A 72,089-nucleotide genomic window follows, 5' to 3' on the forward strand; every position below is an offset into this window, starting at 1 on the left:
TATTTTTATCAATTTCTCTATTTATTTCTAATAATAATTAAAATGCTAACTATTCTAATATATATTCACATAATTAAACAAATAACCTTATTATTTAATCACTAAAAGAACTCTAAATAATTTCACTAGTTTATACACCACTTAACTATTTTAATTGACCCAAACCATCAATACATCAAAATACACCTTACACACATAATTCATAAATAATTCAATAAAAATGAATAATTGAAAAATGGGGTGTTACATGTTTCTCCCCTCCAACATATGGTTTTAACCTTTTGTAATTCATTGTAAATGTATGGGGGTCTACCGGATCTTATATCTCTATAATACCACTAGCAAATACTTTAGTAATAATAAACGTACCATACCACTAGCAAATACTATAGAGTAAAAAAAATCTCTTGGTTGAGAGTTTTGTTTCACAAAGTTTTTATCTTGATACATATTAGTTATCTCTTTGTAAATCACAACATTTTCATAGGCTCAAAGTCTCATCTCTTCTAACTCGACCAATTTCAACAACCTTTTCCTTCCAGCTGGTTATTCATTAGAGTTCGAGAATTTTATTGCCCAATAAACTTTATGTTCCAGATCGACCAGTAAGTGACAAGGTTTCCTATAGACCATTTGATGTGGAGATAGTATTAAATGTGTATTAAAGGTAATCCTATACACCCATAGAGCATCATCTATATTTTTAGACCAATCCCTTCTCAAAGTAGCAACTGTTTTTTTCCAAAATTTATTTTAACTACCTGTTGGATACTTCTACTTGTCCAAAAGTTTGAGGATGTTAAGGTATGGATAATTTGTGTTTTACTTCATATTTTGCAAGTAAACCTTCTAAATACTTGTTGAATAAGCCCCCCCCCCATCACTGTTCAAGACTTTAGGGACTCAGAATCTAGCAAAAACACTCTTTTTCAAGAAGTTAGAAACAATGCGGGCATCATTAGAGGTACACGCAATCCATTCAACTCATTTGGTGACATAATCCACACATACAAGAATGTAAAGATGAGAGTTAGATGGTGGAAAATCACTTATGAAGTTAATTCCCTAACAATCAAAAGGTTATATCTCTAAATACTGTTTAGGGGCATTTCGTCCCTTTTTGAAATGTTACCTATTTTTTAACATTCAGGACATTCTTAGATATAAAACATACAATATTTAAATAAAGTTAGCGACCAAAATCCACTTTGAAGTACTTTGGATACGGTTCTTTCCCCGTTATGGTGGCATCCATAGACTGCAGTATGACAATACCACATAATGCTTCTTACCTCTTCACCTGCGAAACACCCGGGAATCAAACCATCATCACTAATTTTAAACACATATGGATCATCCCATAAATAGTGATTAGCCTCTTTAAAAAAGTGTTTCTTTTATTACTAGATGTAGTCTTCAAGAATGTTTTTCATAGCTTGTAGTTAGAAATATCAATAAAACAATGTCGTGTGCTGATTGCAATCAAGTGCTCATCCGAAAATTCTCCAGTAATGTTCTTTTACTTCTTAGTCACTTCAATATTTTCCAACCTGGATAGACAATCAACTTCTACATTTTCTACACCCTTATGGTGTTTTATTTCTAAGTCAAACTCTTGTAACAACAGTATCCATCGGGTTAATCTCGACTTAGAATCTCCTTTGTTGAAGAGATACTTCAATGTTGCATGATTTGTAAAAATAACAACTTTTGAACCAATTAGCTATGCCCATAATTTTTCCAATGTGAATACTACAACAAGTAACTATTTTTCGGTGGTGGTGTATTCACCTAATTTTCATTTAAAACCTTACTAGTGTATTAAATTGCATGGAAATATTTCTCATGGAGTTGACTAAGAACTGCTTTGATTGCGTAATCACTCGCATTACACATTAGTTCAAAGGGAAGTTCTCAATTTGGAGTGACGATTACGGGTGCATTTACTAACTTGTCTTTAATAGTAGAAAATATTTCAAATAGTCAGCACCAAAATCAAAATCATTTTTTTTCACTATGAGGTTGCAAAGAGGTTTTGCAATCTTTGATAAGTTGCTTATAAACCGTCGGTAGAAACCGACATGTCCTAGAAAAGTTCTCACTCCTTTTACATTAATGGGAGGGGTAATTTTTCAATGACCTCTATCTCTGCTTGATCTACTTCAATACCTTTTGATGAGATTATGTGTCCTAACACGATACATTCTGTTACCATAAAATGGATTTTCCCCAATTTAAAACAAGGTTCATTTCAACACATCTCTTCAATTTTTTTAAGGTGATCAAGACATTAATCAAAATCGCTACCAAATACAGAAAATACATCCATAAATACCTAGATAAATTTTTTAATCATATGAGAAAAGATGGAAAATATGCACCTTTAAAATGTTGTTGGAGCATTGCATAATTTGAATGGCATCTTGCGATAGGAAAACACTCCAAAAGGGAATGTAAAATCGGTCTTCTATTGATCGATAGGAACTACAACAATTTTATTATATCTCTAATAGCCATCTAAGAAGAAATAATAAGCTTGACATATTAGAATATCCAACATTTGATCCATGAAAGGTAACGAAAAATGATATTTATGAGTAGCATGATTTAACCTATGATAATCAATAATCAATACACATACGCCAACCAATAATTGTTCAAGTTGGAATCAACTTGTTCTTTTAATTTTGAATGACGGTCATACCTCCCTTCTTCAGAACTACATGCATTGGACTCGCCTAAGAACTATAAAAAATAATATAGATCATACCTGCTTCAAATAGCTTCAAAACCTATTTTCTCACCACTTATTTCATGGTAGGATTTTGTATTCTTTGAGGTTAAACTACCAACTTGAATGATTTCTCTAGTTTTATCCTGTGCATGCAATAAGTTGGACTTATGCTTTTCAAGTTAGTAACACTCTAACCAAGTGTTTTCTTGTTCCCTCGTAAGACTCGCACAAGCTTTTCTTCTTACATAACAAATAAGGAACTAGTAATGATGGCGGGTTACAGTAGTCGTTCACCCAAAAATACATATTTCAAGTGTTTCAGAAGCTCTTTCAATTCAGGATCATTCGAGACTTTTTCTCAACCTATGTAGCTTGTAACTAAAGTAAACATTATGCTACCTCTAAATCAGATTCATCTCCTACTAATTCAACGAAATTTATAATGACTCAATCCATTGGTGGTGATGGGGTTTCTTTTGTAGCTACCTCTCTAAACATCTCCTCCATTATATCAATTATATAGCATTGAGGATTCTCTTTTTGAAGTTTCATTGCTCTGAACACGTTAAATACAACATTTTCTTTGTTGAGCCTAAAAATCAATTCTCCTAATCCCACATCAATCAAAGCTTTAGTTGTTTCTAAGAACATTATTCCTAAGAGTAGTGGTGTTTTAGAGTCATCTAACATATTAAGAATCACAAAATATGTTGGGAACAACAAACCATCCACTCTCACAAGTAAATCTTCTAGGACTCCTTACGGGTTAGTGAAAGATTGATCATCTAATGTGAGAGTCATCTGAATTGGCTTAGGTTCCCTATAATTCAACTTTCTCATCCTAGACATCGACATCAGATTGATGCTTTCTCCTAAATCACATAATACATGACCAATTGTTAGTGAACCAATAAAACATCGAATATTAAATCTACCTATATGAATTAGTTTAGGTGGAAGTTTGTGTTGGATGATAGCACTACATTCTTTCACCAAAGAAATATTCTCATCATACTTCATTTTACGCTTTCCAAATAAGAACCCGTTCACGAATTATGCATAAATTGGAATTTGTTCGAGAGCTTCGCATAATGGAATGTTAACCTATGTTTTTGTCAGTTTCTCCATAAACTTCTTGAATTGTCCCACTCTTATTTCCTTCTTTGGTGCCTTTTTCAATATTGGGTAAGGTGGTTTGACATAGTAAGATAATTCTAGGTTAGGCTCATTTAGGGTTTGTTACTTGGTTCTTCTCAAAGGTGAGTTTCTATCTATGAGTTTTTCAAGGGTATACCCATTAACTAAGTCTTCACTTTTTTCTCCCTCTAAATTTTCTCAACTTCTACCTCCTCTTTGATCTTTTTCTCACCATCAGTTGCTTCTTTTTTCTAACCAATATTATTAGGATTTGAAGGTACCACTCTATTTCTCAACTCAATGACTTTGCAAGTCTCATTTGTCGGTTTGTCTAGTGTATTCCCAACGAATCCCCTACTTGAGCTAGATTGCACTGCTATTTGTCAAGATAGTTGGCCAATTTTCATTTCTAAATTTGGTATGGAAACTTCGTTGTTCTAACTCATGGTTTCTTGATTAATTTTTAAATGTACAAAACTTGCTTTAGTGGATTTCATAAAATTAGTCAAGTCTTCTTCAAGTGGTGATCGTTTCCTTTGTGGTGCTTAAGGAACCCGTGGAACTCACTGATTTGCATTCAAAGTCTAATCATTGCTCCACTTAAAATTTGGTGATCACCCAAACCAGGATTGTAGGTGTTGGAATAAGGATTATTCTTTTGAAAGTTTGTATACTAAGCTTTAGCATTAGCCCCGTCTGGTACGCAATTTCCATTTAAAGGTCTGTCTCCAAAGAAATCACACTGTAATGCCTAAACCTAACTCACATTTGTAGGAACAAAAGTGGTTACAGCTAACTGTTTCAAAATAACTTCAAGTTGCACTAACTCTGTTGTATTCGAATATAATTCAAGAACACCATTTGGTTTGATTGTTTGGTCACTTGTTTAGAAATATTAATTACAACACATTCTTTCGATAAACTCTTTTACCTCGTCTTCATTCTTAGTCTTTATGGTACCTCCAAATGAGGCATCCAAAAGAATTATCGCTAGGGCTTTGAGACCTCTGGTAAAATGCGCCATCTTCTCCATAGTAATCATATTGTGATTCAGACATCATTGGAGTAACAACTTGAATCTCTTGCATGCATCAGACAATAACTCAGAATCACCTTGGTCAAAATTTGATATTTATGCTTTTCTCTCTATAAACTAAGCATTCATGAAAAAACTCTCCAGAAACTTGTCCTCCAATTCCTTCCATGTATGAACAATATTGTTTGGTATACGTTGCAACTAGTCATTTGCTTGGCCTATTAGAGAGAAACCAAATAACAATAGTTTTACCTTATCTTCAATTAGATCATTTAGCTTGAACATCAAACTAGTCTCATAAAATATAACCAGGTGCTCCCAAGGACCTCTGATAGCTTGCCCATGTAACGAGTTGTGTCTTAAACCTAGAAGCACGCGGTTTTTGTTATCAAAAGTCACAGGGTTAGTAGGTTGAAAACCTAAGGAAATCTGTCCAGAGTCAGTTCTCCTGAAATAATCCTCCATCATTTGTCTCAGTCGATTAGTCATATCTTATATTTCATCTTCCCGTTTGTATTTAGCTTGTTGTGCTTCTCTTCTCGCTTTCTGGATTGCTCATATGAATCATTCAATCATTGAATCTTATACTATCAGTTTGAACTCAAACCTCGCATAAATAAATAAATAATAGTACCATTCCCTAATAGCACTACACCAACAAAACTAAACTAGAGTAGAAAAATAAAATGACAAAAACTGAAAAAATAAAAATGAAGTTAACTAAAGAAAATAAATTTAAGTTGCAACAAAATTTAAACAACATAGCATAAAAATTTTCTTGTTGAAATTATCAACAATCCCTAACAACGACGCCAAAAACTTGATGAAAAATTAGCAAGTCTACTAATTATGTTGAAGCAATAAAAATATACGATCATCTCCAAGCGAGGGGTTTTAAATTGTTTTGCAAAAGTAATTTGCAAGAATATAAATGATAAAAGATGCGAGAATTATAAAGCGACCAGGTTTCATTTCGAGACCACTAATTATAACTATTAGTAACTGCGTCTATTTTCTCGAAGTAATTTTCTAGAATTATGATAAATTAACACGACCGTTATACCTGATTCCTTGGTGAATAACTTAATCTTCTTAACAAAAACTCTCTAATTTCTTAGGCATATTCAAAGTAAAACATGCATAAATTTTTGTTAATTTCTCAATCATAAACTTATAGTTACGCATTCCTGAATCAAATACTAAGTTTAAACAGTTATCCTATTCCCAAATCACAGTGTTAAGGTTAGTAATCGTTATGAACCTAATTTCAATTTATATACCCGCCAATACAAAAATAGCATTTAGATAAAAGATAATTGAATAAAAACTAGAATATCTAATCAATAAAATAGTACAAAGTCAACTACATACTTCAACACATCAAATTAGCTTCTTCCAACAAAACCTAATCAAGAGTAAATCAGTTACTCATTATTATGCAAGTGATTAATATAAGTTTATATGAACAATACATGATAATCAATGAAAAATGAGGCATTCAATGGATGAAAACTCCATTTTGCAAGCTCTAGAATTGCCTTTCTGTCAATATTCCTCTCAGAAATTTGTAACCCTTATAAAATACCCTTTGTTTTTCTTTTAAACAAGTTAAAAACGTGTCAAATTGGCAGTTCATCGTGATAAAGATGAAAAGAATCAAGACCACGATGGGTCATCATCGCGTCCACGATGGTGCTATGATGATTCTTGCGGAAAATGCTTGATTTCTTCTTCTTTTTATTTTAAGTCCCAATTTTCTTCTTTTTGTTTCTCTTTTTATATTCTTCTCATTTCTTCTTCACTTTAACCCATATTTTGCTTGAAAATAATTCGATTACAACGAAAATTCTCATAAAAATTATGCAATGATAGAGTGTCATCTGTGCACTATGCTAAGAATCCATTCTCATCATGCATAACACAAGTCATATTCTATATTCATTCACTCGCAAAGCCCAATCTTCATTGGAACCCAAAGTCAAATTTCGATTGGCACCTAAAGCATAATCTTCATAGGATTAAAAGCTTGTAAGGAATGAAAACTTGATCGTTTTGAGTCTATTACTTTATCAGATTAAAATAACTAATTGGATGTACATCCCTTTTATCCCCAATTATTTAGACACAAGTCGTACAACTTGTTTGTTCTAATAGTTGTCTTCCTTTAAGAGATTACAACTCGATTCATATAAATATTTTATAGATAAAATTAGATTAAAAAGGGATTAATTGGATATACATCCCTTTTACCCTCGAGTGTTTGGACACAAGTCGTACCACTTGCTTGTTCTAACGCTTGTCTTCCTCCTAAAAATAATCACAGTCAACAAACAAACAATGTTTTATCCACTTTAACACAATCAACAAACAACATTTTTATCCGCATTAACATGACCAAAAAATAATGTTTTCCGCTCTAACACGACCAGAACATTTTTATTTAAAATTAACCAACAAATAATATTGTTTTTCCAAAAATAACGTAGCTTTGAATTCTCCATCGCACTGGGAGATACACAAGAGTAAGAATCCAATCTTGTCAAGAACAATAATAATAATAATAAAACCTTTTCTACTTTGTTTACATGTTATACTTATTATTTTATGATTAGGAGAAAATCAATATATTTAGGTTAAAAATATATTTTGCAAAACTAATTAGAGGTAATCGTTTTCTTAAACAGTTGTCATAGGGTGCTAATATCTTCCCTACATAAAATCGACTCCCGAATCCAAATTTAGTTTCAAAGACCTTTTTTCTTGTTTTAAAAGGGTTTTATCAATGTTTCCCTAATTTAAATAAATTGTGATGGTGATTTATTGATTTCGAGCATGTCTCAAATATATTTTTTACATCGTGATACAGTCGTAGACACGTCAATTTGTTTAATCCTATCTTAAACCGTTGGTCACTTAATATGCTTAAAATACATATATCATATGGATTAAAACAAATTGAAACACTTAATTGCAATATTATATTTCAAATTCCTTGGAGTATATTTTAGTCTATTCGATAAAGCATAAACTCAAAAAATATAAAATCACTCTTCTCCATTGTAATTCTAACTAAATAATTTTCACAAAGTCTTAGAGTCTATTACAACCACTGTTGTAGACTATTTTTGATCATATTCAACAAACAAGTGGTGTCAAGAGTTTTGTCTTTTGATCAAGGTCTTGCAACCTCAAAAGTTGAGTATGGCCAAAAATGATCATTAAGATGCTTATAATAGAGCCCCCATTTTCAGGGGAGAAAACAATGTTTATTAATAAGGTTGTTTAAGCGTACACATAATGTCTATTGACATGAAAATTTGACTCCTTCAAAATGGTCTTTTTATTCCAAAACTTATTGTTGGTAACATCGAGACAAATAAACTTTTTAAGGATTGGAATGATGAAGAAATCAAGAAGGTTTTTAATGATTTGAAAGCAAGAAATATACTCATATCCTCCTTGAGCATTGATTAGTATATCTTAATTTCTCATTTTAAGACCTCTAAAGCAATGTGGGGTGCATTTGAAGTTCTTCGTGATGGAACGAAAGATGTAAAATAATCTAGGATTCATACATTAACGAAAGAGTATGAGTTATTTCGTATGGAGCAAGGGTAAATCGTTGCCTCAATACAAATAAGGTTCACTCATATTTTTAACAAATTAGAGTGTTTCGTAAGACTATATTTAAAAAATATTATTCTAAAAAAAGTCACAAAGTGACAATCATTAAAGAATAACAAAACAAAAAATAAAAAATTTGATATCATAACACTTTATGATAGTTCGTCACACTATGTTTTTAGTATTCAATTTTTTTATTTTAAATTATTTTTACTTAAAATGCATTTCTGTTTTGAAGATTTTTAATATATATTCTACAAATTGGATAAGCAAAACCAATTCAAAATCATCCTACCGAAAAAATTTCATAGTACATTATTGTGGAATTTACGATGATGAAGCAAGGAGAGGACTTGCACATAAAGAACGCAAGAAAAGCAAAGAAAGTTTTAAGAACTATATCATAGTGTTGCTATCCACACATAAAAAATACAAAAGTGGCACTCTCCCGACACCATCTGTGTGATCTTAACTTTCTGCCATAATTTGGAATCAATTAAAATGTCTAACATCGATTGTAGGATGGACAAGATTCTGCAATACCAAAATTTAATTTAAAAATAAAAAACGTGTTTAGTCATTAGTGTTATGATTTTTAGAGATTCTGAGGCATATTTTTGTATAAGAGAGAGGGGAGAACAATGTATAAAATATGTCATTGGGGATCATTCTTAATTGTTTTAACTCTCTACTTTTGCTTTTTTATTGTTAAAGTCATGAATCCCTTAAGAATGAGTGACTAGTTCTCTTAGATTAGGTCTTAGATTAGGTTTCCTCTAGATGATTATACCATAAACATGTGATTTATGTAAATTCTATGATTATCTTTATAATAATTTATGTTTTATAATTATATAGTTTTACTTGATTTTAGTGTTATGATTTTTAGAGATTCTGAGGCATATTTTTGTATAAGAGAGAGGGGAGAAAAATGTATAAAATATATCATTGGGGATCATTCTTAATTGTTTTAACTCTCTACTTTTGCTTTTTTATTGTTAAAGTCATGAATCCCTTAAGAATGAGTGACTAGTTCTCTTAGATTAGGTTTCCTCTAGATGATTATACCATAAACATGTGATTTATGTAAATTCTATGATTATCTTTATAATAATTTATGTTTTATAATTATATAATTTTACTTGAGTTTAATTCTTTCTATCATCTACAGAATAAGGAGAATTTATTTAGATGGAAACTAAGAGTTAGCGGTGAATTATTCATATGATTGATAAATTTATGAGAACGTAATGATATTTCATGTTGTGACAGGAATAATATTAGCTATTAGTGTAATTTTACGCGCTATAAAACCTTCTTCGATTATAACTGAAGACTCCTAAAGGTTGGGAGTGTTCGAGGTTCTAAATTCGTGTTTTGTAAAACATGCTTCTTATTTATGTGCCATAAAACATTATCTAGTTGTGATTGAAGACTCTTAGATACTGGGAGGTTGCTTTTAGCGAAGTGGGTATCCTTAGGATTGAAGATTCCCAAATAATAGAAGGTTGTTAGGTTGTAAATTCATTTTATTTTTGTAAAAAGGTCATAATTAAAACACGATCATTATATGTTCAATAATGGGATTTGTTACATCTAGGGGTAGATGATTCGAAAGGGGAGCTAAATCATGCTTTACGCACTCCAAATTTCCATTACGAACTCACTGCTCTTTATTCACAAGTACAATTAATTTGTCCTAATACAAAGTTAACACAAAATTTATGGATACGATAATTTTACATGCCACGTTGTGGATTTTGTTAGCGTAAATATTGTGACTGCTTTTTAACATCCAACAACATTATTCAGGAAATTAAACGAACATGAACATGTGTTGAAGCGTCTCGATTCTTGTGAAGATAATGCTAAGAGTAAATACAAAAGCAAATAATAAAAGGAAGAATATATCCTTTAAATCCTCTACTTATAAAACATCAATAAAGGATGATAACAAAGACACAAAAGAGATGAGAATGTTTGTTAGACGTTATAATCATTATACAAGGAAAATGCATTCAAGCATTATGATAAAAAACCTTTTCAACTTTAGAAAGTACAAATTCTCAATAAAAGGGGATTATAAGAAGAAGTAAGAAAAGTCAATCACATGTTATGTTATGGATGTGGCAAGTCAGGTCACATTAAGATTGAACGTTAAAGCTTAGAGAAGCCCAATACTAAACAACAGTTCTACATGACAAAGGGAAAAGATGCCAAAGATTATAGTGCGTATATTGCATGTTAAGATCATGAAGACTCATCATACTCAAATAACAACTTTGACAAGGATAAAATTGCTCATCTGTTTTTTATGGCATGACACAAAGACAAATATATGGAAGTAAGTGACTATGAATCCTACATTATACCTTCTTACGATGATTTGTATGATGCATTTAAAGAAATGCATGAACATTCCTTAAAAGCCTTTTAATAAAATAACTCTCCAAAATAAAATCATTTTAAAACTAGAGGGCAAAATTTCATAGCTTAAGGGAGTTTTAGAATCCATTAAAGAGGATCAATCATTACTTGTAAGTACTTATTTAGTCCTCCCCTAATAATACAGGAAAATTGAAACCTATGGAGTGTGAAATTTGTCCCACTGAAAACTAAAATTAAAAATTTAATGAGACAATCAACATAATAACCTAAACCTTCAATTACTTTTATATGAACCCTAGTGATAAAATAAAAAAATTTAAAAGACTGTATAATAAATATGCATGGGTCAATAGGAGTAATAACAAATAATACTCTTCTAAAGTTAATTGTTATTATTGTAATATGGTAGGACAAATATGACCTTATTTCAAATTAGGAATGTCAAAGTTCTTCATTGACTTATACAGGGTTCTAAATGGTCTAAAAAATAACCCCTTAGGACCTAAATCATGTGGGGTACCTAAATAGCCTCTTTAATCTTTGATGTTGGAGTGTCTTAAAACCACACAATATATTTGGTTCCTATACATTGGCTGCTCAAGAAAAGTGACTGGAGATGTGTCCATTCTCATTAATTTCACAGAGAAAGAGTGAGACTATATTTTATATAGACAACAATTGAGATAAAATTTAAAGATAAGGTGTTATGGTAAATCTTTCCATGACAACCATTGATGGTGTATTACTTGTTAAAAGGCTTAAACATTATCTTTTAAGCATAAGTCAATTATGTAGCAAAGAGCACATGATCACTTTCGATATACTTGTAGAGAATTAGGAGGATAATGATGGAATATTTAAGGGTTGTAGAGTTGAAAATGTCTACACACTTGATCTGGATGATGTATCAAAAAGTGAAACAAAATTCTTAGTCACCTAAAGTGAAGACCCTGACATTGCCGTTTGGGCTATATTCATTTTGATCTTCTTAATAAGATAGTATCCAAGAACCTAGTTATTGATTTAACCAAACTAATTATTTTTAATGAGAAACTATGTGATGCATATCAAATAGGAAAATTAACAATAGTATAATTTAATCGAGAAACATTGTTTCAACTACCAAACCTCTTAAACTTTTCCATCTATACTTGTTTGGTCCCTTAAGGACTAAATATTTTGGAGGCAACTTCTATGATTTTGTCATTGTTGGCAACTTTCATAGGTATACTTGGATATTATTCTTAGAACATAAGGAATACATTTTTTAAGGCTTTTGTTAGATTTACCAAACTTGTCACAAACCATTAGGTTTGAAAATGAGAACATTAAGAAGCGATCATAATGGTGAACTTGTAAATTACTGCTTTGAAATATTTTGCGATGAAAATAACATAACCTACAACTTTTCATGTTCACGCACTCCACAACATAATGGTGTTTTAGAGCGTAAAAAACATTTTTTAAAAGAAATATCACTGACTATGATAATGGATATGGGACTACCCAAGTACTTTTGGGGGATGAGGTTAACATCGCATGTCATATCTTAAATAGGATTATCATTATATTTATCTTAGAGAAGACGCGATATCAGTTACTTAAGGGTAGAAACCAAAATCTTTCATATTTACGTGTTTTTAGATGAAAATGGATCATCTTAAATAACAACATGAACAAGATAGGTAAGTTTGATGTTAAAGTTGATGAAGGTATTTTTCTTCGATATTTCTCATGCAGTAAAGTGTAAAGGGTTTTAAATAATATAACCTAAATTGTAGAAGAATATGTACATGTAGATTTTGATGAATCTAAACCCTAAAATACTGGGAAAGGTATTTTTTTCTGTTTATGACGTTTCATATATTGTCACAAAAGATTTACTCAAGGATGACATTCCAGAAGAAGATCCTCCGAAGAGTGAGGAAAATATAAAAGATAAGAGGAAAGTGAGCAAGAGCACGTAAAACAAGAAACCTCGCCTCAATACCTCAAGATTGGATTGCACAAAGGACCATATGTTGGACAACATTCTTTGAGACATCAAAAAAAGAGTAAGCACATATTTCATGTGAATAATTTCGAAAATTATTCTGGTTTCACCTCTCAAGTCAAACCAAAATCTACCATTAATGCTCTGATTAATAAATTTTGGCTTCTTATTATGCAACAAGAGCTCAATCAATTTAAAAGTAATGTCATTTGGGATTTAGTTTCACGTTCTAAAAATAAAATACTCATATAAATTAGATGAGTTTTTTTGAAACAAACTCAATAAAAATGGATTAATATCAAGAAATAAAGCATGGCTTATGGCAAAATGATACAATCAAGAAATCATGCATGACTATGAGAAAAAGTATCCTCATTTAGCTCGGCTCGAGGTGATTAGACTTCTTTTTGCATTTTGCATTTGCCTTGATTTCAAGTTATATGAAATGGACGTCAAGTCCAGGTTTTTTAATGTCTATATAAATGAAGAGTTGTGTGTATCTCAATCTCCAGGATTTTAGGATCACAAAAATCTTGATTTTATTTTTAAACTTAAAAGGACTCTCTATGGTCTCAAACAAGCCCCTAGATCTTGGTACGAGCGCATTAGTGGCATTTTAATGAAAAAGTGATTTACTCGTGGAACTGTTGACACCACCTTGTCTACAAAATGAAATGGAAAGAATATTTTATTATTTCAAATTTATGTTGAGGATATTATTTTTAGTTCTACTAATGAATATATTTGTAGCTAATTTTATAATACTATGTAGGGAGAATTTGAGATGTCTCTAATGGGAAACTCAATTTTTTTAGAGTTCAGATCAAACAAAAGGAGAAATGGAATTTCTTAGTCAAACAAAATTTTGTCTAGAGGTACTTAAGAAGTATGAAATACAAGATGTAAAGTTAATCTCTACACCATAGCTTTAAACTTAATGATCAACAAGTGTGAATAAGGGACCGAGTTTACCAAATATCAAGATATCATATGATCATTGCTCTATTTAATAGCAAGTAGGATCAATATTATGTTAGTGTTTGTATGTGTGTTGGGGGTTTGAGACTATAAGATTTTGAAATGTATTTTAAGATACCTAATTGGTGCATCAAAACATGGTATTTGGTTCCCTAAAAAGTAGTTGTAGCTTGATATGTTTTTCTTATTCTAACATCATTGTGTACAAGTCAGATTTTAAAGTATTAGTGGTACATATCATATTTTTGGGAATTGTTTGATTTCAAGGTATAGTAAAAATAAACATAACAATGCTCTTTCTATTGCTGAGACCGAGTATGTGGCTACTGGAAGTTGTTGTACTCAAGTCTTGTAGCTTAAGCAACAATTATTAAACTATAATTTAAAAATTGATTGCATTCCAATACAATGTGACAACACTAGTGCGGTAAATTTTACCAAAAACTCAGTACTACACTCACGTGCAAAATATAGATATCAAACATCATTTCTTATGTCATCTTATGAAAAAAGATGATATGATTTTCGAATACTAAAAATCAACTCGGATGATATGATTTTCGAATTAACAAAAAAATCAACTTGTGAACATTTTTTTAAATGATTTTTTATAGAACCTTTCTATATAATTGTAGAGAATTAGGTATCTTAGAGCATCTCCAAACCGTGAACCCATTTTTGGGTTCTTTGTGGGACCTATTAAGCCACGTCAGCTTGAAGCAACTCAACTACTTTTTCACTCCAATGGTGCAACTCTGAAGAACTCAGATTGGATCTCACAATTTTATTTTATATATTAATATTTTATTCATATTAAATTTTATATTAATTAAAATAATAATTTTAGTGTTTTAAATTAAATTTGATATAAAATAAAAAATAAAAAAATTAAACTTATAATTTAAAATGATAATTAAAATTAATCTCAAATACATGATATATAATTAAAAACAATAAAAATAAATAACATCACATAATTAATCAAACTTAAATTTCATCATCTTCATGTCCAAAACGTTCCCAAATATATTCGACTAGATCTCCTTGAAGTTTACGATGAACTTGTTTTTCTTGAATACTTGCTCTTCTTTGTAGTCTTGTTGCAAGATTCGGATGAGGACCGCTAAATGTTTCAGTTGTTGAGTTATTGATATCCACATTATCATAAGAGTAATCAAAATTACCTCCATATGTATGTCGTTCATCTTCCACAATCATGTTGTGCAATATGATGCGGGCATATATGGTATGCTTGAGAGTGTCCATGTGTCAGGCATGCGCTAGGCCACGTATAATTGCAAATCGAGATTGAAGCACTCCAAATGCTCGCTCCACATCTTTTCTAGCCGATTCTTGATGTTGAGCAAATAATTTTTTCTTTTCTCCCTGTGGCATTGAAATAGTCTTGACAAATGTAGCCCACTCGGGATATATACCATCTGCTAAATAATACCCCATATTATATGGTGTCCCATTGATTGTATATTACACATTGGGAGCACGTCCTTCCAAAATATCGTTAAACACATTGGATTGGTTTAGCACATTAATGTCATTGTTTGAACCTGCAATACCAAAAAAAGCATGTCAAATCCATAAGTCTTGTGATGCCACTGCTTCAAGCATGATTGTGGGCTTACCATGATCACCTCGACAAAATTGTCCTTTCCATGCAACAAGACAATTTTTCCATACCTAATGCATACAATCGATGGAACCCAACATACCTGGAAAGCCACGTGACTCTCCCATTTGTAAAAGATGTTCAACATCAGTGTTGTTAGGCTTTCTCAAATACTCAGCGCCAAATACAACATTGACACCCTTAACAAATCTTTCTAAGCACTCAATTGAAGTGCTTTCACCGATTCGAACATATTCGTCTACAAGGTCAGCAGGAGACCCATACGCCAGCATACGAATAGCAGATGTACATTTCTGCAATGGTGAAAGACCCATTTTACCAATTGCATCGACCCTTATTTGGAAATATTCATCATGATTTCCAAGGGCATCTACAATTCGAAGAAATACATGCCTATGCATTCTGAACCTTCTTCGGAATTGAACATCTGTGTATACTGGGTTTTCCGAGAAGTAGTCATTGAATAATCGATTGTGCCCTTCTTCACGACCTCGATCTACCGTTGTTCTTCTCTTTGGCCTAGAGGAACTTCCAGATCGACGTTCATTCTGAAGTTGTTCTTCTTCATCACTGTCGTCCATAAATTCTTCTTCAACCAACTCCCAAAATTCTTGATCGTAATTATCTGAATTGTCTGAATCCATTTAGTGAGTAAAGAATGAGAGAAAAATGAGAAGAATAAGATGAGAATGAGAGAACAATGACATAAGTGGTAGTATATATAATGGTTTGAATAACGGCTAGTTTGAATAACGGTTAGTTTAAATTAAAGTGGTACTAATGACCATTTTACATAAGTGTTGATAAATCAAAGTGGTACTAATGACCATTTTACATAAGTGATACTAACTACATTCCATATTTTTTTTTTCATCTTATTACAATATTTTTCATGAATATCTCGTTGACTATCGTTCATAGTAGAAGTGTCTTTCATCATCATTTGCATTACCCTTAATTCTAGCTCGTCCTCCTTAGCTTGCGCAAGTCTGTCCATTGTTATTGCTCTTTTATTCTTTGCATCTTGCGTTGCATTTGGAATTTCGGATGCCTTACCCTTCCTTTTTGCTGCTTTTTGTCCCATTGGACGCTCCATTGGTGATGATGAGTTAAACTCATAACTTGAAGTTGTATCTGGGTTCTCCGATGATGCCCCACTAGCATAAGTCTTTGTTATTTTTGCAGAACTTCCAATCGATTCTTCGACGATGCGCCATTTAGCTTCATCTTTTAACAATCGCCATGCATACTCAAGATTGAGTGTTGTACCTTGATCCTGAGCAAAAATAGCATGTGCATCTACCATGACATCGGTCTCGGATGTCCCACTTTTCTTTCCTTTAAGAGCAATTTTGTAACACCCAACAAATTTTTGAACCATGCCATTTATTCTATGCCATCGACATTTTAACTGTCCCCCTAACTTTTCCCGCAATTGCCCACGATATTGGTTATAACTAGCAACAATTCTTAACCAAAAACTCTCAGCCTTTTGATCAACTCCCACAATTGGATCCTTTGAAACATTGAGCCATGATTGGATAAGTAGTATATCCTCTTCCCTTGTAAATTGCTCTCGAGATCTTTTTTTAACGACAACCCTTTCTTCTTTTTCAGTACCAACTTGAGTAGAAAATTGTGGGCTTGAGTAGAAAATGGTGGAACTTGAGTAGAGAATTCCATACTATTAAAATTCATTTGAGGTATATGATACATATTTGGATTGTTTGGTGACGGAAGAAATATGGCGGGGTTTGTTGGCACCGGTGGAATTTGAGAATTTTGAGGATTAGGATTTTGATAATTTTGCATGTAATTGAAAAAAGCTTGTTGATAATGAAAATGATTAGGATCCATTTGGCCTAAACAATTGTAATTTGAAGTAAAAAGATGAAATTTTGAATTAAATATTTTGTAAAAAAAATGCTAATGAGAAAAAATTGTTGAAAAAAAATTAAAAGTATAGGAATAAAATGATGAAATTGTGAGAGAGAAATTTCAAATTGAAGAGAAAATAAAAGTGAGAGAAATTTGTGTTGGTAAATTTTTGGAAACCAAAATTATATTTATAATAAAAAATATGTTAAAAATAAATAAATAAATAAAATAAGTAGCCGTTGAACGGTTACTTTCTAAATAAAAAAATAGAAAAAAAGAAAGTAACTGTTGCATGCTGAAGCACTTGCCTTGCATTGTTGACGAACTCCGTCCAATGAAACTGCTTCCACTCTGACAAACTGGTTGAAAAACTACAGAACTGTTACCGCTAGAGATACTCTTAGATACCTCTTACTTTAAATAAAGTGGGATGTATTCTCTCTGCTATATTTTTGGGCTAACAATTTCTTTTGAATAAATTATCATCAATTTTCATCTCCAACGGAATGAAATTTCAGAAACCTAATTGCCTTAGTCTCTTTGATTTCTTCTAAACTATTTTTCATATACTAAATACCAGTGAAAAAATCATTGAATTTCTCCTTAATAAAAAGTTGGAAAATCATATTTAGACACACAAATATGGGCCACCTTATTTGTATTTTTATTTTTTTGTGTGTATTTTGAAATCCGTATAAGTATAGTAAAGTTTAAAAAAATATGTGAAAAATAGAGATAGTATAACTTAAGTTGTCTCGTACTATATCAAGAGGCCGCACGTGTAAGGTGCAATAACTAAGAGGTCATAGCTGACCGTAATATACGGGCAGTTGTAGTGGAGCCGTGAGACAAGGACAGGTGAGTGGTAACGCCAGCAAAAAACCATTTTGAGTGGGTCCCACTTTTGAATGTCTTTGTCGGCTTCTCGTTTTCGTGGGTCCCTTGCCCCGTCAGCTCCAGGTTTGCTTTTTTCAACTTTTTAGTAAGTCATGAAATCACAAAACAAGACAAACTTATCACACAACTCTCTGGTTACATCATTTTCATCAATTTATACTACTATTACTAATATTTGAATAAATAGTTAATGTCAAACTTTGAATTAACGTCACATGTATTTTATGTTAATTCAATACAGTATTATAAGAGAGAAAATTTATTATACTCCTCATTCCTATGGTGTGACCTATTTCAACATTTTAATTATATTAAAAAAATACTCACTTTTGTGAATGTGTTGGAAATGAAAGGTCTAGTAGAAATCGGAAAGGATTGTTGATATTAAGAATGTGTTAGAAATGAAAGGTATGTTAGAAATCGAAAATGATAGTTGGCATTAAGTGTCGCCGATTAAGAATTTTGAGTAACTTATTAATAATTAATAACTTTAAGTGTATTTTAAAATGACAATAAAATATAAAAATGAAGATTAACTTTTAATTCATAAATAGATAATATTTATGAAGTGTTGCTATAAGTCATTTATATTTTGAATTCAGAAATAGACAATATTTAATAAATGTTATAGAATATGAAACAATACAATTTTTGAAATTAATATTATAGACGAAATAATACAACGTTTGAAAAATGATGATGTAGGCGAAATAATGTAATATTTAACAAAAATATTGTTGAAAGTATGTCTTTCATCAAAAACCGCAACCTTATGAAATAATATTAGTTTGATCTATAAATTAAGCATTCTGAATTTAGAAAAACAAATGAGAAAAATCTATCATCTTCACATAAAATTCTGAATTTCATTTTTATTATATTTAAGTTTTCATCGATTTTATCCAAACTAAAGTATAAACTGAATTGTTTTTTATATTATTACGTAGAAACTCTAAAATAATCAATCTGAAAATACTTGAGATACTATAAAAAAAATCATTCACTCACGATTCTAGTATCGATCTATTTAATTTATAAATTAATTTTTTAATAATCTTATAATAAATCAAACAATGGCAATCAAGATTTCCGTTTCAAACATCAAAAAATAAACTGTTGTATCGTAGAGTCGATATCATGAATTCAATACGTTTAATATTGATTTTCATTAAAAAAAATATCAAACGTTTCAAAAGTCAGATTATCAATATTATAATCTCTGATAGTATTGAATCTAACCGATAAAATTAAGTTTTTAAAATTGTATTGTAGCATATAAATGTCTTGCGGTAATTTAAATGATGTCATGATTGTATGTAAATATGATATTTTATAATTTACTACATAAAGCATGTTTTTTTTAAAGATTACATAGCATTGTTTGATAATGGCTTAACATTCCATATATAAAAAGAGCATGGTTACTTTCGTACGCATAACAAATGAGTGTGCAATAGATATAATTGAAAACACTACAATATAAGTATCTAATTCATGTTATATATTCCAATATAAACACATCACACGGTAAATTAATACACTATATATAATTCATGATGAAGAAATATATATTAAAATTAAATAATAAATTTAATTAATTCCTGATTGCTTTTGTTTATTCGTGAAAATAAACTTCTAGATGTTATTCACGAAGAAGGATAAATTAAATTGAAAATTTTAAAATTTGAAAGTTTGGATCGATTAGTTAATAAAATAGTCAAATTAACTAAAGTTTATGGTTTTAAATTATGCCATTGAATTTGGATTTGGATTCTATGTGAATAACATGTTTGGGTTCAACGAGACTTATTATTGTAAGACATACAAAGATGAATCATGATTTATATAGACTTTTGAATTTGAAATCTAATCAAATTATTCAGTCCCGAAATTTGAAGTTCTTTGAGAAGCTAATCATGAAGGATAAGGAATAAGAGATTCCCACAGATAAGTATTACTGCGGAAAACACATATAATGACGGTTGTAAAACACATATAATAACAGTTGCATGTTCGTTGTTAGGTAATATGTGGTTGTATGGTGGTATCCACAACGGGCGATCAGGCCGTGGTTATAAGTTAGGTAGCGCGCTACCTATAACAACGGTTTATTCAACCAACCATTGTGAAATAATTTATAGATCATGATTCGAATCACAACAACTCCATTTATGCCTTTTATTATTATGGATATCGCGCTCTACTTATAACAACTGTTAAGTTAAAAACTGTTGTGATATAATTTATTTTTTTATATATTTGTCAATTTTACGGTATTCTCACATTTTAAACCTGGATATTTCTGAATCATATCAGACTAGAAACAATAATACAACCATTTTTGAATTGAATTACACCAAAAAATATATTATATCAATGACACAATTCCATTAGGAACCAAAAATTGTATATTACATCAAAACCAAAATGGCACAAAACAACCTACAATATACACATCACTATAATAAATAATACTATCTTGTTGTCTTGGTGTCTTGTCTCTTGGTGTCTTGACTTTAAACACCTATAATTTTAAATGATAATAGTTGTTAGAAAATAACATCATTAGTAATTATAACATACAATAAATTATGAATGAGGAATATAAAATACTTACTTTTTAATTTTCTCATATGCCTTCTTGATGATCGTTACGAATAGCATGTACATCATTTCTATCAACTTCTTCATATGAATTTGGCACTTGTGTGGCATAAGAAGGAGTGGAAGGAATATCAAAACTTTCATCATCACTAGAGGAATGTGTTTTCCTTTGAGAATAATTGACATTCTCCTCGAAAAGTCTGCAGGGTCTGTCACATAAAAAACTTGTTTTGCTTGAGTAGCCATGATGTATGGTTCGGTGTTATAAGTTTTCTTACTAAGGTCAACCTGTGTGAATCCTAACTCATCAATTTGTACACTATTGTTATTGGAAACCCACTTACATTTAAATAAACACACGTTGAAAGTAACATAGTCAATCTCCAAAATCTCTTCAATGAAACCATAGAATGCGGAAGTTGCCAAAATTTGATTCTTATCTTTCGAACTAGAGAAATACATGGATTCGGCCTCAACCATAACTCAATTATTTTGAATTATACTATGAACATCTTTTTCTTTTGTAGAAAAAGAATAATTAGAAATGTTGTATATCATCCAAGTTGTCATAGTAAATTTTGGCATGTACGATAACCATTTAATTGTCTCGGATGCATAATCATCATTAGAAATCCGCATATTAGACTGACTTATGAATTCCTTGTTATGTCGGGTCAACAACAACTTGTCATTCATTCGGGGATATTTTTTCTTTATAACTTTTTTGTGAGCAACTATGTAAGGTTCAACTACACTAAGATTATTTAAAATATAGAAATGTGCTTGAAGTACTACATCCCGATCCATTGACTTAACATTTAAATTTTGAGTACATATACCTTCAAATCTGTCAGCATGATGAGACTTTGAGATTTCTATAACATCTTACTTTCTTATACGATAGATGATTAAAATAAAAATTTAACACATATAATTCTTAATTTTATCGGAAATATATTAACCCCAAAGCTTTAAACCTTCAACATCATCAATGGTGAAAATACGTGAACACACAGAAACAAAATTTTATTCATACATTGACATATAAAACAACACTCATAATAGCATAATATCACATAGGATCACCAAATTCAGAATTCTCAACAAGTCATTTAATCATATTGGAGGTTAAGGACTCATCAACCTTATCCGTCATGTATAAGCCATTTTTATCAAAAGTTATTCTCCGACTTACCTTGTTCTCCTATCAACCATGATTTATTTTGTTCTTGGTTCTCATCTCTTTTTGTGCTAGCTTTCCTCTTACTCTTATATTTGCCCTATCTTTTTCACTCTTCTAATTCACGTGAAATCAAACAATGTCCATTGTCATACCCCAATTATACCCCTCATTCAATAAATCAATACATTCATCCTGACATCTACATCATCTACATAGCATAACATGCATTTCATGCCGTATAATGTCTCATATGTCAATTAGAATAATATCTCGGATTTACAGACAGACCGGTCAAACTGATTCTCAAATGTACGTGAAATTAGCGAGCGAAAAATTTCAAAATCAAGCTTGCAGACGTCAATTTTATTAATCTACGGTTCATATAGTTTAACCTGACATGCTCGTTTTAATTTTTCGACTATTATTCATGTCTCATTTTAAACAGTATGAGCCTTTTAATCGGTCATTTTTATTTCAAAATTTGATCAAAACATGTATGTTTTCGAGAGTTATTTCGCGCGGATCATTTTTGGTGCATTCAGTTTAACTTTCAAACACTTTTGCGCTTGATTTTTATTCATTTTAAGTCTGTTTATTTTTATCTTTTTGTCAACAAGTTCATAAAAAATAAATAGGATTATTCATGTTTTCATTTATATTTTATTGTGCTAAGATAAAAATTTTAATTTTATTTGGATTAATTATTTAAGACTCTTTTTTTCACTAAAAATATCAAAAAGGGGGGCATTTGTGAAATTTTATAAAATAGGAAAACCGTAGTTTGTTATAGTATATATCGATACACTTGGCTTGTGAAGAAAGTAGACCAACGTACTCATACCACACGACGCATCTTGATATAGGCATGTATCTCATTTTGAAAGAGGAGAGAAAAGTGGAACCATCTTTCTGAAAGGAAAAACTATTTTTTAAAGCGATCCAAACACTCTTTTGAAAAAAGAAACTCAGAGACGCTCTCTTCTTCCTCTCATCTGCTACCCCCACCTTCTTTTTTTCTCCACTGCTCACCCTTCTCCCAAATCCTCAGCCCTCTACCATAAACAAACTCATCGGAAACATTCCACTTTTTCTTCCGCGTCGGACCTCTCCCTACCATGTCTGAACCACCACTTTGCTTCCATTTTCGCCGGCCAAGCTCCATCAGAAATCTCCATATCCCATATGCAACCACCACCTCTAAAAACTGTTGACACAAATACTACTTTGTAAGTTTCTCTCTTGCTTATTAAAATGAGAATACAACCAAGTCTTTATATAGACCCAAGATACTGTTATTATAGGAATTAAAATGCAACTAAGTTCTATTAATAGATCACTAATCTTTTGGCCTTTCAACTACAAGAACTCTTTATCTTTCCACTAACTTCTAAATTAAAACTCACTTAAAATAGCATTTAAAGTTTATTCAACAAAATTCCCCTGTAAACTTAAATGTTTCTACCATCCGCCATACCAATTATCTTCTTGCATTTGTCGAAAAGTACTTTTGGTAGCGGTTTTGTGAAGATATCTGCAGCTTGATCCTAACTTGCCACATGTGCCAACTCCATATTTCCTTCCTTCGCATGATTTTGGATAAAATGAAAATGAACATCGATGTATTTGTTTCTTTCATGGTTCACTGGATTCTTTGCTAACTCAATTGTTGATTTGTTGTCAATTCGAATCACGGATGCACCTAGTTGTTTTAGTTCCATCTGGATCAACAAATTTCTAAGCCATATCGCATGACAAACACACAAATATGATTCCACATATTCAGCTTCACATGTCGAAATCATTACTATCGGCTGCTTCTTAAAAAGCCATGTAAATACAGTATTTCCCATAAAGAACACATATCCTGAGGTGCTTTTTCGATCGTCTATATCTCCACACCAATCGTTGTCGGAGTAACTAATCAATTTGTAATCTTCTGTTCTTGAACAGAACATTCCAAATGACATTGTTCCTTGGATGTACCTTAGGATTCACTTCAATGCCTTCCAATGTGAATATACTGGCTCCTCCATGAATCGACTTACAATGTTGACACTTAATGAAATTTTCGGCCTTGTACATGTGAGATAGAGAAGGCTTCCTACCAGACTCTTGTATCTACTTGCTTCGACACGTTCTCCTCCATCGAACTTCAACAGCTTTGCACCTGGTCCCATAGGTTTCGAGACCGGGTTACAATATTTCATTTTGTATTTTTTTCAGGATTTCCTTTGCATATGTCTCATGTGATATAAAAAATCTTGTTTCTACTTGTCTAACCTCCATACCAAGAAAAAATATCATCAAGCCCAAATTTGTCATCTCAAATTCCCATGTCATTGTGCCTTTGAATTCTTCTGTCATTTGATCATTACTACCCAAAAAGATAAGATCATTGACATAGAGAGCAACAAACAACATGTTACCTTCATTCTTATTTACATAAAAGGCATGCTCATACGGACACTTCTTGAACTCATTCTCCTTGAAATATGTGTTGATACGTGTATTCCATGCCCGCGGTGCTTGCTTCATCCCATAAAGCACTTTCTTCAATTTCAACACCTTATTCTCTTCTCCAACTTTCATATACCTGGGTGGTTGTTCAATGTATACTTCTTCTTCAAGCACACCATTCAGAAATGCCGACTTGACATCCATTTGAAATATCGGCCATTTGAATTGAGCAGCTTGTGAGATGAGTAATCAAATTGTCTCCATTCTTGTAACAGGAGCAAATATCCCATCATAGTCAATTCCTACCTTTTTCTTGTATCCCTTTGCAACAAGTCGCACCTTATACCATTATAGTCCGCCTTGATCATTCATCTTTTTCTTAAATACCCACTTCACACCAATGGTTTGACTTCCTTTCGAAAATTCGACTAGCTCCCATGTGTTATTGCGGTCAACCGCCTTAATCTCTTCGTCCATAGCAGTTTTCCACTTCTTGTCTCGCAGCGCTTCTTCAAAACTAATGTTTTCAGTATCTGCTAAAAGAATGATGAGTCAGTAGTTTCGAAGTTTGTTGGTATGCTTGTAGGTGCAGCGACTGATGAGTCTCCAACCTCGACGATAACTTTTGTCAAATTGTTCCAGTCCCATTTGCTTGCTTCATTTATTCGCACATCTCGACTCACTATCACCTTCTTGCTTGTCGGGTCGAGTAGTTTGTACCCTTTTGTCCTCTCATCGTATCCAATAAATATGTACTTTTTGCTTTTGTCTTCAAGCTTCGTTTTTTGTTGATCTGGTACGTGTGCATAATCCACACTATCGAACACTTTGAGATGAGAAAATGTTGGTTTTTATCTGCTCCATACCTCTTGTGGTGTTTGATCATCTAACTTCGCATGTGGACATCTATTTTGAACATAAATGGCACATTGTATAGCTTCTGCCCAAAATTATTTCGACATGTTCTTGCTCTTGAGCATTGAACGAACCATGTCGAGACTAGTTCGGTTCTTCCTTTCAGCCACACCGTTTTGTTGAGGAGAATATGGTGTAGTTAGAAATCTTCTTATGCCTTCCTTCTCACAATACTTCATGAAATTTGTCGAAGTATACTCACCATTTTAGTCGGATCGAACGACTTTGATATGTCTTTTTTATCATACCCCTCATGCATAAGTCTTTTTTATCAAAAGTTATTCTCCCCCCTTACCTTGTTGTCCTATCAGTAATGGTTGGTTCTGTTATAGGTTCTCTTCTCTTTCTATGCTAGCTTTCATCTTGCTATTCTATTTGCCATATCACTTTCACTCTTCCTATTCATGTACTGTGTAAAACCCTCTAACTCTCTAACTTTCTTTTTACAATAACAAAACTCATAAATTTTGGATCTACCTTTCTATCCACACTTACTCACAAAAACCCAACAATGCTCTTCCTATTTTATTTCCTATATTTAATTACTCTATTCTTATTATTTTATCTCTAATAACAAAATAATCAAATTCACTAAAATTTTCACTACTCATATTATTTTATTTAATAATTAAAACACTATTATTTAAATAATAAAATCAAAAACATTATTTCACTAAATAAAATAATTCTAAAATATTCTAGCTTTCTCTAATTACTCTCCACACTCTACTACAAGGTCACTCACCCTGTCTAACCCACATTCATTTATCCACCCACACGCAATAATCAAATGAGCCACAAATAAATGCACAAAAAGTATAATTAAATTAAAATAAAATAATTTATTAAATCTGAGATGTTACAATACCAAGGTTTTTGGAAGTTAGAGATATGTTATCGAATTGTCCACTCGTCACTGCACTGAAGTCCTACTCATCACAGGAACAAAGTCTCACTCATCACTGGGTCGAAGTCCTACCTATCTCTCATTTACTTGATATATTAATGCAAAACGAAACACACAATATACATCTCTACCTCCATCATCATTACTCGTCACCGGTTTCTCTTGAATCTAAAACTTAGCATAATAATCGCCAATGCAAGGCCACAATAAACGGTTCCACCAAATCAAATAAATCTCATAATAACTCGACACAATCATTATAATCATATAGTTTCTTAAAAATACTCATCATTATAACATTCATATAACCACTCAGAGCATCACAACTCAACACATATCAACTATCAATTCATGATTACATAATTATTCAATAATCATCACATAATACTTATCACAAGAAAATGTACTCATCATATTATCATGTACATATTTTTGCCTATAAATAATTATTATAAGGTAGTATTGCACACCATTTTCCCAACGCTTTGAACCGTGCCATAAACGGAGTCACAAAACTCAAGTTATGCACGAAATAACATGTTTGGTACAAAAACCATGGAGCTACTACAACCGCCAGTGTTAGGTAACACATACCATAGTACCCCCCCCCCCCCCCCCCAAGGAAAACCCACCTTGGAAAATCCTCCGATACAAAACCATTGGGCTGCTACGGCCACCCGTAGCAGCTACGACGCATGTATCAGCCCAGGAACCCCAAATTGTGTTTCTTGATTTTGTGCGATCTCTCTTGTTTTCCAACCTTGCATCAGTCCCCCAAACCTTAATTTTTGACATCTAACAGCCCCAAAACGTATCACACATCAGGATACATGAAATATATGAAATTTCATCACATTCAAACATCAAAATACATTATCTCATCAATTGAGCATGCTCTTCATCAACACATACATCAACAATATTGACATCATCATCATCATCATCATCAAATATCTCATGGTAATTTATCATGCAATTGACATTAAAGTAACATATAACATGTTTCATGTCAATAGAAATTAACAACGCATCAGTTGATTATGAAGGTTTTGCACAAACCTCACATAATCCACAAAACCCTCGTCAAAGGAGAACAAGGGAGAAAAGGGAAGAGATAGGGGTAAGGATCCCCCTCTATCCTACAAGAATAGACACCCTTATCATGAAAAGTTATCCCCCTTACCTCGATTATATGGTAAAGCTTCAACCTTGACAATGACCACTCTCCCTCTTGCTCTTGTTATGCTAGGGCTTAGTTCTCTCTCTCTCTCTCTCTCTCGCTCTTCTTTTCCTCAAACTTTTCATGTGCTCAGTTTCTATTATTCTCTTCTATTTTATAAAATAAATCTTATTTTATTTTATCCTAAATAAATCTCTTAATCCCCTCATCTTCTCTATTATCACATCCACCGCCCTATTTTTCTCAAAACTCTAAATTACTACCCCAAACTTGGTTCCTCTTATATTTTCTATTATTATAACTAATTAAATAATTAAATAAATAATAGTCATTCAATCCACCCTCATAAAATAATCAAATAACCGGATAGTTCATAAACACATCAAACTCAAATAAAGTAATATAATTAAAATAATCGAAGTGTTACATCACCAACCAACTCTTGCTGGAAAGTGTTGGATATGGATTGGTCTCCCCAATGCCATATTGTTACGTCTTTTGCCATTGTACATATTATCAATGCAATACGGGAAGCTAGACACCTTAACATATTTGAAGATAAGAGCACTTCTTGGAGAACTTGCATTCCTTTTATATTTGCTCAAGTGATTCTCTTAGGTAACCACACTAACAAGGTCTCAAACTCATCCATGCTAAAATTTTGCATTTTGAAATACTTCAAGGTCAATATCCATCCAGCTAAATCTAAGATTTTAAGTGAGGTGCTTTGGAACCCTCATCCTCTTGATTGGTGAAAGTGTAACTCAAATGGTATGGCTAGTGGCACCCATCCTCTTTATGTGTGTGAAGGGATGTTTAAAAATGACAAGATAGAACATATTGGTAGCTTTGTTCATTGTATTAGAAATGGGAATGTTCTTCTTGTTGAGTTAACATGAGCCATGTTAGCAATTGAGTTAGCTTAGAAAATAATTGGAAAAAAGCTTTGGTTGGAAACTGATTACATCTTTGTGGTAAAGACTTTCGATGATCATTCTTTGATACCTTGGTCGATAAGAACAATATGACTCAATTTTGTTCACTTTACTCAATCCATAGAACTTATGATTTCTCACATTCTTCGAGAAGGCAATTTTTGTGCAGATTTCCTAGCTAGGCTTTACATCACCTCTAAATCTTGTACTTAGTCTAATGATGTTCATGTTTGTTGGGTGCAAGTGTGAGTGGTTAAAGTCCAATATTGTATATCAATTGATGGAATGTTGGATTTATAAGAGAGATGACTCATTTAACTAACACCTTAAGATTTTGGATTGAGATGTGGTGTCTCCCTCTCTTGTAATCTTGGAGCATTGGCCACATCGGTGCTCTCGTTGCTCCCGGACTCCCCAACAGTGATATTAGAGTCGTAGTTCGGCTTTATGGAGGAATGAGAGTTGGATCTGGTGTTAGATTCTGTTATAGGATGTGGGGTATTGACCTTTGTGGGGTAGAATGTTGGATGCAAGTGTGAGTGGTTAAAGTCTCACATTATCTATAAATAGGTGGAATGCTAGATTTATAAGAGATGACTTATTTACCTAACGCCTTAAGATTTTGAGTTGGGATATTGCGTGTCACTCTTGTGATCCTAGAGTATTAGCCTCATTGATGCTTCCGACTTTCCCGAACATCCCAAACAATGTTGACATTATTAGTAAAAAAAATTGTTGGAAAAGCTAGGTTTTCTAGGTTTAAATTTTCTTCTTTTTAGGGATTTTGATTTAGTCCCTGCTATTATCTTGTTTTCTCATCTTCTTTTTACAGAATTTCGAACACTCAAAAAAACCCTTTACTTTTCTATTGTTTCTTTTTGTTGTTGTTAATATAAATAGTGAAATACATAAATTTTGTATGGAGGAAGGAAAAGTTGGAAATTAAATAATCCCACTATCGAATGTCTTCTACTTTTTTCCAATTTTTTATAATATTGTGGGATGTAATGAGCTGGGGAAAGCAACATCCAAAATAAAATGCCGGAGATGTACACTGCATATATATCATGACTTTGTTTGATTTTATGGGATGGGAGAAGATGCAATCACATTTTTACCCTTTCTTTAAACTGAATTTTTCAAATTTTACTAACAGACTATTTTATATAAAAATTACATTTTAATCATAAAATCTAATAAAATATTAAGTTTTGGTTATGATTCAACTAATGTCTAACTAATATGTAACCAAAAGATTAACTAAAGCAATTGGTATGATTAGTCTCTTAACATATCTAAAATATCTAAAGTGTGGAGATATTTTAACTAGAACATCTACTCATAGTAAAAAATAATCTAATTTAAAAAATTGTTGAGTTATGTTTTGTTTAGAAACCCCTTGTTGACGATTAATCATTGTTTAAATATTGTGATTAAGTATCTTAATATAAAGAAATAGTAGACATCTAAACCTAGAGAATCAATAGCATTGGCAGTATTAGGTGATAGATTGAGAGGCTGAAGTAGAAGACAACTTTATCAATGAGAAGGGAGGGGCCTTCTATGGTCCTGCCTATTCATTTATTTTAGTAGAAAACATGTTAAGAACAATTTAAATTAATATTAACTAGTTTGGTGACACTTTTGTTTTTAATATTATAGTAATAGTTTCTATGTATTTATCTACATTATTCAAATAAATTGAAAATAATAATTTGAAAGTTATTTCAAATGTCATAAAAAAATAATTATTAGTTTAGTCTATATTATATTATATTTTTATTTATGAAATAAATATTGAATCAAAAGTCTTAAACTATAAAATATGTATGTATAGTTTTAATATAAATAAAATCAATTCATGTTACCTCATTAAAAATATATAGTCTTATCATAAAGTTAAACATATAAAATATGAAATAACAACTCATGTATACTTTAAAACATGATAATTAGGTAAAGATGTGCTGATTCAAACAAAAATATGAACTATCACATTTTTGTGTCCTTACAATATTAGCTAAAAAAGTTATGAACGCTAAAGTCAAAATTCTATTACTATTTTTTTAGAATTTTAAAGTAACATCGATCATAATAATGGATCCATGCATAGTTGTTAATTTTTTTAGGAATAGTTATTATTTGTTAAAATCCATAATAAAACTTACTAGTATATATTAAGTGTGTTGGTTGGTCTTCCTATCTGGTCCACATTCCAATGAATTAAAAAGCAAACACCTTCCTGAGACACCTACTCGTGGAGGTTAATAGGCAGTTTGACACCTTGGGGTTTCGAAACAAACAGTTCCAAGGAGCCGACATTCCATGTTGCAACAGTTTCCTGCCACCCAGACTCCACAATGACATAGTAGTTACAAACCACATTTTTGTTATTACACTCCTTTTAACACATCGAGAGAAACGTCTTGCAAGAATGCATTACATGAGGAACATTTAGTGAATGATAAAGACTAACCATTTGAATGAGCGTTGAGGAGGAACCACTCCTATCTTTGGAGGCACTCCTTATTAACATCGGAGTAGATCCATGTGATATAGATGAAGAAAATAATAAAAGGGATCAATTAGATTAAACCTCCCTATATTGGACCATGTTGACTACCAATAGATGGTTTAAAAAACATTACCTCATTCCAAATGAGCCTTCAACAACTCGGTAAAAATAAGACTGAAAGAAATAATGCTATAGAAGAAGAGCCCATGGAAAAATAGTCTAGGAAAGGCTTGCCACCTATTTCCTTTTATGATAAAGAGTTAATTAACAATATGCATAACTGTCATATCTCATTACTTATAAGGATCGTCATGGAAAACTATGATGTGAAAAGGGTCTCAGTAGACCAAGAAAGCTCATGTGACATAATGTATGCTAATCTCTTGTAAAAATTACATTTGTCTTAAGAAAATGTCATTCCATGAAAATGGAGCAACCTCTAAGTGTTCAATGGGTCGACAACAAGGCCATCGAGATACATAAGGGAGGAAAGTAACTAGAAAAATTATGAAAAATCAATTTCTGGTAATCGACTGCAAATCAATTTATAATTTCTTTATTGATCATCTAACGCTAGCTACTCTAGGGTTGTTTCTTCAACAATTCACCTGAAGTTGAAATACAACACCAACAAGGACATTGTAGCCACCATGGAGATAAACTTTATGATTTTTGGTCATGCTTTTTAGCATCCCTCAAGCTCCGCCATGAAAGGACTGCAATAAGATGCAAATAATTAATTTTGATCTAAGGAAAAAGGATTCTCAAGAGCTAAAGTGTCGGGACAAAGGGGAAGAGAAGTCAAAGGAATCCTGACAGACCATTATCAAGCTAGATGACATATGGACATGGATTAATAAAGCCGACACTTAGGGGATCTATAAGTTAACATAAATACAAGACCAAGACATCTCGAGGAAGTTATCCAACCACTCCATAAAAATTCAAGACCTCAAGAATTACTATAATGAATGGCCTTAGCCATCTAGAATATTTATCTTTTGTTTACAAGCACTTTGAATTAATAGAGAATTATTATTTTTTCACTATAATGATGTTTTAATCTCTGAATCCCGATTTCCCTCTAAAGGTAAAGATAGATGAAGAGGAAGTATCACTTCGAGAAAGGCATACATTAAGTGATACCTCCAAAAGAGGGAAGATGGCGCCGAAGCCACACTCGATGGCAAAGTTTTAACACCATAAACCCAAACACCTAATTTATAAAGCATGTAGAATAAAATAATACTTAGGGTGTCACATTTCTCAGCATAACTCTTCAAATTGTCTTATAATTAGAAAATCAACTTCAATTAATCATAAAATAGTTAATTGAACATCTCGCATAAAAAAACAAAATAAATTATTCCCAACCAAGTGTTACACTATCAGAGCAACATGCGTAAAACTAAATAATGCAAAAAGATAAACAACGAAGAAGGCCAACTACGCCATCCTCCAATACAAGCACCAACTAAATCTCCTCAATCTTTACCTGAGTATCTGCACCACTGGCGTAAAGAACAAAACATAAACAAATAGAAAAGGGGTGAGAAATACATTCCATATATTAGCGGTGTATAAACATCAATGGGTAGTATATTATCACAGTTAAATCAATCACACGAATCCAACCACATAATAATTAATCAACAAATGCAATTATGTATGCAATGTGTTCATTTCCTCTACTCCAATACATGTGGTAACAAATTTTGGATATTCAGAGGTGTGTTACTGAATCATCCAACTCGTGATAGGATTAAAGTCCTAACTCGTCACTGGACCGAAGTCCTAACTCGTCACTGGACATAAGTCCTACTTATCTCCAATATACATGATGCATGAATGCAACAAACAATGCAAATTGTCATCCACAATCCTCCAACTCCAATCCTCGTCACTGGACATAAGTCTTACACGTTACTAGTTCCTTTGAACCTAAAACTCAACATAAATCATCTCCAATGCAAGGTCACATCAATGGTTCCACTATACCAAAACATCTCAGCATAAAGTCAACATTTTTCCTTTTCATTAGGCATTCACCATAAATTCAACATAATAATTAAAATATATAATTTCCTCGTCAATAATCATCAACAATGCATATTCGTGAGTTAGTTAATAACTAAATAACAATAACATAAGTCATATTTAACTCTAACAATTTTTACTCATGGTTTAAGGGTTACATGTATATCCTTTAAGATTTCAAGAACAACCCCAACTTAACTCAATTACTTATCAAACTTAACTTTAAACATATCTATAACTTAAATCCAAGTTATTTATAAATGTATTCAAATTCCTTAAATCGCTCAAAGGGTTTCCCAAAACCCTTTCCTCTCTAAGTTTACCCTTAGGGTCCATAAACCCTTGATTTAGCTCTAAAAAAGAATGTTTAACTTCATAATAGTGCCAAATATTATATAATTATGATAAAATTATGAAATTCTCTAGTTTAAAGGTTCTTCAAATCCTCTTTCAAACTTAATTGATTGTATTTTGGTCGGAGTAATCTAACTTTAGTTCTATTCGTTTCAGTTCAACCATATCATAATATTTTATGCATAAACTCTAAAACAGAATGTCTAACTTCACAATAGACCCAAATAGTAAAGATTTATGATAAAATTATGAAATTGTCAAGTCTAAAGGTTCTTTAAACCCTCTTTTAAACGCAATTAATTGTATATCAATCGGAGTTACGAAACTCTAGTTACACTTAAAACAAGATGACCAACACATGACTAAAATTTGACTACGCTTTTGGTATAAAATTAGAGAACTTCTACCGTTGTAGTGTTCCCCGACCCAATTTCCCAACTTCAACAGAAATATCATCACGTTATCTTTTTAACGCAACTTACCGCACCTGAAACGGGCTTACGAAACATAAGTCACGCATGAAACAAGACGATCAATCCCCTTCTATGTCTATCTGTGATTTTTCTCTCTACAACGGTTTCAAACTTTTATATTTTCATTCTCATGGCAGTTCAAACTCAGAAATCAACATTTGCTTATCACAACTCAGAACTCATCAATCACAAAATCTCAATACATATCATGTCAATTAATAACATTCATATCAACAAAGAACTATATGGCATCAATCATAATATTTTAAAAGATTTCATATCAATTAATAACATCCATATCAACAGAGAACTCTATGGCATCATTCATAACATTTTAACACATATCATATAATTTCACCAATTAGTAGAGCACGAAAATTAACATTAACAGCAACAACCCTAATAGGTTTTGGACAAACCCCTCCAAGGTTCAATTCATTCCTCAATTGGGGAAACATCAAAGAGAAAAAGATAAAGAGGATAAGGACTCCCTACTACCCCTAATGCTTAACACCCATATATTGAATAATTATCTCCCCTTACCTCAAATTTGTAGAAAAACTTTGAACTTTGCTTATGGAGGTTCTCTTCTTCACTTATTCTCTTAAGGTTGCCTCCACTCTCTTCTTACTTTTTAATTCTCAAAACTTCTACAGACTCTCCTTTTTTCTATTCTCCTTTCTACTTAAATAGAAAATCATATTTATTTTTATTTCATTAATCACACTAATTCCCTTATTCCTCATAATTCTATCCACTTACATATTTTTATTTAAAATTCTATTTCACCCCTTAATCACAAATTCTCTCAATTTCTACCAATTAATTTATTAAATTAATTAAATAAATCCTACCAATTCTCATTAATTTTTATTTAAACTCTAATTTAATACTAAAAACAATACTCTCCACTTCAACATAATTTAGTTATAAAAATAGAAGTAAATTCTACCCAACAACTCATTACCCCATATAATATTAATTAATCACTCAAGACACTTAAAAATTAAATAAAAATTATTATAATAATTAATAAAATATTATAATAAAAATCGGGGTGTTACAAAAATGGACCTAACCTATTGATTCTTACTAGGGAGAAGAAAGGTTACCTAAAACAATCCACCATTTTCTCAAGTACAGAGCCTAAGGAATAGTTAAGCAAATGGTATCCTTGGGTCGTGATCGTCTTTATTGCAAATTGTTAGTTCATAAGAGAAGATGTATTGGTCTTAACTGAGAAAAATCTAGAGAGTTGTGACATTAAAATAATAATGAACGGTGTAGGAATATACTATTATAAACCATAAATATGGTTATCCATTACAAAATTGCAAAATAATATATAAAATAAGTGAAATTTCTCCTACAAGCACAACACAAAAAGCAAAAATTAAAATTTCTCATTTAATCTTGCCTTGTTAGGATCAAGATTGAATGTCACCAAGTCAACAATAGGGTTTAAAACATGAATTCCATTCACAACATTCTCGAAACCACATGTGCTTACATTAGGAGGTACTACTTAAACTTCGTAAACACCATACCAAGCCAAAGTAATTTATAGCTCAAGTAAAAAATTCTCCTCCTAGACCAAACAAAAGCCATCTGATAGTTTTTCCTCAAGTTCCACGTTGTCCAAATCCAATAAAGTGACATGCTCTTTTATCCCTTCGAACTTGTGTTGGATATAATACCTTTCTAGAAGTTTATTTTTACACCGAAGGGAAGAAGCCCTACTTTTTTAGGCTAAGAGTCGTGGTTCCATAATTTTATTCTCTTCAATGAAACCTTAGACTGAATAATATCCTCATCCAAGAATTGGATCTGATCATGAAGATATCTCATAACCAATCAGTGATTCTGAATAACCTTTTACAAATATCTGCGCGATGAATATCCTCCTCATGCTTTTTGTTTGATTCGTCAAGTTTAAATTGGACTTGGATGAGGGTCTCAATACTTTTTTTGAGATTCACATCTCACATGTTTGAATTCACCAACAAGTTATGCCTCCCTTAGTGTTTAAGCATTATCATCCATCTAATAGTGAAGAATGGTTCCACGTATTGTCCTTGTTACCAAAAGAAAAGATGAAGTTGTTAACAAAAAAACAAGATGGAACATTACAAGTTAAAACACTAAGAACACAACAGGTTCAACCGATTCCTCATCCATCGTTTTCTTAAAGAATGAGGTAAAAGGAAACCAAAAACCATAATCCATGAAAGTAGTACCATACATAGCAAACTGATATAAAGGAAAACATCTGCAAATTTGATCATTTTGCGCGGGAAACACCATGGACCGGTCCTCGGGTTATCAAAATGATCTATCTACGCCCAAGTAAATAGATCCGCAATCTAGGTACATTTTATTTACACTAGGGCCCAAATACCCCCATTTCTTTTGAGATGATGAATCCACCAGCAGGAAGCCACAAAGAATAAGTCATTGTTATATGTTTAAGGATAAATATGTATTATTATATGTTCACTAAAAAGAGGTTCGCCACAGGAGACGAAGGCAATAAGTCAAAGTATGAAGAACCGTTGACAATGATCGATTATAAGCGATGCAAGTGAAAAGTTTAAAATGAATAAATAAGGTGGTACTCATAAGTGATGTTCAAACATAGGGAGATAATCACCATTCAACACTTGACACAAGGAAGTACGGGTAGTTATGTTTCCCCATGTTGCAATGATTACTTTTACCTCATAGGAAAGATGGCACCCTTTACCTGCCATTACACCACACTAATAGACAAAGTAGGAAGGAGGGTAACCCAAGGTGACAAACCACATAAAAATTCTATTTATTCAAATTTGTTTACCTTTGACTCAGTTCACGTTCAAGTGGATGATTCCTTACCAAAAAGATCAATTGGTTAGTCAAGTTAGTAAGGTTTAAACTAAAATCTCAAAGATTTGAGTTTGAATTTTGCTTCTAACATGAGTTTTTTTTTTTAATTTAAAAAAAAAATTCAAAACTAAAATATATTCGAATATGATATTTAGAAAGAAAAAAATACATAGTTTATTTGATTTTTTTACATAATTTAAAAACAAATTTTTACTAAAACTCAACCAAAATAAAATAGATTTTGAATTCCTATTTTATTTTAAAGTTAGGAAACTACCAATAATAGTCACTGACTACTACTACAAGCACTATTGACCACTTCCGACCACCACAGACCATCGTCAGCCACCACCGCCTAAACACTTTTGATTTCCACTTTATTAATATATGATTTCTAATTGTTAGAACATTGAGGTACTCATGGAGAGGAAGAAAAATAACAATAATTGAAGAAGAAGTTATTGCATTGATTCAGCTCAAGAGAACAAAAAGATTACAACAAGTTTCTATATCAATCTAGATAGTCAACTAACCAACTAACTACTCTAACCAACTAACAACTAAAAACTAAAATTCAAACTAATTCTTAACAGAATTTTGAATAAGAGTTTCCCAAAGTGACAAGTGTGAATAAGCATAGTAAACATGAGGATAGCTCTTATGCAATATATTCTAACATTATTCCTCAAGCTCAAGTATGATAGATGTTGATCATGCCAAGCTTGGAGACAAATGTGTTGAACTTAGTTAGTTGTAGTGACTCAGTAAGAAAATCGACCAGTTGTTCCTGTGAAGAGATTGGTTACAACTTCAGCATTCCTTTTTTGTACTTTCTCTCGCACCAAGTGGCAGTATATCTCAAGATGCTTTGTTATCTTATGAAACATGTGATTTTATGCTATATGCAAAGCACTTTGATTGTCACAATACAAAATCGGGGGCTTGGAACATATATAGAAGCCATATCAATTCACAAGTAGCTGAACCTAAGGCTCTATACTCAGCTTCAGATGAGCTTCTGGATACAATTTGTTGTTTCTTAGACTTCCATGAAATAAGAGAAGTTCCTAAGAATAAATAAATAACATGATATCGATTTTATTGTATCAATACAACTTGCCCAATCTATATCTGAATAACCCAGGATTTGCGGTTTAGATGATCGTGGAAACATCAAACCATATCCAGGGTTTTTCTTCAGATATCTGATGATTGTTCATGTTGCTTGGTAATGAAGTTGTGTAGGCTTCTATAGGAATTGACTCAACTGCTGTGTGGCAAGAGTTATGTCAGGTATGGTGTTTTTCATATATATTAACCTTCCAATCAATCTTATATATGATGTGATGTCTTTGAAAGGTTCACTATTATCTTGCCACAATTTTAGTGATGGATCTACGGGTGTTACAATAGGTTTTGGTGCAAGTAATCATGTGTCATTTAGAATATCCAAGCAGTATTTCTTTTGAGAAATGGTGATGCCATCTTTGGAATGAGCTACCTCAATACCAAGGAAGTACTTTAATGTTCTCAAGTCATTGATTTTAAGTCTTGCATCCAGAATTAACTTGATACGATCAAAATCCATCAATGATGTTCCTGCTAGTATTATGTCATCAACATATACTAATAAGATGGTAATGTGTTCACCTCTCTTGAAAGTGAACATGGAGTAATCATTAGTTGATTGAACATTTCCAAATTATAATAGAAGAGAGTTAAGTTTTTCATACCACTTTCGACTAGCCTGCCTCAAACCATATAAGCTATTCACTAACTTGCACACTTGGTTTGGTTTGACACATGAAACACCTTGTAGTATGGTCATGTAAACACCGTCTTCTAAATCTCCATGAAAGAATGCATTATTTACATCAAGTTGATGTAAATGCTAATGGTTGATGGATTCTATTGCAAGTAGAATTCTGACACTAGATAGTTTTTCCACTAGTGAAAAAGTGTCAAAAAAATATAAGCCTTCGACTTGGCTATAGCCATTTGCAACTAATCTAGCTTTGTACATTTCTATTGATCCATCTGTTTTGTTCTTGATTTTGTAAACCCAACTTCTCCATACAGGTTTAACATTGGATGACATATCCATCAATACCCAAGTACCATTTACAGCAAGAGCTTTTAATTCAGAATTCATAGCTAGCTTCCAATTCTTATCTTTGCATGCTTCCTCGTACGTTTTAGGTTCAGAATATTGGGTGACAGCCATGTTGAATGACTTATGATTAGAAGATAAAGACTCAAATGAATGGAAAGAAGAAATAGGGTATGAAATACCTGAAGTTAGTGATGCAACCAAACTGTTTGATGAATTACACATATAGTCCTCTAGGTGAACATAAGCATGTATGTGTCTAATGGGTCTATTATTGTTGTTAGTGGATAATTCATATTGTTTATGGTTTGTGGAGTGTATGAGTAATGTTCATGATAAATAGGCTCAGACTGAGAGGTAATTAGATGATCTTCAAGTTGTGTGGAACTGTCTTTAGGATCATGAGGTTGATGAGTTGTATAATCACTAGTGTGATATTTCCAATTTTTAAAAAAAGGGAAAACATGTTCATGGTCAATGACATTTCTTGAAATGAATATTTCTTTATTGTTAAGATCCAAGAGGATTGTTTCTTTTACCCCTTGCTTGTAACCCAAGAAAATGCATTTTCTTCCCCTATGGTATAGTTTTATTCTATGTGCATGAAATGTTGAAGCATAAGTAAGTGTTCCAAATATTTTCAAAAAACATGCAAGTTAGGTTTCTCATTATACAAGTGATAACAGGGTGACTTGTTTTTCAAGACAACACTTGGAACTCGATTTATTATGAAGACATCATTACTAACATCAAAAGACCAAAAGGTTTTAGGAATGTTAGCTTGAAAAATAAGGGCTCTAGCAATGTTCAATATATGTTGGTGTTTCCACCCCGCCCTTCCATTTTGTTAGGGGGATTCAACACAACTTTTTTTGGTGAAAAAGGCCTTTTGATGCATAAAATTCAGGCATGATAAACTCTGGTCCATTATCACTTCTAAGGGGTTTGACATTGGTGTTATGTTGGATCTCAACAATTTTAATGAAATTGACCACATTTTGTTTGGTTTTAGCTTTGGTTTCCATCAAAATTATCCATGTGTACCTATTGAAATCATCTACAACAGTCAAAAAATAAGAATGACCATTATGAAATTTGATAGTTAATGGACCCCAAACATAAAAATGAACTAATTCAAATGGTTGAGAGGCTTTATTAAAACTGAAATTAAATGCCAATTTCTTATGTTTGGCATAGTGGCATACATCACATGCAGCTTTTTGATCAATAATGATAAAAGTAAAAAATGGATGTAAAGCTTGCATTCTATTTATTTAAAGGTGTCCTAATCGAAGATTCCATATGGCATTATCTGGTATAGTGCAAGTGGAGATATGGTTTATTCTAGAGGTATCTACATGCTTGCCTTTGAGAACTAGATGATATAACCCTTCAACTTTGTTAGTTGAACCAATCATCTTCATGGATAATGGATCCTGAATAAAACATTTAGTATTATTAAATCTAACAATGTACTTGGAATTTTGACATAACTTTGGAATCAATATAAGATTGATAGAAAAATCAGGTATGTATAAGACATTAGAAATGATGAAATCAGGGGGGAATTTTACTGTTCCAATACCTCTAGTCATAAAAAATTGACCAATTGGCAGTTTGACATTAATAGGGTTAACTTCACTAATGGGATGGAACCAAGAACTGTTAGAGCATATGTGATCACTTACTCCTGAATCTATGATCCAAGAATCAAGGATGGAACATTTATAAATGAATGAATGATGATTACCTATGCCATTTACAAGTGTATGACCTGTAAATTAGGATGAGCCAACTTGATTGGAAACTGCAGAAGATGAACCTTGGTTGATAGCTGAATTATGAAGGAGATTCACTAGCTTGTCAAATTGTTCTTGAGTGATTGATGTTGAACCATTCTTGTCAGCTTGTTGTTGAGTAAAAGCATTGTTGTCATATTCATTTTCACTTGAAAGAACATTATTTTCCATTGATCCTTTACGGAAATGAGGTGGAAAACCATGCTTCCTAGAGCAAACCTCGATAGTGTGACCAGTTTTTCCATAGTAAGTACACACCTTGGACTTGGATGTATTGGATTGAAAGTTGGAATTGCCCGATTTTGGACCCGACCTTTTGAAGCCTACAACATTGATTAAAGCTTGAGAATCATCAGATGGAGCAAAGTTACCTTGCCTTTCATGTCGTAACACCATAAAAAAGATCTTGTTAATGGTTGGTAAAGGATCCATTAAGAGAATTTGTGATTTCACTATAGCAAAGTTTTCATTCAGACTTGTGAGAAAACATATAACATATAGCAAATTGTGATTATCTCGTGCATTTCTCATAGATGCACATGAACATCTGATTTGACAAAAACAAATTAGATTTGGCATATAGATCTTTAATTCTTCCCAAAGAATTTTGAGTTCTGGAAAAAAAATTGTAACAGAATTGGAATCTTTGCTTCAAAGCATGGATTTCTTGTTGAAGTTCAGAAACGCGAATAAGATCACCTTGTGAAAATATTTCCTTGAGATCTTTCCATACATCAATGGCATTTTCCATGTAAACTATTGACTGAGCAATAAATTCAGAAATTGAATTGATAATCCATGAAAGGATTAACATGTTGCATCGGTTCCAAGCACGCATGGTTGGATTAAAAGGATCGTCAAGAATTGTGATGGAACCATCAATGAATTCCAGTTTCATCTTGGAACCAAGTGCACGCCGCATTGATCGTTCCCAAGAATGGTAATTGGAACCATTAAGAAGAGGTGTAACCTTGATTGAACCAAGTCCATCACTTGGGTGCACACAATATGGATTGGTTTGATCAAGTTGTGGATCAAGAATTTGAGCATTTCGTGATGGCGCCATTTAACGAAGAAGATTGAGCATAAAATCAAAGGTTGAATGGAGCAGAAGTGCAAGGTTGAATCGAAATGGCGAAAGATATCATGTTAGAATATTGAGGTACTCATGGAATGGAAAAAGAAGAAGAAGAAATGAAGAAGAATAAGAAGTTGTTATTGCACTGATTCAGCTCAAGAGAACAAAGAAACTACCACAAATTTATATATCAATCTAGATAATCAACTAACCAACTAACTACTTTAACCAACTAACGACTAAAAACAGAAACTCAAATTAACTCTTAAGAGAATTTTGAATAAGAATTTCTCACAATAGCAAGTGTGAATAAGCTTGGTAAACATGAAGATAACTCTTATTTGTAAGAGAAAATTTATTATTTAAGTTCATTGAATAATCAATGTATCTGGACTGTATCATACACCATATATTCAATGAATTTAAAAAATCAATTTTCTCTTATAAATAAGACAAAAGAAATATATTTTAACACTAATGTCCGACACTACTTTATCATCATCAACAATCACTATCAACACTTATTTCAATAAACTTATTTTTAAAAATTTCTTTAATGCGACGAGTTTTAGGTATTTCATTTGTTTAAATTTTTTTATAATTAAAATTTTTTAATAAAAAAGTCTAAGCATGTGTCAAAATGCTCTATGAATAAGCATTTATAATATTAATATCAAGATTATAGACCTCACATGCAAGTTGTGTGTTATGAGACATACCAACCAAGCAAAAGGAAGATTCTTACTCCATTGTTTTTCCCACTTCATGTAACTCTTTAACGTAAAGCCTTTAAATTTGATACACTTGCTAATATGACACCAAATCAAATCTTAAAATTGATTTATCAAGATGATGTGTTAATTAATTTATAATTTCATCATTTCCTATGTGCCACGTTCTGTTCATTCGTGCAAGCTAATGAACCTAGTGTATCATAGTAGTAATAGTTTAAAAATAAATTGTTAAAATATAAAAAAGAGAAAAAAAGATTCTCCTGCCTAAAGAATAATAGTCCAAGTTAAGAGAACCTAGTTGAAGGTTGAGACAAGATTTATTTATATTCTTCTTTCTTGTTCTTTTGCCATTAGTTTGAGTCATCATTTAATAAAAATAAAAAATAATAATAATAATTAAAGTGATTATTACAAAGTAAAAAGCAACAAATTTAAGGGGGTGTATGTAGTAGGAAATATTAGTAACAAAGAAAAGGCCAAACATTGAAGAGGCTGGAGAAAGTTGTTTTGGAAAAAAGTGTAAAATGCATCATCAACTGGTCCCAATGGCTTCAACTTTCAAGTTTCAATCCCATGACTTATGAAAATACCCACTTGCATTCATTTTTATTTGTTTTTTCTTATATTTATTTTTTCAAAAAAAGATGAATTTATACATGGCCCTAGTGTGGGCTATTGTGGTACACTATATTCATGATAATGCACTTGGATGGTCCCTACTCATCAACCTCACATCTAACTCATGACATGACTGTTTTATTGAATTCATAAGAATATTATATATATATCCTCTAATTTAAAATAATTCAAAAATTAATTTGTAAATAGACTTTACAAGAATTCATGCACCATTTTCAATTTGAAAAGAAATAAATATAAAACTATTTACCATTCAATAAAAAAATCCAAAAACAAAAATATTAATGATTTGATTGAAGCAAAAGTAATCCTTGAATAATATTATATATTAGTATGATGTAAAATGAAATTAATGTAAAAATTAAGATGCTATTTGGTTCTTCTAAATATTTTATTTTTTTTATTTTAATTTTTTTATTATAATAAATATTTTTTATTATAATCTTGATTTTTTAAAATTTTATTGATTTTGATACAATGAAAGAACAACTTTTTATTTGTGCTTTTAAAATATTTTAATAGATAAGTTGAACATGTTCAACTATTTATTAAATTTCTGATAAGTTTCCTTTTTGTTTTTTGTTTTTTATTTCATAAATTATTTTCTTAATAAAATGTTTGGTCTATTCATTTATTAAAGATTCATGGAATAAGGTTTGAAATTACTTTTTTTTAATTATTTTATTTACTCGTCATTATTTTATTTACTCATAATTAATTTATATTTAATTTCAAATAAAAAATAAATTATTATTTTAAAATCATATAATTAAATTAATGATATTTATTAACAATAAGATATATTTAGGAAAACTCATTGTACTATATGAAACAAATTTTGTCAAAAGAAATATAGACTAATATCAATAAAAACATAAAGACCAAAAGTTTAAAAGGAATATTTTTAAAAAATAATATATTTAGCTAGACCAAAAATCTATTTAACATTTTTTTACTTAAAAAAAAGGTTTTTACATTTACTTGAAAGAAGAAAGTAGGTCCCAAAGAAAGCAATATTGAAAGATCATGATTTGTGAGTAAGCTTTATTACATATAGTTTTTTTTTTCTTTGTTTTGGTTTCAAGCTTTATTATATTATTATTATACCATATACTAATATACTAATATACTATGCTATGTGCTCTACTCTATACCGTCCATTTTGTGTGACCCTCTCATTATATAATTCCTCATTTTCCTTCATTTCTGCTCCCTGCTCTTTCCAACTCCTTCTCTCTCTCTCAACTTACCTATCTATGGCTTCTAACTATTCATTCTCTTCTTCAATTACTTCTCCAAAATCTAGCATGTTTTACTATGGTGGAAGTGAAGATTTCTATGACCAACCTCACTTCCTCCAAGCTTGTTTTCTTTGTAGAAAACATCTTGGCCAAAACAAAGACATCTTTATGTACAGGTAAATTTTAGTTCATTAATTAATTACCTCAATTTTCAATTCTAATTCATCTTCTAGTCATAACCCAGATGAAAATTCTTCTTTTTATTCATAAAAGTTTAGTTTTTTAGACTCAACTTTCATTTGGGTCATAGAAAGTATAATTATTTTTTATAAAGATCCATTGAATAGTTCAGATCTAGTGAAAAATTTAATTAATATAATTAATATAAAATAATTATTTAGATGATTGGAATTTTTTTTTTGTTGAGATTATGTGGTATTGAATGAATTTTGTGAATATGCAGAGGGAACACACCATTTTGTAGCAAAGAGTGCAGAGAAGAACAAATAGAGATTGATGAATCTAAAGAGAAAAGTTGGAAGATTTCATCCAAAAGAAGTGTTAGAAATTCGGAAACCAATCAGAATTCTACAAACAACAAGACTGTAAGATCAGAATCAGTTGCAGTTGCCTAATTCACATGATATGTATGGTGAAAAAATAATTCCAAATTTTTGAGAAAAAATGATGAAGTGGAAAATTAAGAGGAATTAATTTCCATGATGAGATTCTGATTTTAAAAAAGATGAATCTTTGTACCTTTTGTAAAGAAATTGTTGGAGTTTTAATGAGAGATAGAAAGACAAAAAAAACTCAACAAGGAATTTTGGCTTTTTGTTTGTGTATTTTATTTGATCCTTTTTATGATTTTTCTCATATTTTATATTATAAGTTCTATGAGAAAGATCATAGATATTATGATTTTGGTTAATTTTTCATTAAATTGAGGCAAACTAAAAGAAAGTATCAAAGATATTTTATGGGATCTAGAGTGAATGAAGAAAAAACTTTTCAAAAGTGATTAGAATAAAGTTGATTTGAAGATAAAGTCATTTATGTTATGATAAATTAAAAAAAAGTAACAGTAAATTTAAATATAAAAATCATGTTTAAATTTTTTACTTACATATTATCTTTCAGAAGAATCAATTTTAAATATATAGAACATCTTTCATTATCATCTGACCATGCAAAAACTATATTGCTTTGTAAAATATTCATTAGCAATAAGCAATTTTGACCTTAAATTCAAGAAATTATGGATAGATGTGTGTTGACTAAAGCTGATTTTGATTAAAAGTTATGATAAAAGATAGAATAATTTAAATTGATATGAAAGTAAGTATAGTGCAGTAAATTTGAGTGTAAATAATAATTTAAAATTTAAAAGTTATATTTTAAAAATAAAAACTCATATTTAAAAGCAACAAAAATTACACTATCAATTAAGAATCAAGTATTATCTCATTAACTGAGATGAGATTGGCTCTTATGAATCAACTTACGTCATAATGTTATATTCAGGATCATACTTATATCCAAGTCATTAATCTCGAAGTCTTTTTGATAACTTATGTTATAGTATTTTTATGTCCTCCTTTTTCTCTAGTTGTTTGACTTATCTTCATCTGATATACTCTTCTTACAACTGAATCTACAAGTATTCTCTCTACATGCTCAAACCACATAAGTTTATTTCTATCATATTCTCTACTATACGTGTTACACCAATACTCTATCTGATATTTTTATTTCTAATCATATCCTTTATAGTTTTACCACACATCCAACACAATATCTTCATCCATGCTACATTATACCCTCGTGTTGATTCTTAATTGTTTAACATTTTATCGCGTACAACATTCATAAGTCTTATCGCAGTTCGATAAAAATTTTCCCTTCAGTTTTAGCGGTATCTTTGCTTCACATAAAACCTCTGAAATCCTAATCCATTTCAACCACCCAACTTTAATTTGATGGTTCCCATCTCCTTATATTTCTCCATCATTTTGTATTACAGACCCGGTATATTTAAACGGTGTGACTTGAGGGATGATATGGTCTCCAACTTTCATCTCTAGGTTAGAAACACTTCTTCTTTTGTTGAACTTACATTCCATATACCTCGTCTGACTTCTGCTTAGGTGAAAAACCATGTGTTTCTAAAGCTTGTGCCCAAGTCTTTAACCTCTCATTTAAATCTCATTTTGTCTCTTTAAGTAAGACTTTATCATCTGTAAAAAAACACGCATAACTATTGGATGTGTTCTGTGAGTACATCCAAAATTAAGGATTGACCATTGATGCAAACATATTGTAATGGGGAAATCATGTGTCTCTCCACCCTGGATTCGCACACTAGTGACACCCCTTCACATGTCTTGGATAGCTCGAATATATGCAATCCTAGTCCCTTTCTTCTCTAAGACTTTCCACAAAATCTCTTTAGGCACTCTATCGCACGCCTTCTCCAAGTCAATAAATATTAAGTGCAAGTCTTGTTGGTTCATTCGATATTGCTTCATCGCACGCGGTAATAGATAGATTGCTTCTATGGTTGACCTTCCAGACATAAGAACAAATTGATTCTCAGTACCCTGAGTCTCTTTTCTTAATTTTCATTCAGTGACTCTTTCACATAACTTTGTGGTATGGTTCATAATTTTAATCCCTATCAGGGCCGGTTCTTTTCTTGTGCAAGTTGTGCAGTAGCACAGGGCCTCACTTTTTGTGGGGCCTCAAATTAACTATTATTAGTGAATATAAAAAAATTAATAAATAAAAATATTTTTCTATCACATATAATAAATAAAATATTAAATGCTGAAAAATAGGATATTTGAAAACCAAACGTTTTTTTCTCTTTTCTCACACGTTCTCACTTCTCTCTCCTCTCAAACGTTATTCTCTTCTCTCTTTCTCTGTTAAAGCTGTTTGAAACCAGAAAAAAAATCTTATTTTTCCTTTTCAATCCTCTCTTTTATAGGTTAGTTTATTCAATTAGTTACTTTCCATTTATTTTTATTGTGATTATTTGATTTTGAAGGTAGAAAAAATAGTAATTTTAAATTTATTTTAAATTTTAGGGTGAAATCCTATTTTAGTTCCTGTATCAATATTGATTTTAGATTTTAGATTTTAGATTTTAGATTTTAGGGTGGAAATGAGGGTAACTTGTGTTCTTTATAAAATTATAATATATAAATAAATAAAATTTTAGGGTGAAATGGGATATTAGTATACTGTATATTAGTATATACTACTCAGTAGTATCAAAATTCAAAACAAGGATACTGTTGGTGTTGGTGATGATTATTATACCTACTTTTTCTCATAAGACCAAATTGCAATTTGGAATCTTTCAAAGCAAAATTAGTATGTATTAGTATTGATATTTTTTATGATTAATTTATAATTTATTTAATTAAATATAATTTATTTTCTTACTATTAATTTATAATTTGCTTTTAATTTATAATTATTAATTTTTTATGGTACTATATTAGAGAAGAACACAACATAATAAAATATAATTGAATATTAATTAAAGTCTTTTCTCCATGATTTAATTATTACTATTTTTTGATGATTAATTTATAATTTCTTTTATTTAATGTAATTGATTTTTTTTGTTATTGATGTAGGAACACAATTTCACAACAGGATAATTAGTAGATCATCGACGGACACAAAAGACATTGTGAGAAATTTCAGGTTTTTCTTATTATGCCTCCTAAGAATAGAAAATTTGAATGTGGAAATGATAAACGTAAGAAAAAGAAAAAAATTGAAGAGTTAATTCAATCTGAAGTAAGAGCTCTTGATAAATTTTTAATCAAAGAACCACAAGTTTCAAATGAAAATCGTTATGTTGATAATATTGATAGTTTGCCTATTGAAAATGATAATCTTGATAGTGTGCCTATTGAAAATGATAATCTTGATAGTGTGCCCATTGAAAATGATAATCTTAATAGTGTGCCCATTGAAAATGATAATCTTGATAGTGTGCCAATTGTTGATGAAGTTAATAATGATGATAATGTTGATTATGATATATTTGATCCAAGAAATTGGGATCGTCTTCAACCTAAACTGATTGATTTATTAGTTGTGAAAGGTCCTAAAAGAGATAATTCTATTGTGAAGGGTCCTAGAGATAGTTTGAATAGACGTTTTGCGGCTAATTTGTATAATAGAGCTTTAGCAAATGGAGAGGTGTGTGATAGAGATTGGCTTGTTTATTCGAAAGAGCTTGATAGAGTATTTTGTTTTTGTTGTAAAGTTTTTAAAAATGGGATTGTTAGGGGACAATTAGCAAATCAGGGTTATAGTGATTGAGTACATGTTGGTCAAAGAATTAAAGAGCACGAGTTAGGCATGGAACATGTTAAAAATATGACTACTTGGTATGAGTATCGCAAAAGGCTGCAAAAATTTCAAACTATTGATAAAACAACTCAAAGATTAATTGAGAAAGAAAAGGATCACTGGAAAAATGTTTTAAAAAGAGTTATTTCAATAGTGAAATTTCTTGTTAAACATAATGTAGCCTTTCGTGGTTCTGAGGAGAAATTGTACGAAGATAGCAATGGAAACTTTTTAGGTTTGATTGAAATGTTAGCTGAATTTGACCCAATCATCCAAGAACATGTTAGACGTGTTACAACTCAAAAAGTTCATATTCATTATCTTGGGCATAACATACAGAATGAGTTGATTTCATTGCTTGGTTCTGCGATTAAAATTGAAATCATTAGAAAAATCAAGCAGGCAAAGTATTTTTCAGTGATACTTGATTGTACTCCTGATGTTAATCACCAAGAGCAGATGTCTTTGATAATAAGATATGTGGATATTTCTTCAGCTTCTGTTAGTATTGAGGAATCATTTTTAGGATTTTTGAATGTGAATGATACAAGTGGTCAGGGGCTTTTTGATGTTTTACAAAATGAATTGAAAGAACTTGGTCTCGACCTATTTGACGTGAGAGGGCAAGGTTATGATAATGGGTCCAATATGACAGGAAAACATCAAGGTGTGCAAAAGAGATTTTTAGACATAAATCCGAGAGCCTTTTATACTCCTTGTGGTTGTCATAGTCTTAATTTGGCATTGTGTGATATGGATAACTCTTGTATTAAAGCTAGGAATTTTTTTGGAGTTGTTCAACGTATTTATACAATTTTTGCCAATTCTACTAAGAGATGACAAATTTTGAAAGATAATGTAAAAGGGTTGATTCCAAAATTATTGTCATCCACTCGTTGGGAGAGTCGTTTAGAAAGTGTCAAAGCTATAAGAACTCAAATGTTAGAATTTACAGAAGCTTTGCTTGAAATGTCAGAAAATGATCTTGATCCTAAAATACAAAATGAAGCTAAATCCTTAACGACAAATGAGCTTGGTGATTTTGAGTTTTTGATGACTATAATTATTTGGTTTGAAATATTATCTGCAATTAATTCTCTTAGCAAACTTTTACAGGAAAATGATATGCTTATTAATGTTGCTATGCAAAAAATTAAGGGGTTGATTTCGTATTTTGAGGGATATAGAGAAACGGGTTTTTATAAGGTATTGATTAACGCTAAGGAAATTGTGGTGGAATTGAATATTGCCCCGATATTTCCTCAAAGACGTATAATTAAAAGAAAAAGGCAATTTGATGAGAATTTGAATATTCCATCAGTCGAGCCATCAGAAGAAGAATCATTTAGGGTTAATTATTTTCTTTACCTTGTTGATCAAGCTGTTGTTTCTCTTAATAAGAGGTTTGAGCAATACCAAGAGTGTGAAAGTATTTTCGGTTTCTTGTTTACTTCTCACAAGTTACAATCATTAGATGATGCAACTTTGAAGTCTTGTTGTACTAACTTTGAGCAGGCATTGAAACATAATGAGCAATCTGATATTGATGGGAATAAATTTTTTGCAGAGTTAAAGTTACTAAGAGAAATGTTGCCTGAAGAAACCATAAGACCTACTGATATATTATTATTTTTAAAAGGCTTGGATTGTTTTCCTAATACCGTTATTGCATATAGAATCTTATTGACTATTCCTGTGACAGTTGCTTCTTCAGAAAGAAGTTTTTCAAAATTGAAGTTGTTAAAGACTTACTTGCGGTCTACCATGTCACAAGAAATGCTTAATGGATTGGCATTAATAGCTATTGAAAATGATATTTTGGAGACAATAAAATATGAAGACTTAGTTGACGATTTTGCTTCAAAAAGTTTCGTAGGAATGCTCTTTTTATGTAGTTAGATAATTTAAGTTGTAAAAAATGGTGTTAGTAGTTTAAACAATACCTTTGAACTTTTTGGTACTTCATTTGGTTAATATATAATTTTATCTTTTATTTGTCATTTTTAATCATTAAATTATATATATATATATATATATATATATATATAATATATATATATTATATATATATATATATATATATATATATATATATATATATATAGGCCCATTTTTAAAATTAGAACAGGGCCTCTGAATTGATTGGGTCGGCCCTGATCCCTATAATTTGGACAATTTTGTATATCCCCCGTGTTCTTATAGATTAGAACTAAAGTATTTCTTCTCCATTCACCCGACATTTGTTTTGACATCATAATTTCATTAAAGAGTTTTGTGAACCACTCAAGACCTATATCTCCAAGAATTTTACACACTTCAATAGGTATGTTGTTTGCCCCAACAACCTTATTGTCACTCATCCTTTTCAATGTTTCTTTTATCTCTTGTTTATAAATTTAACGGTTGTAATTATAATTTTGATCATCTTCTTTAATTTCGAGCATGTTAGAGTCGGTGAGATACCATATTCTTCATTATATAAATTATAGAAATATATCATCCATCTATCTTTCATATCTCTTTCTTAAACCAAGACTTTGTCTTTTTCATCTTTGACACACTTCACTTTATTCAAATCTCTCTTGTCTTTATTTCTCTTCCCTTAGCAAACCTATATATAGATTTTTCTCCCTCTTTAATTCCTAAAGGTTGATGTAATCCGTCAACAGCTTGGCTCTTGCTTCACTCACTGCCTTCTTGATCTCATTTTTAGCATTTTTATACTTTTCCCAAGTTTAAACATTTTTACACCTAGATCATTCTCTAAAATAATATGTTATTACTCTAACTTTACTCTAGACAATATCATTCTACCACCATGATTCTTTAACCTTTGGTCCAAAATCTCTTGATTCTCACAATGTCTCTTTGGATACTGTTTTAATCTCTTGGCTCATCTTATTCCATACATCATTAGAGCTTCCTTATTATTGTTCAAACCCTCCCTCTAAGATCTTGTGTTGGAAACTTCCTTATTTTACACCCTTCAAATTCCCCAACTTGATCTGTGGCGCTCCCAAGTGACTTTTTATTTTTGCTTCCCTCTTAATTTTTACATCCATAACCCAAACTCTAGGTTGGGTATTCAAGCTCTCTTCTGGAATAACTTTACAGTTCAATCACAACTTCCTATCTAATTCCATAATAAGCAAGAAATTTATCTGAGAATATGTCACCCCACTTTTATATGTGATATACTCATCTATTTTCATAAACCAGGTATTTGCTATAGTAGGATCCAAAGCCAACAAAAACTCCAAGATGGGTTTACCCTCCCCTTCGTATTCCCCTCCTCTGGATCATACCCCACATCCACACTCTCCAAACCTCTTGGTACGCTTTCTACATGTTCATTTAGATCTCGTCTAAGAAAATGCTTCTCTCCTTAGGGTATGTAAGCCTTCTAAATTCTTCCCAAATTTTACCTTAAGGTGTTCTGCTAAGTCCACCTGGTGTTAACAACATTAAAAGTGTTTTGTTCCACTACAAATTCAAGGCTATGATTCGATCTCCTACTCTTTTCACATTCACTCCACTCCTTGTCCACAATAATCTCCATCGCATTTGTTGATTTAATTTTCCGGTGTACCAAAGCTTAAATCTCGAGTTGTCTAATTATTTCACTTTTCACATCTCCATTTAGTTTCTTGTAGGCACATAAAATTGATCTTCCTCTTAATCATATGGTTCACTATTTACATGAATTTTCTAGTAATTGTGCATATATTCCATGATTCAAAACAAATTCTACTCTCATCAACTAACTTCTTTATACACATCCATTCACGAAATGTGAGAACCCTTGATTAATTTTTACTACATCCAAGCAGCAATGCAATAGCTCTTTCTCTTTTGATATTGTACTTGAATCATAGAGTAAGTTGTTTACCGGCAACGACCTAACATTCATATTATTCTATAAATGATTCACATCATAGAGATTAGACAAAATTTTAATTTAGTTATCGACTAGCTAATAAAATCCTCTGCGTTTATCCAGACTTGAAATCAACCGTGCATGACAAATCTAACATTAACATAGGTAGGTAGAATTGAAAGCAACAAAATATATTTAAAAAAAATTAGAATCAATTTTGACTAGAATGCAAAAAGAAAGTTAAGAGATAGATAAATTATTGGTTCATGATTAATTCATGGAGCTAACAACCATCCACCCCAAACAAATCAAACACTAATATTTGTATATTAAAACAGTTATTTTACATAAACTTATATGACCTGTATTTTACATCTTAGATTTATATTAATGTCAATAATTAAATTGTCAACCTTAGTGATGAGAAACATAATTTAATCTTAAATGAACCTGAGAAAAAGAAATTTCTTAAATATAATTTAATTTGTTGGTGCAAAAATATTTGTTTTAGTTGAAGAAGAAGGAAAGATGAAAGAAGAAGATTCATTAGCCTAAAATAATTATTTTAGTTCGAACAAATTTTTTCATTTTTTATGCTTTTAAATTGTTTGAGTTTAGTGATTTTTTTTAATAATTATTATTCTAAAATTAAATATTAAAATAATCATATTTTCAAACTATTTATTAAATTAGCTACTTTTCAAAAAATAAAATTACACGGGCAAGAGCAGACATCACTGTATATGCCGCCGCATACATATTTTTTCTGCACTAAAGCGTCAATCCTATTGGCGCATGCATGCACATGATACAATAAGAGCAGCTGTCACTATTAATGACATTTTTTTAATTATTTAAAAAATACAATGTGCATGTACTAAGAGGAGACGTCAAGAGGAATGACATATGAATGCAAAAGACTATTGAACATGCACTATGAAAAGTGACGCATGCATGCAATATTAACATTTTACGTGCATGCATCATAGACAGTGGCGCCTTAGTATAAATAAGCAATGCATGCGTCATAGGTAGTGGCGCTTGTTTTTATCATATAATTTATTTATTTTTAAAAAATTGTTAAATTGATAAATAGTTTTAAAATATGGTTATTTTAGTATTTAATTTAAAAAAATAGTTTTTAAAAAAAATCGAGTTTAGTCATTAAATTATTTTAAATAACAGAAATGAAAAAGAAAATATAGAAAATTATCTAAAAGTCTATGATATGATAGTTGTATCTTTATGTGGAGCTATCAATGTGAGTTAGAAAGCAACAACCAACAATCCCATGTGGCTCCAACTAAAATGTGGAAAAAGCACAAAATTGAGGGCGCCACTCTTGTCTCAAATCAGAGAAAGTAGATGGCATTGATTAATTTTGTTAAGTAAATAATGATTGAATTATAATTTACACAATAAACTTTTTTTTTGTAGTGAGTAGTGAAAATTTGGCAAAGCCCAAAAGGGCTAGATAGCCAAGTTGGAAAACAAATATACAAAACCCAAAAGCAAAGACCCAAGTCAAGCTTATCAAAGAGAAGAGCAATTTACTTGGCACCCAAAATATTACATTTTACACCTCCACATATTTTAAAATGCAAATTGTAATCCTCGTCTAATTTACCTCTCTCAAATGTTATATGATTTTAAAAAAATTACCTTCTATGAATTAGTAAAAAAAAATGTGATAGTTTTTTAAATTATTGGGTAGAAGTCATAACATTTTTTTGCGAAACTGTTGTTTAAAATTCAATCAAATTTTTATAGGAAATATGTGTTTATGCTGGATTTTTGAAAATCGGGTGCATATTCTCATGGACACCAGATTTACATAATATGCTGTGTACTAGATTTTTTTGGCATCCTTGAAAATTTGATAGACTAATTTTTTTTCTTTTCATTTCAGCTGTCTCAAATGGATGAAGATGGGATACATGGAGTTCTAGAAGATTTTACACTAATATTTTTATATGATCGAAATTACATTGATCGATATTCTTGTATGGTCGGTAATAGTTCAAAACTTATATAAATATGCTTCTTGTGATGTTAGAAAATCATATAAAAAATTTAATCAATATTTCTATCTTGCATTTGTTTACTTTATTGATATAAGAACTCTATTTGAACTTAGGGTTATTAAGGATACACTTTAGTGGATCTGAAATCCAAACCATAGAATCTCTTACACCACAACAACAATCGAAGAGTGATTAAGATTGTTTATCGTTCGACGACTGTTGTTAAGTTTATGTTATGTCATGTTGTTAAATTTATGTTGTAATTGTGCAACGATAAGTCATAAACAAGTAATAATATAACACAGAATTTTTTGGAACAACAAGTCATGAAACAACAAAAAGTCATGATCCAATAAGTAGTAATATCTTTAATGATCCACCGCGTGCGATGTGTTCAATTTGCGCAACTAAAGTAAAAAACTGACCATCTATTTTTACCAAACATATGAGGTTATTAAAAAGAAGAGATATATGTTACATCCTTTATCGACCCGTCATAGGTGATGAAGCGGTGGTGGAATTTCATTTAAATATCCAACAACATCTAAAGGGTCGCGTGAGCTAGGAGGGATAATGCGAGAATGTGATACTCTATGCTAACATTCTATGTACACATCCAAACACTGCTAAGGAAATGTCACAACCATTGCATTTTCTCTAATTGCGATGACACTACTTTCCAAGTTAGAACAAAATCATTCATCAATGTTATATGGTCCAATATTAATTGGTTGTGGTATGCCCTACACATAGCCAAACTGGAAAAGACATCGCTCAGTAAGCAATCACTTAACTCTCGCAACGCATATGATTTGAAAATAGTGCAGTCTCGTCAAGCTTTTGATATACTTAATGGTATGTGTATGATGTTTATATAACATCATGAAAGGTAAGAGCGTCACTCTGTCGACACTTCTAAATACCGTCTATGTGAGAATGCTTAGAGACCCTTGTTATTACTCTTAGGGAACCATCTATGATAGAATCCATATCACATATGTTACAAAAGAGGGAAAATGATCATAGATCCAATAGTGCGGTAAAACATACAATTTAAAACCACACAACTTTACATTAATAATTTCTAAAAAAGAAAAAAAAATCATATCGGAAAGAGGATCATATAACCAACAAGTTGCATCATCTCAAATACAGTAGCCTCTCCAAGGACATGATAGAGAACTCTCATGAACCCTTTTGTCACGGGACTCTAATGATCATCAACTAGATCATGCTCAAGCATCACTATATGGCTCTACACCTCAACACATACCTTTATATCAACATAATCAAGATTAGGCATCTCAACATGTGTGTCAACATCATCACCTCTAGAGCATCCACTTCTACGACAAATAATTTATGGTACACAAATATCTTCGGTCCTCCTATGATGAGAACTGGTAGAAGTTATTCTAAATGCCTTAGTACGTGAAAGATCGACACCAAGATCATCTATGTCGTTAGTAGATTTCTCAGCGGCAACATTGGCATTACCTATCACTCAATCTAGGGAGCATGTTACCATATATTCCTCTTTGTATCATTAATAAACAAATAAACAAAATTACTAATAATTAAAAAATCCTAGCGTGATTTTATAAAATCTGATGCTAACCCCCCCACCCACCCATACCGGTTACTTAGTAAAGTCTAGCGACAATTAAAATAATATACTCGATACTTCAAAATCTATGGTATCTCTTTTGAATTTAAATTGGATATTATAAATAATTTGCCAAAACCCCATGTATGTATACCAAATTTTCTAAAAATCCAAAGTCACCCCATATCGTACACCAAGTTTTACAAAATATCTGGTTAAAACATAAATTTTTTATATCGATTATATTACAAGTGTAAAAAATTGATGCATTTATATTAGATTTTGTTAGAAGTAATCCATATTCAGTAGTAGTATTAATTTTGTTAAGCGTAACCTAGCTAGTGTATGTTAGCATTTTTGCCTACGTGGTATTATTAGTTGTCTATATAAATAAGTGCAGTTGCCAATACTGTGTGTGTGTGTAACCATTTACTGTAATCGTTTTGGAAGAGTAATGGAAGTTTTATTTCAATTCTCTCTCTTCTTCCATATTCATCTTATTCATCTTGTGCACCAATAATTGGTATCTAGAGCTCTGGTTCAAATCCACTGGGGAAACATGAGTGAACGGTGAGGCGTTGTGTGATTGATTTTGTTTCTTGAATTCATGTTGAATTTTTTATCGGAATCGTAACAAAATCACATTTCCTGATTTTGCTGGATTCGGAAACACTAGTGTTTAGTGAGATATGAGTGAATTGCACAAGGTTGAAGATGCACGAAAATGGTAATCTGAGTACTAAGCTTCCAGTGTTCGATGGAAAGAACTAGAATCAGTGGATGATTCAAATATGTGTGTTATTTGGCGCTCAAGATGTTCTTGATATTGTCAATGACGGTTACATTTTGGTTGCACTTCTGGAAAATGCAACGGATGCACAGAGGAATACTCAGTGTGATCTGAGGAAAAAGGATCATAACGCGTTATTCTACATCCATCAGTGTGTGGATGCTAAGGTGTTTGAGAAAATCGTTGATTCGATGATAACGAAGGCTACATGGGAACACTAGTACGGCGCTATAACAGTGATACATCAGTGAAGAAGGTAAAGCTTCAGTCTCTACGTAAGCAGTATGAGAATCTTGACATGAAGAATAATGAGAAGGTACCTGACTACATCTCTAGAGTGATTCTGATCACAAATGAGATGAAGTTTGTGGAGAAACTCTCTCTGAAGAAAATATTATTGATAAGGTACTTAGATCTCTTACCCCTCAGTTTTATTACATTGTTGTAGATATTGAAAATTTTAAGGATCTTAGCACCATGAGAATTGAAGAGCTGCAAAGCAGCATAAAGGCACAAGAGTTACGTCTGGTTGAGAGAAACTATGAAATAAAGGTTGAGCATCAGGCTCTGAAAGCAGCTTTGGGTAAGAAATATCATAAGTAGTATTGGTCAGAAACCATAAAGAAATATGTTGGTGTTCATAAGTCACAAACCTCAACTTATGAAAAGCAGAAGAGTGCTCAGAAGGGGAAGAAGAAGTGAGACAAGAGGAAAGTTCAGTACTATTATTATAAGAAGTTTGGCCACTTTGCTGCTAATTATTGGTCAAACAAGGAAAGGAATTCAGAAGAAGAAAACATAGTCATAGGAGATTCTGATGATGAACTTTTTATATTGATGGCTTTTGAGTCTGATGGTGCGTCTTTGGAAGACTGGTGGTAGATGGACACTGGTTGTTCAAATCACCTTACATGAAATTAGAAATGGATGGTTAAGTTTGACTCTGGTAAGAAGACCAAGATCAGATGTGTTAATGATAAGTATCTGAATTCTAAAGGAATGGAAAATGTCAGAGTAGTTCTGAATAATGGTAAAATTGCATTGATTTAGAACGTGTGATGTGTTCCTGGCATGAAAAGCAATCTGATGAGTGTAGGTCAATTAATTGACAAAGGATTTTAAGTTACCATGAAGAAAAATCTTTTGAAGCTATATGATTGTAATCATAAGCTGGTTATGAAGTCCGAACAGGGAAGGAATATAACATTTAAAGTGAATGTTAAAACTGCAGACTCTGAATGCCTTAGTGCAACAAGTATTGTGAAGGAAAGTGAATTATGGCACAAAAGATTTGGTCATATGAACTTCAGAAGCTTAGGGAATATGAATTCAAAGAAGTTGGTACATGGAATTCCTCTAATTAAGAAGCCAGAGAAATCATGTAATGTGTGCATGAGTGGGAAGCAACCAAGACTGCCATTTGCATCTAAAATGCCTCCAAGAGCAAAGTATGTTATAGGTGTGGTGCATTATAATGTGTGTGGACCATTTTTAGCACCTTCACTTGGAAGGAATAAATACTTTGTGTCATGTGTTGATGAGTTCACTAGGATGACGTGGGTATCCCTTATAAAGTTCAAACACTGAGTGTTTGCTGAATTTAAGATATTCAGAATCAAGGCTAAAAAACAGAGTGGTCAGAAGTTGGAAATTCTTAGAACTGATGGTGGAGGTAAGGACAACTATACAAAATTTAGTAATTTATGTGAGGATAATGGAATTGAGCATGAGGTGGCTTCTCCATACACTCCTCAACACATTGGTCTTGCTGAAAGAAGAAACCGAACTCTGCTTGATATGACAAGGAGCATGCTGATGGAGAAGAAGCTCCCTCACACCTTGTGAGGAGATGTTGTTGCCACTACATCATATGTGATCAACAGTTGTCCAGCCAAAAAGCTTAAGGAAATTGTTCCTTTAGATAAGTGGAGTGGAGATAAGCGAAGTGTGAGCCATCAGAAGGTATTTGGTTCTGTTTGTTACAAAAATGTTCCAGATGATAAGAGAAGGAAGTTGGATGACAGAAACAAAATTATGTTGCTTGTAGGGTACCATATTACATGTGCTTTTAACCTCTATTGTCATGTCACTAACAAGGTTGAATTCAGAAGAGATATCATTATGAAGGAATCAGAAGTGTGGGATTGGAATTCACTCCAACTTTGGTGTGGTGTTAACCCATCAGTTAACTTTTGAAGATACTTTAGAATCTGAAAGTTTTGAAGACGAGTTAGAATCAGAAGATGATTCTGAAGGTGAATCTGAAGGTGAGTTTGTCTCTAAAGGTGAGTCTGACTCTGAAGGTGAATCCGATTATGATTCAGATTCTGATGATGATTCAGACTCTGGTAGAGATCCAGACTCTGGGAATATTCCAGACTCTTAAGGTGGTCATACCTCTAAAGGTGGTACTTCTAGGGTTCTAGCATATGACATTGTTCTAGCATCCAAAGAAGATTTCGAACAAGTTCAGAGGCCACAAAGAATCAGAAACATTCCAAGAAGGTTTGCATAGTTTGACATGCTGCAAGATATTGAAATCGACTTTGAAGGAGAAGTCATTCAGTGTGTCATGTTTGTAGAATCTGAATCGGTTAGGGTCGAAGAAGCGCTCAAGAAGAAAGTTGGGATGAAAGCTATGAAAGAAGAACTTGAGGCTATAGAGAGAAACAAAACTTGGGAGTTGACTAACTCTTCTAAAGGCCAAGAAAGTTATTAGCGTCAAATGGGTTTTCAAGGTGAAACTGAAGCCAGATGGATCAATAGGAAAATACAAAGCAAGGTTAGTGGCAAGAGGTTTTCTACAGAAACCTGGGTTAGACTACTTTGAGGTGTTTGCTTATGTAGCAAGACATGAGACAATCAAAGTGGTGATTGCGATAGCTGCTAACAGGAATTGGCCTCTAATGCATATGGATGTGAAATCTACATTTCCGAATTGTCCATTGCAATAAGATGTATATGTGTCACAACCTCCTGGATTTGTAAAAAATAATAAGGATATGATGGTGTACAAGATACATAAAGCGTTGTATGGACTAAAACAAGCTCCTAGAGTCTGGAATCTGAAAATTGATTCATTTTTCAAGCTTCAAGGATTTGGTAAGTGTTAGATGGAGTATGGCATTTATGCCCAGCATACTTCTAAAAAGTAAATATGATTTTGGTGTGTTTCTATGTTAATGACATATTGCTGACAGGAAGATGCTCAGATGAGATAATGAAGTTCAAGAACGTGCTGACAAATGAACTTGAGATGACTGATATGGGAAATATGGTATATTTTCTAGGGATGAAGATTTTGTACTTTGAGAAGGGTATCATTTTGCATCAACTGAAGTATGAACTTGAGCTTCTGAAAAGATTTGAGCTGGTGAATTGTAAGGTTGTTGTCACACATTTAGAAACAAATCACAAATTGGAGTCTGATCATAAGGGTGATGATTAGATGCTACAACTTTTAAGTTGTTGGTTGGCTCTCTGAGGTATTTGTGTAATACCATACCTGATATTTTTTATGTAGTTGTAATGGTTAGTAGGCTCATGAGTAAACTGAAGCGGTCTCATTACCAAGCTGCTGTCAGGATTCTGAGGTATATTAAGGGAACTCTGAAGTATGAAGTTTTGTTCCCTCTGGAAAAAAGGCCAATTTAGAGTTGATGTGTTACTTAGACTCTGATTGGTATGGAGACAAAGTTGACAAAAGAAGTACTTCCGGATATTTGTTTAAGTATCTAGGAGGTCATATATCTTGGTGGTCCAAGAAGCAACCAGTTGTTGCTTTATCAGCTTGTGAATATGAGTACATTGCATGTGTCGTGGCTGCTTGTCAAGCTGTTTGACTTCTGAATTTACTGCAGGATCTGAAGATCAAGGTAAACAAGCCTCTGAAGTTGATGATTGATAACAAGTTTGCAATCAATCTTGCCAAGAACCCATTGCTGCATGAGAGAAGCAAACATATTGAGACTAAGTTTCATTTTCTGAGGAATGAGGTTCATAATTGAGTGCTAGAAGTTATACATTATAAGACCCAGAAGCAACTGGTAGATATTTTGATGAAAGAGATCAAGATTGATCAATTTCTCCACTTGAGGAGTGAAATTGGTGTTGTTAGTTTTGATTAGCTGAATATGAATTAAGGGATGGGATTAGAAGTAATTCATATTCAGTAGTAGTATGAGTTTTGTTAAGCGTAATCTAGCTAGTGTAAGTTAACATTTTCGCCTACGTGACATTATTGATTGTGTATATAAACAAGTGTATATGTTAATAGAGTGTGTGCGTAACTATTTACATTAATTGTTTTTGAAAAGTAGTGAAAGTTTGTTATTTCAATTCTCTCTCTTCTTCCATCTTCATCTTTGCATCTTGTGCACCAACAAATTTGTGTTAAATATTAACAATATCTTGTATAAACTAAAGAAGAAAAAAGATAGACAGATTTGGGAATATCTCTCCCAATTCAAAAAGTCAAAAAAATTTAAATTTTTAAAAATCTAAAAATTTAGTTAAATTTGACAATTTTATATTTTTAAATTAAAAAGTACTATGGTCATTTCATCTAAAGTATGAGGTGTTAAAAGTAAGTTTGGGGTGTCAAATAAATATTTCCAAAGAGAAAGGCATCAAAAGCATTGTCTTTCTTGGTCACCTAGTGCGTGTCTCAAACTTATTTTATGGAAATTTAAAGAATTTAATTACTATGCATTAATTGTATAAAGTTTTCCAGTCTTATAAATAGGAGAAGTTCTTCAATTCAACTTCTTATATTGGAATATCCTAAAATTCATAGTCAAAAATATCTTTCTAGAAATACATTTGATGTCAAATACTCAATTGAAATAAACTCTCTTAAGTAGGAATGGCAACTTAAAATGAACATTTTGAATTGGTTTCTTTAATCCATGTTTTCTAACAAAAACAAATTGTAATTTTGAACCTGCTATTAATAATTAACATGCCACACTTAAACCATTAAAGAGAAATTATGTATAATTTTATATCTAATGTTATGATGATCCAAAATTGATGCAAAATTACAAAATGCCTATACTATTTATTAGTTCCAATATATTAAACAAAATACATAGCTACTAAAAAAAATAAACATTAGTAATGTAGTGTTATCACTATTCTATACATCAATCATATAAAAAAATTCATGCATTGTGCTATCATTCATCATTGCTCAGAATCTACCAAATTGAACTAAGAAGACACATTAGTTCTCTGTTGGATCATAAACCTTTTTCTACTAGCACTCTCCACATGCTCACCAAGTTTTGCAAGATGTTCCATTCTCTTTCTCCATAACTCGGTCGATCCCGACGAATTCGCCTCTTCTAGAGGCGGCTCAACCGATTCATTTTCAGCTACCTCAACGATGTTTATCTCATTAGTCTCGTGTTCATCTTGTTCTTGTTCTTGTTCTTCATCGGAATCTTGTATTATTTGCTTTAATCTCTCTACCACCTGACTCATTGCCGGCCTATCTTTCGCGCTCTTACGCAAACAATGATCGGCGAGCTTTGCGATTTGTCTCGCTGCGTTGATTGAATATTGTCCCTCAAGTCTTGGATCCATTATTGCGTCAAACTTTTTGCTATCAGGTGGATAGTTCTTCACCCATTCCAATAGTTTTTGTTCAGTTTTCGGCCGGTTTCTTGCCAACGAACGCCTACCGGTGAGTATTTCGTATAGCACGACACCGAAACTCCACACGTCACTCTTGGAAGTGAGATGGCCTGTCTCAATGTAATCCGGAGCAGCGTAACCATGTGTCCCCATTACCTGACATAAAACATGTTTGAGATTGAGAACAAATGCGGCAAACTAATGCAAAGTGAAAATACGAAATGACACAACACTTACAGCAGTTGAAACATGAGTATCCCCTGCTACCGGTCCCTCCCTAGCGAGTCCGAAATCAGAAAGTTTCGGTTTAAAATTTTCATCCAGTAGCACGTTCGAGCATTTAAAATCGCGATATATCACCTAAATCAACACGATACAAAATCTTATAAGTACTTGTGCTATAAGCTACAAATAAATTGTTCATCCAAACAGAGTCAAAATCATTCGTATTGCAATAATTGGAACCTGGACTTCTATTTCTTCATGGAGATAAGATAAGCCTTGAGCTGCTCCAAGTGCAATTTCAAGTCTTGTCTTCCAAGGCACAGGATCATAAGCTTTATTGAAAAGATGAGCTTCTAAGCTTCGATTCGGCATGTATTCGTACACGAGTAATCTTTGAATCCCTCTCTCACCATCCAAAGCACAGTAACCAATAAGCTTCACAAGGTTTGGATGCTCCACAACACCGAGAAATTGAACTTCTGTCAACCATTGCTTATGACCCTGCATAACACAAAGAAAAGAATGAAATTGGTGAGATAAATCTCTATCTTCGAAATCAAAGTCAGATAAATGAAGAATCTTGCATACATGAATTGAATCCGTGTTTTTAAAGCCGTTTATGTACATCCTTGATGCCTTTCATTCATGATAGACTCAAACTCATAAATATTCACAAACAAGAGATCAATGGCCTAATTTTTCGACAATGAGATTTTCTTCATTAAGACCACCAAACAATTTGTTGCTTCTAATTCTTAATTCTAGACTTAAACACGCAAGAAGAGTATCTGTGTAAGACCGACCCTTCCTATGAAAGTTGTATCTGGTGTCGACGTGTCAGTGTCTTGTACCGAAAAGACACTAAAACATGCAATTACATTCAAACAACTATAAACTACAAATTTCATGAATCTCATACCTGCAATGCATCTTTGTTAAGTCTTTTGATGGCAACTAAGAGATTCTCACCATTTCCATCAACAGGCTTAATTGAACCTTTAAAAACACTTCCAAATCCACCTTCACCTATCTTAAGAAGCCTATTGAAATCACTTGTTGCACGTTTAAGCTCTGAGAAAGAAAACACCCTCAAATTATGACCCTTCTCCTCATAGAGTTTCGGTATACCCCTAGGTGAAGAAGTAGATGAACAAGAAGACTTTGTAACTCTTTCAGATCCTGAAAACTGGCTTTTCTCTTGCTCTTTTAGCTCAGGTGCTGATCTTTGTCCCCTACCCTTGTGTATAAATTTAAAATAGTAAAAGCACTTCATTTTAAATTGCGACCGTGTAAAGGATTTTGCGATTTCGGTCGATACAGATGTTGCGATGCTGATTGCGTTCGTCTTAGTGTGAATTAATCACAATTTCTTTTTCATCATAAAAACGGTAAATAAGGCACCTTATGAGTTTTTTACAGCCTTGGCTATAGTGATCAACCTACAATCATTTCAACAAATCACAAAAAATAATGATTGTTAGAAAGAAGAAGAAAAACCAATTTATGAATACCCCATAAGCATCAAGGATTCAAAACAGTCAAAAAGTTTGAAACTTTATGCAACCCAGATAGAAATTTGGAGGTAAGAAAGAACATAAAGGATGAACAATGAAAACCCATATGAGATTTTTCAAAAAAATACAACTTTGCATACAAAAACGCTTACAGAATGAATCAGAATATGGTAAATCACAAGAATAAGCTTGAGAAAGAAAAACAATTGAAATTAAAGAGTGAAAATACTAGAAGAACACAAAGAAGCATGGATATTAGGCTACAACACCTTCTAGAGGTTTGCTTGTGACTTGCTCAAGGGAAAGAGAAGGTTCACACAGTCACGTGATTGTCAAGTTTGTCTTTTGTTTTTCTGTTTGTGTCACGGAAATCAGAGGATTAAGAAGAAAAAAAACAAAAGATCTACGAAGTTATGTCTGCTTTCATGGATTGACGAAACCAAACATCATCTTTTGTTGTATCTGTTTTTTTAGATAGTCAAACAGGACTGCGTCAGTCGTTGACTAAATATTGTCTGAAATAGGTGAGTTGGAGAATTTTTATTTATTTATAAATAAATTGAGTATCTATGTGAAAAGTAAAGTTTATTTCTTTAAGATGATGGAAATTAATTTGAGGATCACGTTATTTTGAATATCTTGATGTCAAAGTAAATGTGAAAGATGACGACATATGTTTTGAGATTTTTTTTTTTTGTTATATCCATTTTGAGGAATATGAAGAAATTCTTATTAAGTTATGAAAAAAAACTTTGATTCATGAGGAGGAGTAGGGGTGGACAAGAGAACCTAAATCCATCCGAAACCGTTAAAACCGAATTAAATATTATGTAAGCATGCGGTCCGGATCAGGTCATCGGGTGATGGGTAAGTATTTTTCGGTTACCTATGACTCCATTCAGTCGAAATCGGATCTCTGAATTGACTCCACAGAAAACCGAAACCGACCGGTTTTCATTCCTATAGTTAGAGATGTGACAGGTACAGTTTCATTTATTTGCTAATTTGCTAATTTGACAGGTACAGTTTCATTTTGCTAATTTGCATAGGATTCATACGCACAACCATCTACTTTTTCGTGAGATTCATACGCACAAACAGCAACGTTACTCCGCTAGGGTTCATCATTCTCTCAGGTAATCGGTTGATTCTAGGGTTCATCCTTTCAATTTCCAGTTCGTGGTTTCATCGTTTAAGAACTAACTCTTTCTACCTTCCAATTTTTCGGTTGATGCTAGTTCGTGGTTTCATCGTTTAACGAAGAACCGTCGCCGTCCATTATTCAACCACAAATCACCACCGAGCTTGTTAGATCAAGGAGTTGGATGAGTCCTGCCGCCAATGGAGCGCGGCAAAAGTAGCTTGCAAGGAGTTGGAGTTCCTAGCGGAGTTGTAGATCAAGGAGTGAGTCAAGGTAATGCCATCACCTGTCATTTTTATACTGAGTGTTTGTTTAATAAGTGATACATGTTATGCTGTCATTTTTAAATGTATGAATTATAGGAGCAGCTGCTGGTACTGCACTCCCTCCACTTCGAAAAAGGAAACTTAATGCTAGTGGTAGTAGAAAAACTTCTACGGATTGGGAAGAGTTTAACATTTTACCGGATGAGCCTGAACCTATAGCCGCGTGTAAACACTGTCATAAAAGGTACCGATGTGACCCTAAAACACATGGTACTTCTAACATGCTAGCTCACTCGAAAGTGTGTTACAAAAACCCTGCCCTTTTGTTGAAAGACCCCAATCAGACAAACCTTGTAAGCGGCGAGGGTGGGTTTTTAGTTCCAACTAGTCAAAGGTTTAATGCTGCAGCCTGTAGGAAGGCCATTAATACCTTTGTTATCCTTGATGAACATTCCTTTAGAGTGGTTGAGGGTGTTGGTTTTAAGCAAATGTGTAAACAATTGCAACCCCAAATGGCTATCCCTACTAGGAGGACCGTTGCTAGGGATTGTTTTCAGCTTTACCTAGCTGAAAAGTCACGTCTTAAAGCCTTTTTAAATCTGATTGTACTAGGGTTGCACTAACCACAGACTGTTGGACTTCGATACAAAACCTTAGTTATATGGCCACCACTGCACACTTCATTGACACTGCTTGGAAGTACCAAAAAAAAATTATTAGTTTCTCTTTAGTTCCAAATCACAAAGGTGATACCATTGGCATGAAAGTCGAGGACGTTTTGAGGGAATGGGGGCTTAGGAAAGTGTCTACAATTACCCTGGATAACGCAACAGCAAATGATGTGGCTGTGAGTTATTTGGATAGAAGACTTAAGAGCAAGAATGCTTTACTGGGTGTAGGTGATTATTTGCATATGAGGTGTGCTGCCCATGTCTTGAACTTGGTAGTGAGAGATGGTGAAAAAGAACATGAAGGGTCTATTGAATCAGTTCGCACTGCTGTTAGGTTTGTAAGGTCTTCTCCACAAAGAGCTATGAAGTTTAAGGAGTGTGTTGAACTTGCGGGCATAACTTGTAAAAAAAACTTTGTCTTGATGTTTCTACAAGGTGGAATTCCACTTACCTAATGTTGGATGCTGCTGAAAAGTTTGAAGCTGCATTTGACAATATGATTGATGAGGATCCTGGATACATCGAATATTTTGACCTCCTTACCGGTCCACCCGGTTCTCAGGATTGGAAAAAAGTTAGGGCTTTTGTGGTTTTCTTACAAACCTTCTATGAGGCAACCAAAGTGTTTTCAACTTCGCAAGAAGTGTCCTTGCATTTAGCTTTTCATAACTTGTCTTCAATTTTGTGTGAGCTTCAAGAAGCTTCATTTAACTTGAATTCTTATGTGGCTCCAATGATTTCACATATGAAGGTTAAATATGATAAGTATTGGGGGGATGTGGGAAAAGTGAATCATTTTCGTTACTATGGAGTGATCTTTGATCCTAGGTTTAAGTTTAACTATATTGAGTGGTCTTTTAATGATATGTATGGGCATTCTAGTGACCTTGCCAAGAAAAATATTGAATATGTCAAAACTAGTTTGTTTAAACTATATAATTGGCATAAATCTGATCATGATAAGAATGTTGGGGCTAGTCCTTTAAGTGCACCAGGGAGCACTTCCCTTGGAGAAGCATCTTCCCAACCAAAAGAACCATCACCTTTTACAAGGGCTAATGCTTTTAAGAAACATCTGAAGGAAAAAGACACAATTGAAAATGAAAATGAACTAGAGAAGTACTTAGGTGACCCTTGTTGCGGGGAGGGGGAAAATTTTAGTATTCTTAATTGGTGGAAGGAAAATTGCACCCGTTATCCTATATTAGCAACCTTGGTTCGGGATGTGTTGGCAACACCTGTTTCTAGTGTAGCCTCAGAAAGTGCTTTTAGCACGGGGGGGAGGATTTTAGATATCTATAGGAGCTCTTTGAGTCCAGATATGGTCGAAGCGCTTATATGTACTCAAAACTGGTTGAAGCCTTCTGACAATGATCTAAATGTCCTTAATATGACTGAAGAATATGAGATTAGTGAATCAATTGTTTCAGATACGTTATTAATGAAAACTTTGTCTCTTTTAACATTATTTTAAATATTTGTTAAAATTAAGCCTCTTGCTATATGTTTAACGTATGTTTAAACAACTTGTAGAGTTTCAAGTAGCTATTGGTGGAGCAGCTGCTCCTACACAGGCTGGGCCTGTTTAATTCTCGCCTAGGTATGAAAAATATAGTTTTGTTTTATGTCTTACATTGGTTTAACTATACTGATTTGATTTGATTTGCAGTTGTGAATTTTTGAATATTTTGGAGTCACTTTGTGATTCAATAAGACAAGCCTTTCTTTTTTGGAGTCATTTTTTGAAACTAAGGATGGAACCGTTTCAGTAGCTACTGCGTTTGCTGGTCATCAGGAAGGTAATGCCTCTGCATATTGGGCTCGTTATTTATTGGAATCCCTGTCAAAGAAATTTCTGGATGGTATGATATAAATCTTAATACATATTATCTGATATTTATACTTTATCTTTTCTCAAACATGCCCTGAATTTGTTAATTCAGGTGGCGGGTTTGTTTTGGGGTATCTACCATACCTGCAGCTATACTTGCTCTGGCTATGGTCTTTTGTGCAGAAAGTCCACATTGGTTATACAAGGTTGACACCTAATACTATTTCATATTATATTTATAACTTCTTGCTCCTAAATTTGTTTGAATCACTTGAAATCTCTGTTAATCAAGCTGTTACTCTGTTGAAGTGCTCTATGTGTCTTTTTTACATTTACAAATAAGTGCAAGCTTCATTATCTAGTTTTCTAGTGAATGATCAAATAATCTCTGTTAATCTAGTTTTATAACTACTGAGGAATATTCAGATTGTGTTTATAGTTCTTGAAGACAAATGTTCATCCTGTGTTGCTTCGATCTATCATCCTTTTGACAGTCCTCGATCATTTATCTCTTTTGTCATATAGCAAGGAAGAACTGCTGAAGTTGAAGTTGAGTTTGAAAGGCTTCTGGGTGTATCCGAAGCAAAGTTTGCAATATCACAGTTATCCAAGGTAGATAGAGGTGATGATACTGATACTGTGAAGTTCTCTGAATTGCTTCATTGTCATCATTCTAAAGGTATATAGTTTTTTATGTCTATCTCTAGGAAAGTCGCGTCATTGTGTGTTTATGTCATTGTTATTAGCTTGTCACTGGTTTCTTTAGGTATCCAAAAGTCATTTTTTATTCACGAGTTCGTTTTGCAGTTGTTTTTATTGGATCAACCCTATTTGCTTTACAACAGCTATCTGGTATAAATGCTGTGTTTTATTTCTCTTCAACTGTTTTTAAAAGTGCTGGAGTACCATCGGATGTTGCAAATGTGTGCATAGGATTTGCTAATTTGACAGGTACAGTTTCATTTTCATTCTAATAGCATTAAGTTGTTGTATTCTCAAATGCTAATTTTTTTTTCCTGTTTATCTCAGGATCTATCATTTCAACGGTTTTGATGGATAAACTTGGAAGGAAGGTTCTACTCTTTTGGAGTTTCTTTGGCATGGTAAATTATGCATAGATGTTCTATTATATCTTTTCTTAATAATCCAGTCGTAACATATCATCATATTAAAGGTGATTTTCACACACATCACAATATGGTACCCAGAAACAAGTTATCCTTTTGTAAGTCCTGACTTGGTGTTTATTATAAAATTTGAAAACAGTAGCAGCTAAACTATCTACAACTCCAAGACTTAATTGGATTTCCTCAAGATTAGGAGCAAAACAGTAGCAGCTAAACTATCTTCAGAATTATATCTAAATAATAATGAAGAAAAAACAAATTATATTATAATTACAATCAAAAGTAACGAAGAGGGGAAATATCGTTTGGCATGTGAACCAATGCAAGCACACAACATTACAAAACTGTGGGAAATTTCCTTTATTGTGTTATGATGCTTTAATTATCTTATCTTGTTATTGTATATAAAAAAGATTAACCTGGTCTTTAATCTGAATTTTAATATATTTATATATACACTGTATAGGCGATATCAATGATCATTCAAGCCACAGGAGCAAGTTCACTTTTACTAAACACGGGAGCTCTGTACCTATCTGTTGGTGGCATGCTAATGTAAGTATGCTGTAACTATGAATACAGATCTTGATTCTTGATAGATGCATCTGTAGTGAAAATTATGAGTTAAACAAAATTCATATTTCTAGAAATAGTGACATGACATTTTATTAGCCGGAGAGAAGTTGCTTTTATTAATGATTTAAGGTCACTAGTGGATGATGTTTTGAAAAGAGAACTATTGAGGATGTCTTGGATACAAAAAACAATAATAATCATTGATGTCACTTGGAACAGTCACGCGATTAAAAAAAACTTGGAACCATCACCTTTGGCTAGGGTTGTATGCAGTGCATGTTGGGCAGACATTGCCAGAAAATGAACATTGACGTTTTTTCTTCTTTCATGCAGGTTTGTCTTTACATTTGCTCTTGGAGCTGGTCCAGTTCCAGGTCTACTTCTAACAGAAATCTTTCCCAGTCGAATCAGAGCCAAAGCCATGGCATTCTGTATGTCTGTACATTGGGTAATTTTCTTCTGCTTGTTTGTAATTTATGCTTTGTTCTATTACAAATTAGTCGAAGTTACATCGTCTGCACACCGTTTAGTCTAACCAAGTTTGATAAATTATGTTATACTTTCCTGAATTTTACCATGGTTGAATTGAGAAAATGAAGACTTCTAAAGTTCATTGCAATTTTGTACAGGTCTGTAATTTCCTTGTTGGGTTACTGTTCTTGCGTTTACTGGAGAAACTTGGTCCACAACTGCTTTACTCAATGTTTGCTACATTCTGCATGATGGCAGTAATCTTTGTAAAAAGAAATGTGGTGGAAACCAAAGGGAAATCACTTCAAGAAATTGAGATAGCACTTCTTCCCCAAGACTAGAGCTTCTTACAAAAACCCATTCACTGCAGTAATTTTGCATAATTTGGGGGCTATCATAGTGTCGGCTATGAGCATATTATGAACAAATGTTAACAATGATTGTTCAATCCATTTCCGAAAAATGCAGCAATTTCATAAGTTTTAAGATATATTGTTTTATTTTTTTGTTCATAAGTAAACTAAAAGTTTAAAGACTAGTATAAAATTGTGCTATTTAAATCCTAGATAAAATCCACTTGTGTTGGGTTTATTTTGGAATGAGCTCAATTATTTTTAAAACCGAATAAACCGCATTATGAAACCGAACCGAACAAAACCGAAACCGAAAATAACCGAATTGCAAACCGGTCGGTTTTGGTTATGTTTTTTCCAACCGATGGTTAGGTCGGATTGGGAATTTGGGCCCGAAAACCGATCCAACCCAACCGATGTCCACCCCTAAGGAGGAGGATAGTACTCTTTATAGTGACCTGTGATGACGAGAGGATTAGATATGTGGGTTTAATAACACAACGTTTCAGAAGTATAAAATTTCAAGCCATATATATATATATATATATATATATATATATATAAAAGAAAAACTTCTTTGAATTAAAAATAAGTATCAGGGGTAATCACCCTTATACAATCAAGAAGTCAAAAAGAAAAAGAAAAATACCTACATCCAATACAATCCAGAAATAATATACGATCGATGGAAATAAAAGATATTTATCCCTCTTCTATGAAAGGTAATAACCACTCCTAATATAAAGCCTTCATAAAATCCAACACTTACAACTAAGAAATAATACCGCCTTTAAAAATGATCGAATTCCAACAAGATCAAATAAATCAACAAAAAACAAGACCAAAACACCAAAAAGAAAAAGAAGAATTAAGATTAATAAATCTCTCTAATAACGAATCACCTAAAACCAAAGGATCAACCCAATCCATAAGATGTTGGGAAAAAAAACTGCAAAACAAATGCTCTAAATCTTCATCTATCAAAAAGCATAAAGAACAAACTCACCTTATGAGCTGCTACAATAATGTCCATTTTTGTTAATTTTATTTTAGTAGGCAACTTATTGATAATCAACCGCCAACCAAAAATAAGAATTTTATTTTAAAAAAATTGTCTTCTTAATTGATCGAGCCCTTGATTTAATATATATTAGTACTCCGTAACAATTCATAAGAAAAACTAATATTTTACATTTATTAAAAAAAATTGTGTTTTTTTTAAGTATAATGTAAAATTATGATTTTGATTTTTGTTGGGAAAGACAACTCT

General features: G+C 32.2%; 5 protein-coding genes and 2 pseudogenes across 6 annotated transcripts; 4 read left to right on the forward strand and 3 right to left on the reverse strand.

Moving 5' to 3' along the window:
* Nucleotides 1-14,871: 14,871 nt before the first annotated feature.
* LOC127138184 (uncharacterized) lies at nt 14,872-16,179 on the reverse strand (annotated as a pseudogene).
* Nucleotides 16,180-38,626: 22,447 nt separating this feature from the next.
* Nucleotides 38,627-38,959, reverse strand: LOC127138185 (uncharacterized mitochondrial protein AtMg00820-like). The gene has a single exon (XM_051064579.1). The coding sequence runs from the start codon at nt 38,957-38,959 to the stop codon at nt 38,627-38,629; it is 333 nt and encodes a 110-aa protein (XP_050920536.1).
* Nucleotides 38,960-44,182: 5,223 nt separating this feature from the next.
* On the forward strand, nt 44,183-45,169 carry LOC127076678 (FCS-Like Zinc finger 3). Its single transcript, XM_051018391.1, has 2 exons — nt 44,183-44,512; nt 44,800-45,169. Exons 1-2 carry the CDS (start codon nt 44,232-44,234, stop codon nt 44,969-44,971), a joined length of 453 nt encoding a protein of 150 aa, XP_050874348.1. The 5' UTR covers nt 44,183-44,231; the 3' UTR covers nt 44,972-45,169.
* A 2,896-nt stretch (nt 45,170-48,065) lies between these two features.
* LOC127138186 (uncharacterized) lies at nt 48,066-50,609 on the forward strand (annotated as a pseudogene).
* An 11,375-nt stretch (nt 50,610-61,984) lies between these two features.
* Nucleotides 61,985-64,886, reverse strand: LOC127076679 (probable serine/threonine-protein kinase PBL19). The gene is made up of 5 exons (XM_051018392.1): nt 64,653-64,886; nt 63,789-64,308; nt 63,110-63,370; nt 62,882-63,004; nt 61,985-62,800 (listed from the first exon to the last, which is right to left on the reverse strand). Exons 2-5 carry the CDS (start codon nt 64,140-64,142, stop codon nt 62,219-62,221), a joined length of 1,320 nt encoding a protein of 439 aa, XP_050874349.1. The 5' UTR covers nt 64,143-64,308; nt 64,653-64,886; the 3' UTR covers nt 61,985-62,218.
* A 574-nt stretch (nt 64,887-65,460) lies between these two features.
* On the forward strand, nt 65,461-67,255 carry LOC127076680 (uncharacterized). 2 transcript variants are annotated; one of them, XM_051018393.1, is made up of 3 exons: nt 65,461-65,519; nt 65,622-65,797; nt 65,887-67,255. In XM_051018393.1, the coding sequence occupies exons 2-3, from the start codon at nt 65,725-65,727 to the stop codon at nt 66,411-66,413; spliced, it is 600 nt and encodes a 199-aa protein (XP_050874350.1). In that variant the 5' UTR covers nt 65,461-65,519; nt 65,622-65,724; the 3' UTR covers nt 66,414-67,255. The 2 variants fall into 2 exon arrangements, with proteins under 2 accessions (XP_050874350.1, XP_050874351.1); XM_051018394.1 differs by having other exon boundaries at nt 65,486-65,797.
* Nucleotides 67,256-68,927: 1,672 nt separating this feature from the next.
* On the forward strand, nt 68,928-70,954 carry LOC127076681 (probable plastidic glucose transporter 2). Its single transcript, XM_051018395.1, has 6 exons — nt 68,928-68,971; nt 69,100-69,243; nt 69,322-69,395; nt 69,886-69,974; nt 70,329-70,443; nt 70,625-70,954. The coding sequence occupies exons 3-6, from the start codon at nt 69,345-69,347 to the stop codon at nt 70,805-70,807; spliced, it is 438 nt and encodes a 145-aa protein (XP_050874352.1). The 5' UTR covers nt 68,928-68,971; nt 69,100-69,243; nt 69,322-69,344; the 3' UTR covers nt 70,808-70,954.
* Nucleotides 70,955-72,089: the final 1,135 nt, after the last annotated feature.

The sequence above is a fragment of the Lathyrus oleraceus genome, chromosome 4 (genome assembly GCF_024323335.1).
Source record: "Lathyrus oleraceus cultivar Zhongwan6 chromosome 4, CAAS_Psat_ZW6_1.0, whole genome shotgun sequence".
Lineage (NCBI taxonomy): Eukaryota > Viridiplantae > Streptophyta > Magnoliopsida > Fabales > Fabaceae > Lathyrus > Lathyrus oleraceus.

Excerpts from the sequence above, each read along its gene's own strand:
- LOC127138185 (XM_051064579.1), bottom strand. The coding sequence starts at position 38,959 with ATGGCTGTCACCCAATATTCTGAACCTAAAACGTACGAGGAAGCATGC.
- LOC127076678 (XM_051018391.1), top strand. The coding sequence starts at position 44,232 with ATGTGCTCTACTCTATACCGTCCATTTTGTGTGACCCTCTCATTATAT. Across the intron at positions 44,513-44,799 it reads AAAGACATCTTTATGTACAG|AGGGAACACACCATTTTGTA; the intron begins GTAAATTTTAGT and ends GTGAATATGCAG.
- LOC127076679 (XM_051018392.1), bottom strand. The coding sequence starts at position 64,142 with ATGAAGTGCTTTTACTATTTTAAATTTATACACAAGGGTAGGGGACAA. Across the intron at positions 63,371-63,788 it reads TTAACAAAGATGCATTGCAG|GGTCATAAGCAATGGTTGAC; the intron begins GTATGAGATTCA and ends TGTGTTATGCAG. Across the intron at positions 62,801-62,881 it reads ATACTCATGTTTCAACTGCT|GTAATGGGGACACATGGTTA; the intron begins GTAAGTGTTGTG and ends GTTTTATGTCAG.
- LOC127076680 (XM_051018393.1), top strand. The coding sequence starts at position 65,725 with ATGGAGCGCGGCAAAAGTAGCTTGCAAGGAGTTGGAGTTCCTAGCGGA. Across the intron at positions 65,798-65,886 it reads AGATCAAGGAGTGAGTCAAG|GAGCAGCTGCTGGTACTGCA; the intron begins GTAATGCCATCA and ends TATGAATTATAG.
- LOC127076681 (XM_051018395.1), top strand. The coding sequence starts at position 69,345 with ATGGATAAACTTGGAAGGAAGGTTCTACTCTTTTGGAGTTTCTTTGGC. Across the intron at positions 69,975-70,328 it reads TCTGTTGGTGGCATGCTAAT|GTTTGTCTTTACATTTGCTC; the intron begins GTAAGTATGCTG and ends TCTTTCATGCAG. Across the intron at positions 70,444-70,624 it reads TCTGTATGTCTGTACATTGG|GTCTGTAATTTCCTTGTTGG; the intron begins GTAATTTTCTTC and ends AATTTTGTACAG.